This window comes from Tachypleus tridentatus, chromosome 4 (assembly GCF_004210375.1).
Source record: "Tachypleus tridentatus isolate NWPU-2018 chromosome 4, ASM421037v1, whole genome shotgun sequence".
In the NCBI taxonomy this organism is placed as follows: domain Eukaryota; kingdom Metazoa; phylum Arthropoda; class Merostomata; order Xiphosura; family Limulidae; genus Tachypleus; species Tachypleus tridentatus.
The window spans coordinates 38,247,949-38,320,037 of NC_134828.1; the positions used below are offsets into that span (position 1 = coordinate 38,247,949).

General features: G+C 33.6%; 1 protein-coding gene across 9 annotated transcripts; it reads left to right on the forward strand.

The window, feature by feature from the left end:
- Positions 1-34,397: 34,397 nt before the first annotated feature.
- On the forward strand, positions 34,398-58,986 carry LOC143248875 (clotting factor B-like). Of its 9 annotated transcripts, XR_013027244.1 has the most exons (7): positions 34,398-34,481; positions 34,631-34,725; positions 39,479-39,610; positions 42,833-43,123; positions 43,964-44,157; positions 50,552-50,667; positions 58,308-58,444. XR_013027244.1 is itself a non-coding variant. In XM_076497746.1 (5 exons), exons 2-4 carry the CDS (start codon positions 39,502-39,504, stop codon positions 44,107-44,109), a joined length of 546 nt encoding a protein of 181 aa, XP_076353861.1. In that variant the 5' UTR covers positions 34,408-34,725; positions 39,479-39,501; the 3' UTR covers positions 44,110-44,157; positions 58,308-58,429. The 9 variants fall into 9 exon arrangements, 4 of the variants coding, with proteins under 4 accessions (XP_076353861.1, XP_076353860.1, XP_076353859.1 ...); XR_013027245.1 differs by having other exon boundaries at positions 34,408-34,725; positions 43,964-44,162; XR_013027241.1 differs by having other exon boundaries at positions 34,408-34,725.
- Positions 58,987-72,089: the final 13,103 nt, after the last annotated feature.

Sequence of the window (72,089 nt, forward strand, 5' to 3'; positions counted from 1 at the left end):
CTCATTTCCCCTCGATGGACACAGAAAATCGGTCAATGTGGCTGTGTTATAAGAAAATACACACACACTATTCTCACTGGTCTCACTCCGTTTACAATCTGATTTTTCACCGACGAAGTTATGTAATATTTTCACAAAAATATTGATGTTCGGTGTGAATTCATTGAAGTTTAATGTTTTGTAAAATTTGAAATCTATAAATGTTCATAGTCAAATATCCATAGTTTCCAGACTAATAAGTGTTTATCACAGTTATAGTTTCCGAACTTTATGGTATATTAACTGTAGCAAACCAATAATACAAACTCTATCTCAGAGCATCGATTTATAAACGTTAAGGCGAGGTTTTAAAATTTTCAGTTAGTCCAACAATACGCTAGTGCTTTCGTAAAACATATATTTTTTATTCTTACACTCGAGAATCTTTTACAAATTAAAGGAATAAACGAGAGCTTCGCAATATACACAGTAAATCCATTACTATTATCACTTGTCAAGGATATTTTTAAGACTAATATTTATGATCAAAATATTAACATCTTCAAGTAGCTGAAAATTTCATGATGAGAAAACTCCATTTTGCCTGAACATAATGCATCTCTTCCCATAAGGGCATTTACAACGAATTATCGCTGTATAAAATATTTCACAAAGCCAAAGACAACATTTATTCTGTATAATAATAAATATTATCAAACTTTTATAGCATAGAAAAGGAAGGCTGGTCTTTCTTGAAATGAAGAAGTTTCTTCTTTGCCTATCAGTTGTTGTTGTTTGTTTGTTTTGTTTTTTCAATTTCGCGCAAAGCTAGTCAAGGGCTATCTGCGCTAGCCTTCCCTAATTATGCAGTGTAAGATTAAAGGGAAGGCATCTGGTCATCATCACCCACCGCCAACTCTTGGGCTACTCTTTTAGCAATGAATAGTGGAATACATTATAACGGCTGAAATGACGAGCATGTTTGGTGCGACCGGGATTTGAACCCGCGACTTCAGATTACGAGTCGAACACCTTAACCCACCTGGCCATGCCGGGACACCAGTTGTTGCTATATCTATCATATATACGAAAATTGGTTTACTGTCATTAAGAAATTCAAATTTTGATTTTGCGTTTATTTTGTGTGAAGTGCCTTACAAACAAATAACTGAGATATCAAGATTCATTAAATGTATACTTAAGCACCCAAAACATACAATTATGTAAAATAAATATGTTTTTATACAACATGAAATGTCTTTAACAGTAAGTACACACACGTATTCTTTTGTCTCTCTTTAAATTTCCAGCGTTTGTATATTCTTCGTTTCAGAAAAACCGGCAATGTTCGTTATTCAGTGATGACGAGAAACCCACTTGTTGATAAATGTATATGCAAAACGGCTCGTTTGGGCTGAGAAAACACTTTACATAGAAGAGCGAACAACGTTTCGACCTTCTTCGGTCATCGTCAGGTTCACAAGAAAGATAACTGACCGAAGCTGACCACATGTTTGAAAGGGGTTGTGTAACTGTGTGGAAATGTAGAGGGCGGTATTAGATGTTTGAATATATAATTTTATTTATTTTATTAATATAGGTATAAAGGCGTTCCTTTATATTGGTTTATTTTGGGTTTAAGTTGTTGTATAAGTAAGGCTTCTTTAATTTTACGTTTGTCTATGTTTGTTTCTTTATTTAGTATTTGAGTGTTTTCTATGGTTATGTTGTGTTTATTTGACTTGCAGTGTTCGAAAACACCTTCATACGTTTTCGAACACTGCAAGTCAATTAAACACAACATAACCATAGAAAACACTCAAATACTAAATAAAGAAACAAACATAAACAAAGGCAAAATTAAGGAAGCCTTACTTATACAACAACTTAAACCCAAAATATACCTATACAAAGGAACACCTTTATACCTATATTAAATACAATAAAATAAATAATATAAACTTATATATTCAAACATCTAACACCGCCCTCTACATTCCGACACTCGGTTACACAATCCCTTCCAAACATGTGGTCAGCTTCCGGTCAGTTACCTCTTTCTTTGTGAACCTGATGATGACCGAAGAAGGTCGAAATGTTGTTCGCTCTTCTATGTAAAGTGTTTTCTCAGCCCAAACGAGCCGTTTTTGCATATAAATGTTCGTTATTAGTTTGAAACACAAATACAACGTTGCTGACCTAGAATAACAGCGCACCATTTACGCAGTTCGTGTTTTTTCAATCTTTAATTAGATGTTCTTTCGCGATTGAAAAATACGTTAGATTTTCTGTTTGAAATCCAGATATTGTGATTTTTAATGTTGAACAGCAAATATATTTTAGTTCCAATTTAAAAATGTCGTGTTCTTTTTTAACTAAGAAAATACTTGTTTTCTTTCACAATAATTGAGTTAAGTAAGCTTAAATGAGAATATGTTGTTCCTACGGTAATGAGTAAGTTTAAATATTACAGTGCTGCAGCTAGGAGTTCATGATGCTGTCGAGATATTTGGAAATAAATCTTCTTATTAAATTTAATTAATAATAAATCATTCCACAGTTAAATTAGAAAAATACAACGTAGTATTTTTTTGTTTTGACTTAATCAACTGAGACGCAGCTTCTACGTTGTAGATAAAACATAAGATACGTCTTCAAGTTAATTCTTTTCAAACGTAATTCCAAGTTTTTAAAGCAAAGACTCTCTTGTAAACAGTTAACTTAAATGCTGCCAGAATTATCTTAAAATTTGATTAATTATTAAAATTTCAAAATACAACCTTAAAGCTTATATATGTTTAAACGGCCTGGCATGGCCAAGTGCGTAAGGCGTGCGACTCGTAATCTGAGGGTCGCGGGTTCGCGCCCACGTCGCGCTAAACATGCTCGCCCTCCCAACCGTGGGGGTGTATAATGTTACGGTCAATCCCACTATTTGTTGGTAAAAAAGTAGCCCAAGAGTTGGCGGTGGGTGGTGATGACTAGCTGATTTCCCTCTAGTGTTACACTGCTAAATTAGGGACGGATGGCACAGATAGCCCTCGAGTAGCTTTGTGCGAAATTCCAAAACAAACAAATATATGTTTAAAGTCACGTTATGTATATGCATATGATAATAAATCTTAAAACCTTTGACTGATAGAGTTTTGTGCAAAACATAAGCGTTATTTTAAAAGAACAGACAAATAATTTCGTATGAGCGTATGCCCAACGCTTTCGGCATGACTTGATCAGAAAATAGGATTAAATATTTCGTCTTGGTGATGAGAAAACTTGCGTTTTAATAAAGAAAGGTATTGTGTTTATTTGTTTATTTTTTCTTATAACTGTTATGCGAGGCTTTTGTTGTTTATTTGTTTTCAAGCGTAAATCTACGCATTGAGGTATCTGTTGTAAATAATTTACTGCTATACATTTATTTTAACATCTATGTTTGTTTCAGTTGAATGCATATAATGCATATTATTAAATATGCTTTGCGCCTGTATAAATATTCTGTATGACATAAGAGAAGTTTGTAAAAAATTTAAAGGTATATATAAGTACTTATAAAGACATTTCTCTATCATTTCAGATAATTCTTTATCGACACATCATCGCAACTGAATACTGTAACAAGATGTAAGAATAAAACGCTTTCGATTTTTGTTTCAGAAGAAATTCAACTAAAGGACAGAAAATTACCTTCAAGTAGGAAAGTACTGGGTGTATCTTTCTCCTATCTCAAAACGTTAAAGAAGACTTTTCATGAAAGTCCAAATGCTGTGATCGAGGAAGATGCAGTTTTGAACAGAGGTTCGAATTTCAATTTGTTCAGAACATCATATCATCATCAAAATGGAGAAACTTTTTTTTATATAAAAATGAAAAAAATCAAAGAAAAAATTGAAACACTGCTGATGAAGTTGAGTTTGTTATTAATTTGAATAACTTACAAGATTGTCTTTACCCTAAACCAAAATCCCAGAAGACAAGGACTTCCCTTTTGCTCAGAGGGAAAGAGGGCGTCATGGGTTATTGGATCAGGTAGATAAGGTTCTTTCTTTAAATAAACCAAGAACTGAGAACAGAATTAACTCAAGTATGGACAAGAAATAGCTTGCAGAGCAGAAACAACAAACTTTGAATGAAACTGTCGGTTGTTGAGAATTATCGCGCAATGGTGATGATGAGGTGGGTGGATACAGTAAAACAACAGTGATGATGAGGTTGGTGGATACAGTACCAACAATAGCGATGATGAGATTGGTGGATACAGTACCAACAACAGTGATGATGAGGTTGGTGGATACAGTACCAACAACAGTTATGATGAGGTTGGTGGATACAGTACCAACAATAGCGATGATGAGGTTGGTGGATACAGTACCAACAATAGCGATGATGAGATTGGTGGATACAGTACCAACAACAGTGATGATGAGGTTGGTGGATACAGTACCAACAATAGCGATGATGAGATTGGTGGATACAGTACCAACAACAGTGATGATGAGGTTGGTGGATACAGTACCAACAACAGTTATGATGAGGTTGCTGGATACAGTACCAACAATAGCGATGATGAGGTTGGTGGATACAGTACCAACAATAGCGATGATGAGATTGGTGGATACAGTACCAACAACAGTGATGATGAGGTTGGTGGATACAGTACCAACAATAGCGATGATGAGGTTGGTGGATACAGTACCAACAATAGCGATGATGAGGTTGGTGGATACAGTACCAACAATAGCGATGATGAGATTGGTGGATACAGTACCAACAACAGTGATGATGAGGTTGGTGGATACAGTACCAACAATAGTGATGATGAGGTTGGTGGATACAGTACCAACAATAGCGATGATGAGATTGGTGGATACAGTACCAACAATAGTGATGATGAGGTGGGTGGATACAGTACCAACAACAGTGATGATGAGGTTGGTGGATACAGTACCAACAATAGTGATGATGAGGTTGGTGGATACAGTACCAACAACAGTGATGATGAGGTTGGTGGATACAGTACCAACAATAGCGATGATGAGGTTGGTGGATACAGTACCAACAACAGTGATGATGAGGTGGGTGGATACAGTAAAAACAACAGTGATGATGAGGTTGGTGGATACAGTACCAACAATAGTGATGATGAGGTTGGTGGATACAGTACCAACAATAGTGATGATGAGATTGGTGGATACAGTACCAACAACAGTGATGATGAGGTTGGTGGATACAGTACCAACAATAGTGATGATGAGGTTGGTGGATACAGTACCAACAATAGTGATGATGAGATTGGTGGATACAGTACCAACAATAGCGATGATGAGATTGGTGGATACAGTACCAACAATAGCGATGATGAGATTGGTGGATACAGTACCAACAATAGCGATGATGAGATTGGTGGATACAGTACCAACTACTGCGATTATGATAGAACAGCAACTGGAGAGTTCATCTTTTAAACGTAAAAAGAAAGCAAGAATAAATATTATCATTTACCATTTAGCAACAGGTGGGAACAAACCAATCTAATTGACAGACAGGTTACAAGTGTGTTTACTTTTACAGCTCAGATGTAAAAGTTCCTTATTATACATGAAATAAGGAACCAACCATGAACCATTGTTAAACCCAAAGATCTTGAGATCGCTCTTTGTGTTAATTTGACAAAAACGTAAAAGAACAGTTCAAGCGAATATTCTCGTTTGTAGCTTATTGTAATGGAAACTAATATTTACAATGCACAGAATTTAAACAACAAGTTTGAATGTAAATATTTATGTGATGTGAAAACAAACCAATCTATGTCTTGCCAGATCAGACAGATGTATAAAAGCATATTAGGAATCATTTATGTATATATTCGACAATGCATTTCTCATTATCATTTCAAACACTTAAGCTCTCAGAGACACAGTTGTATGTCTGCTGACATATACTACTAGAAACGAGGTTTCGAAATCCGTGGTCACCAGTAAGCTTTGTGCTTACTAACAAACAACATTATTTACACTTAATGTTTCTTTAAATGTTATTCTGACTTTGTTTCATTAGTACTAAATTGTATTCGCACTTCTTGTTTACAGGTCACGTGTTGATAAAATAAACGAATTTTTGAAATAATTAATATTACCAAATAAAAAACATTTTAGTCATAATCACAATTTTTCGCTTCGTTACTATAGTTTGATCTTTGTTTCATAATGCTTTCACGATTGTGTTTGAAGTGATAATGTATTCTGTATACATACGCTGCTGGCCAAAATCTTAAAACCAATGAGCATAAAGAAAAAATATGCATTTTACGTTGTTAGACTCAACCACTTATTTGAGTAGAGCTTCAAAAGATGAAAATAAGAAAAAAAAATAAAAATAAAAACTTCTTTAGCATTCAATAGAAAAAATGTAAACACTACGAAACTAGCCTAAATACTAGCTGGTCAAAAGTTTAAGACCATACTGAAACGAAGCGCTAATCGGTAAACAATTAACGAAATTTAGTCATTTGTGTTCAAGCATTAGCATTGTCAACATCTCCCACTGACATCTCCTGTGTTACATTAGGTAAAAACTATGGCAAAGGCTAAAAAGTTGACAGAGTTTGAACGTGGCAGAATTGTCGAGCTGCAAAAGTAAGGTCTCTCTCAACGTGCCATCGCTGGTGAGATTGAGTGTAGTAAAACTGCTGTTGCAAATTTCTTAAAAGACCCTGAGGGATACGTCACGAGAATTTCAAGTGGTCGACCTAGGAAAATTTCGCCAGCGTTGAGCAGAAGGATTCGACGGGTTGTTCGTAAAGATACCAGTCGATCGTCGAACCAGATTAAGGCCCTTTCGGACGCAGAATGCAGCTCAAGAATAATAAGACGGCATCTTCGAGAGAAAGGCTTTAAAAACCGTAAACGTCTTCAAACGCCACGCCTCCTTTCACACCACGAAATAGTTCGGTTAAACTTTACTGAGAAGCACCAGACATGGGACGTAGAAAAGTGGACGAAGGTTTTGTTCTCTGATGTGAGAAAATTTAACCTGGATGGTCCACATGGCTTCTAATGTTACTGGCACGATAAGGATATCCCATCGGAGACATTTTCTACACAACACAGTGGAGGAGATTCCATCATGATCTGGGATGCTTTCTCTTTCCATGGAACAATGGAGCTTTAGGTTATACAGGGGCGTCAAACAGCAGTTGGCTACATTGGCATGTTGAAGAGAGCATCCTTATTGACTGAAGGCCCTTGCTTGTGTGGAAATGACGGGATCATTCAGCAGGGCAACGCTGCAATCCACAATGCCCGCAGAACAAATGACCTTTTCGTGACGAATAACGTGATTGTTTTGGGCCAAACAGTGTGTTTGTCCAAACTGAACCCCATTGAAAATGTTTTGGGGTGGATAGCAAAAGAAGCCTATAGAAATGGACGTCAATTCCAAACGGTGGATGATCTTCGTGAAGCCATCTTCACCACTTGGAATAACATTCCAGCCAGCCTTCTTCAAACGGTGATATCGATCATGCCAAAGCGAATGTTTGCAGTTATTCGCAATGACGGCCGTGCAACTCACTACTGAGACCTCTTGTTGGGCATTTACTTCCCTGTTTAGGACTTATTTTTGGTATGGTTTTAAACTTTTAACCAGCTAGTATTTAGTCTAATTTCATAGTGTTCACATTTTCCTAATAAATGCTAAAAATGTTTTTTTATTTTTATATTTCCTTTTCTTATTTTTATCATTCAAAGCTCTACTCAAATAAGTGTTTAAGTATAACAACGCAAAATGCATATTTTGTTTATGTTCATTGGTCTTAAGATGATCGCCAGCAGTGTATATATTAATTTTTGCTATCAGATTAACATCGGTTACTTTATACTTAATTCTTAACTACGTTCCAAGTAATCCAGATTTCTTTTCAATTTTTGTGATAAACGTTAACCTTTTCTAAGAATTTAAGCCAGTCGTGTTCATGTCCACTACTGGTCTACATTTTTTTCATAACGAATGCTAGAGAAACTGGTGATAATACGTCACAGTCAGGCCTTTTAGAAATGTTTTTATATAATCACAAATCGATGTAGAACACATCAAGAAAACGATCAGACGGAATTCCGTCCAAGTCCTTAAGAGTCCAACGTATATTTATTGTATTTCTTGCAGAACATCTAGTGAGTGTATTCTCCTCCCTCCCCCCCCAAAAAAAAAAGAAACCAAACAAAAATGACTTGATAGGTGCATATTCATTAGAATAGAAATTCATTTGCTTGACGAAAACATGTTGATTATGTTTTGGAAGTTACTTTAAAGTTCAGGAAGAAGTTGGTTTTGATGGAGTCGGAACAGTCAAGAAACAGTTTTTTTGTTATTAAATTATAACGGTAATTCCGTATTTTTTTCTAACTGATTAGTTGCTCACAAAAGTGTATATTTCAGTAAATATATTTTGTGAGTTCTTGACGTTTCTCTTATTAGGAAAAAAATGCATTTAACAAGAAATAAATTATATAAATATCTCAAAGCATGCAGACAAGTACACTATAATGAGTAGATTAAGAAAATGCAGGACCCGGCGGTTAAGGCACTCTACTCGTAATCTGATGGTCACGGGTTCGAATTCCCGTCATACCAAACATTCTCGCCTTTTCAGTCGTGGGAGCGTTACACCGTGACTATTAATCCCACTGTTCGTTGGTAAAAGAGTAGCCCAAGAGTTGGCGGTAGGTGATAGTGACTAGCTGCATTTCCTCTAGTCTTACACTGCTAAATTAGAAACGGCTAGCGCAGATAGCTCTCATGTAGCTTTGCGCGAAATTCAAAACAAACAAAGAAACAAGAAAATGTATCAACCATTGTTATGCGCAAAATGTGCAATTTTTACAAACATGAAAAATTTTGAAACAACTTCTTTAAAATATTACACAAACTAAATATATTGTATAATCAACGGTAAACCTGTGGGCTTATAAAGCAAAACAAAAAGGGGGTTTCATTATCCACAATGGACAAATCACAGATAACGTTCTGTGTGGTTTTCAACAGTAAACACTTACACTCGTATATTGTGATTTGTCAGGAGTCAATGAAGAGAAATATAGAATAATTTTACACTCAACCAAAACCTTTTACCTTATCATTATAAATATTAATAAACCTTAGGATAAATTAGAATCAGTTTTATTATGCTATCAGAAAATATGGCCTTCAGAAAATATCTTTAGAAATAGTTTTTAATAAATTCAGATTTTTTATTCACACTTTATAACACGAGAGAATCTTCAACAGTTGTGGTACTTGTGATTCTTTAATGCAGAATTAAAGTTAATTAATCTATGAGACCATTGTTTCCCGTTTCATTAGACGTTTTTGCATCGGCAGTACCAAGAGTGGAGCTAGCATGTATCAGGTTCGTTTTCAAAACTCATCCAAACCTCCACTAGTCCACACTCGTATTGAAATTCTTTTAGGCGGCATTAGAGTAAATTAATCTATGAGATTTTGGTGTGTCGGTCTAAAGAGTTTGATCTCTTTTGTCCAAAACTATTAGATCTCAAATCGGTCAAGAGATCACGAAGCTATGAGCTAAAGGTTTGTACTTGAACAAAAACAATAAAGAAACTTGAATTATTATATAAGCCGCTCAGCTGTGACTAAAAATGGTGTTCTAATTTCCATAATACTGTTTACTGCTATTTCTCAACACTGTCCCTTCACTAAAACTGTCTGCTTGTGTGTTAATGAATTTCATTCAAAACTTTGCGATCGCTGTCTGGCTGGTCGTCCCTGATTTAGAAGTGAAAGACTAGAGGGAAGGCAGCTAATCATCATCTCCCAATGCCAGCTCTTGAGGTGCTATCTTTTCACTGAATTGTGGGATTAACCTTCACATTGTAACACGTAGCTGGAAAGGGCGAGCATGTTCATTCTTTGTTATATTAACTTTGTTAGGTGCAACAAATTCAATCTCAGACTTCACATTTTGCCAAAAGCTAACACGTCCATCTTCCATTACATGTTGGTTTCCAAACCCAATTAGACCAAAGGAAAAAAAAAAGGAAGTGTATTTCAGATACATTAGGGACTTTAGCAGATTACTGATAGACAGGGAATTTTGTTATTCTCGTGTATTATTTTATGTAATTTTTCTTATGAAACAGCCTTTGATTTCAAAGTGTAGCTGGAAGATCATGAGTTTTTGGCTTGTAAGTATTTTTCAACTTCAAATCCATATTTACGATCTCCTTAATATCGTCATGAAATATTCCACTGTCATCGCAAAGACATTTTGGATCGAAAGTAGTCTCGTTTCTACACACAGCTTTCACTTTATTCCAGATAGGCTTAAAGTGTTGTAGTTGTTGTTGTTTTTTTAAATAGTGCTTAAAGTGTTTTTCATCGGGAAAACCTGTGATATATTGCCAGAGATTTAGCTTTAAATTATGTGTATAAATGCTATAAACGTCTTCTCAGGTAAACGCCAGTATACTAACATATACAAATTATTATTTTTTGTTTGTTTTGGAATTTCGCACAAAACTACACGAGAGCTATCTGCACAAGTCGCCCATAATTTAGCAGTATAAGATTAGAGGGAAGGCAGCTAGTCATCACCACCCATCGCCAACTGTTGTGTTACTTTTTACCAACAAATAGTGGGATTGGTCGTAACATTATAACGCCCCACGGCTAAAAGGACGAGCAAGTTTGCAAATTATGTTTGGAAACTGTGATTAATCTTCTGTATACTTATTTTCAAACGTTTTTACATACCATCTAGACATTCGTTAGAGGGAAAATTTTTTGGTGACGTGAATTGGAGTTATAGTTATTATAGTTAGAATACTATAATAAACTTTCAGCTTATTTTCTAAATTTCATGTCAAACTTGCAACATAAACATTGATTTTGTAGTTAAGCTTTTATTTACATACAACTCATTAAGTATTCTAAAGAAAAATACTCTAGTCATTAATTGGATAATAAAAAAGTATTCCACCCATTAGATTAATAATCACTCGCAACCGTCTGAACAAATTAACTAATTAATAAGGATAGTTGTCTGGGGGGTTAAGGTATTCCTCTCACAGTATGTTTATCCCGGGTTCGAATTCATCCTCATTTAATATGAAGAGTTTAAATTTGACGTTATCTGTTGGTAATGTTGACTAGCAGTATTTATTCTAAGTTTTATCATTGGTGTGTTAAGAAAGGCTAACGCAGCTGGTCCTCGTGTAGAGTTGTTGGGGAGAATAGCAAACACTTAAAGACAGTTGAAGTCATTTATATTATTTTATATATATGTGTTATTTTTTGTATTTTTATCAGTATTTATTAAAATACTAAAGTTCAATAGTTCATGACTTTGGCATTATGGCAACAGTTTTTACCATATTGTTTTTTATTTCACCTCCCAGCTTTTGCACGCAGCTCTACTGACCGTTATACGGTGTTTCAGTCTATGATCTGTTATATACACACGTGATTTTGTTTTAGGTTTTGTTGACTGCAGCTCGTTAACAGCCATGAATAGAATGGTTACATGTGCACTATAGAACAACAGATTTTATAGCAGCCTAGCAGATCGTCTCAGTAAGATAGCTTGGGAGATAAGCAGTGATAGTGAAATTGAAGGAAAACACGTTAACTGTAAAAAGCCCGAGAACAGCTCAATGGCTCACGTACCAGATTGTGCAAGTTGAAGTTCTGTCCAGCTACCATCAACAAAATTCACACTTCCAAGTTGTGGGTACGTTGCAATCGGTGTGACAAAAACATAGCACAAGATTAACTGTAGGTGGTGTTGAATAGCTGCCATCTTTCTAGTCTCTCTGTTCAAAATTAGGGAAGACTGTACAAAAGTTCTCAAATTACAATAATAAGTCTTTTCACGTCGCCTCCTCAAGTAGAATCATTTTTCAATTTGAAGATTTTCTTTGTAAAGTGATCAGAAAAATATGTTTTAAATGATAACAGATTAACGACAATTAAAACATCAAGTTTGAAAGTTAATTTTTATAAATTCGCTAAATTGTCTGTGCTTGTATATAAATATATAACCTATACAAACTCAAATGTATGGAACTTACGAAATTTTCTAAACTATTTCTCTAGCTGTACCCACGTGTTTTAAAAAAAATCGTTTTAAGTTTAGCTTGATGATCGACACAACCAATTAAGACTAGCAATAGTATTGCTGGTACAGCGGTAAGTCTACGGAGTTACAGCGCTAAAGTCAGGGGTTCCATTCCCCTCGGTGGACTCAGCAGATAGCGCCGTGGCTTTGCTATTAGAAAAGACACACACACACTGACAATAGAGAAGGGTTTCCCCTATCAGAATGACCTACTACCATATGTCGTAATTAGTCTATTACAGACCATACCACTTTAGTACAGTTTAAGCAATTTCAGAGTACTTTAAAGTTCGTTTTCACAAAGAAGCCACTATATATGAAGTTCCAATAAAGCATGTTTTATTGAAATTATCTTCAAGAGTTTACCTAATACTACCAACCCTGAAGATCGAAATACGGCAACAATACCACTTGTCTTTTTCAATTCCAAATAATAAATTAGATGTGAAAGTTGAGAGTGATTAGATATTTGTTTGTTATTGAATATTTGAACCGGAAACCTAAAACATCAAATTTTCTATTAAGTACATGACTCAAAACGACAAAGCTGGTAAAAAAAAATAGAGGCACCGTGGCTCACCAGTCGAAGATAATATTGTAAATTAAAGCTATTGTCTTTTAAACCTTATCTTATCTTTATAAATTGTTTAAATGTAATAACAATTTAATACATCGAACAAACTTTATCTCATCGATATTTCACTTTATTTTTTGTCAACAGACAAGCCAGTTGTAGTAACAATGTCAGAGGTGGGTCACTTCTTTTAATTTATTAAAGCAGTTTAATATGCCAACTTTTGTGTAATAAGTATAATCTCAGTTAAAAATGAATTTATATTTAGACATCCTGTTGGGAACAGAGCGTAATTAGCTCCTTGTGTGACTTTACATTTGAAACAAACCAGTAAACCATTTAGGCCTCTCAAACACTGTCGACCTCTAGTGGCAAGAATTAGAATAACCAACATCAACATTTCCAGTCTTGTACAAAAATATTTTTTGTTTCTTTAGAGATGAGCGCAAAACTACATAATGGGTTATCTATGCTCTGCCCACTATGGTATCAAAACCCGGTTTATAGCGTTGTAAGTCAGCAGACATACCGTTGTGCCACTGGGAAGCATATAAGTACATTGGCAGATTCGGTTGCACTTAATTTGGTTCAGTTTGAGTAAAGTTACCATCTTAAATTTAGACATAGCTTACATTAATGTACATCATACCATGGTAGTTTTACACCTTTCAGTGATTTATTTTGTTAAACCCAAATAAAAGAGCATAGGTTAATTCAAAAGTTTTAAAGTATGCCTCAATCTGTATTTATTGAGGAAAACTAAAATCATTCTCTTCACTACGTTTGAGTGCCTTCCTATTGGATCCTAATGAATCTCAAATTAAATACAATATTAAGTATAAATACAATAGAGAAATTCAAAACTAAGGTGACAGTTTATTCCCAAATGAATGAATAGTAAAAAAAAAAAAAAAGAATAAAACGCATACTTCTTATACTGGTGCATGGAATACTCGTTGGGTGGTTGGTCGGTTAATAGTTTATTCTAACTTTGTCGCTAGAGCAACTTGCACATAACTTGTTTGTTCTGGTTTTTTTAATTTTTCGCGCAAAGCTACACGAGGGCTATCTGCGCTAGTCGTCCCTAATTTAGCAGTGTAAGACTAGAGAGAAGGCAGCTAGTTATCACCACCCATCGCCAACGTTGGGATACTCTTTTACCATCGAATAGTGGAATTGACCGTCACATAATAATGTCCCCATGGCTGAAAGGGCGAGCATGTTTGTGGTGACGGATATTCGAACCCGCGACCTTCGGATTACAAGTCGAGTGCCTTAACCAACTGGCCATGTCGGGCCAAATCTATCTTGTTTCTTAAACATATAACAGATTAAACGATTATGCTTATTAATAACTTTTTGTTATAAATCAGTTGATTTGTTTTATGTTGCTCGCGTTCATTAAAAAGACAGTGTGAAAGCTAATCATAGTTTACTTCTTGTTCTTAATTAAGATTATTTATTATTCATTCTAATTATTGCTGTAAAATTCCTAGCAGCTTTTCTAACAGAAGATGTTACATAGCTCGACTGGATAGGCTGGACAGCGTAAACAAAGTACAACTAATAACTATCTTGAATTTCGCACAAAGCTACACGAGGGCTATTTGCGCTAACAGTCCCTAATTTAGCAGAAGGAAAACAGTTAATCATTACCACTCACCGCCAACTGTTGGGCTACTCTTTTTATCAACGAACAGGGGGATCGATTGAATTATTATAACGCCTCTACGGCTGAAAGGATGAGCATGTTTGGTGAGACGGAGATTCGAACCTACGATCCTCAGATTGCAAGTGGAGCGCCCTAACCATTTTGCCATGAATTAATAATTGCATTTAAAGGACATACGGTCGAGTAATAAGTGTAACCAGATTTTAAATCCAACGGTTCGTGCTAGGTGTCTGATTGCTGCAAAAACACTTTCTTCAAAGTCCTGTATTTGCTATAACAGTGACAATAAAATCAGATTATTCATTGAAACAGTTATATTTCAAGCTTGAAATAGGTAATTTCGAAGAAACTGCTATCTCCCTTTAATCTATCAGCTCAAAGTTTGGAATGGCTAACAACAGCCATTTTGTAGCTTTGCATAAAAAAATCCTATTATTTAAATAGAAACTTCCATGAAAAACAACAGAATAAAGTTTTGTAATTTTCAGAATACGTTTCAGTCCACATAGTGGAAGATCGAAAATCCAAAAGAGAAGTTTCGCTAAGTTTAAGCAAAATTGTTTTTTCTCAAATAATATTAATTGAAATGAAACTAATATGACCAATTTGCATTACCAACATACATAATTTTCATAATTCTTATACCATTAGATTGTTGTTTTATTTGTTAGTATCGATTAAATTGTATGAATTAGCTTAATCAGACTCGTGCCAAGATTTTTATATTCACTGGTAACACGGACAATTCACACCTCTGAGTTTGTATATTCTTTTTGATAGAAGGCCTTTGTTACAGATAGCTTGATAAAGATTGCACAGTCTAAGTTTGACTTTAATAAAATTCAAACCAAACCAACCAGCTGACTTCTCAGCTCTCGTTTGAAATACTTGCTTATTTGGTATTGCTAGATGCAGGTTAAACTCAACAGGGCACCCAGTGCGAGCTGCATCTGTCAAACTCCAGTCATCAGTTCTGAACTTACTGAACCATCTTTGACTCTTCCTCACATTCAGAATGTCATTGTTGCACATCTCTTGAATGCTTCGCGTAGCTTCAGTAGCACTTTTCCTTTTTCTGAATTCTTAAAGCATTATACCCCTTATATGCTCTTCTGACACTTCCATGATAATTGGGGCTTTTAAAATAAATAAAACAAAAATTAGTAAAAAATAACGAACTGGCTCACATTTAGTGCTATCAAGTCATCCCATATAGCTTATATGACTTTGAAAATAGCTTCATTTAGTCAAGAAATATGCATTTAAACTTATTCTATTCCAAAAAATGACATTACTTATGGGATGATCTGACAATTGTTCGTTGAATGGGACATATTCGGACATATAGTTTCTATCACAAAATGGTAACACATTGCATAATATTATTAAAGATAATAAAGAATATAGCATTATAGATTTACTAACATAAAACCTTGTCATAAAATAATGTATTTTATGTGTTCCCATAACAGCAAAGGCGCATCGGGCTATGTGTTGTGTCCACCGAGGAGAATCAAACCCCTGAGTTTAGTGTTGCAAATCGGAAGACTTACCGCTTACCTGGAGGACCCGGCATGGCCAAGTGGTTAAGGTGTTAGACTTTCAAACTGAAGGTCGCCGGTTCAAATACCCCTTCTACTAAACATACTCGCCCTTTCATCCGTGAGAGCGTTATAATATTTGGTAAAAGAGTAGCCCAAGAGTTGACAATATGTGGTGATAACTAGCTGTCTTCCCTCTATTCGTAAAATTCTAAACTTGGAACGGTTAGCGCAGATAGCCCTGGAGTAGCTGTACGTGAAATTCAAAACAAACAAACAAACCTACCGTGGAACCGTAAAACAAATTTAAGTCATTTTGTTAGTGCACTATTATAGAGATCGGGTGTCAGGTAATCAGTCATATAGCCTAAGAACCAAATGCAGTGTTATGTATATAAATACAGTGGTGCCTTACAAACTTGTATTACTTTCCACCTTGAAACTAATCAGGGAGTTTATAGTGCTTCAAGTTACTCAGTAATTGTTATATATTGCTTTGATACCTCTTTGTTACAATCATACTACACGTGTGTTTTCTTTCCTACCAACTTAATTTAGGTCTGTTATTGCTAACAAGAACTGACTCACACTAATGTAAACATAGCTAATCCTTGTTTATTATTGTAATAAAGACAACGTAGATTTAAAAGTGGTTTTCTTTGTTTTCTTTTTTATACCTTCCGTGTTTTTTTCTTTTCTTTCGTTAAACTTCTGTGTTTTATATTCATTTATCAGACCCGTGTCAATCAGATCCATTTTCTTTCTTATCTTGCATCTCTGATTTCCCTCTGTATCAGGTTGTATCGATAGTATCCCATAATCTCCACACCAGCTGAACAACAAAGGCTCAATCCCATAATTTCGTAATGACTTAAGATTCTGGAATCCATTAAATCCTTAAGGACTGATTAATATTAGCTGCATTATTACTTTTATCAACTCCAACCGAAGATCCTAACACCTGGTTTCATGATACATCTGAACCATTTTTCCCGAATGCGTTCAACAGCATTGATTGTGTTCAGTCTCGGCTGCGATTTGTTTTAATCTCGATATCATACAAAGGTTCCGAATTTCTGGTATATCTTTAATCTATGCTTCGGATCGTTTCACCGCTTAGTCTTTTGTTGGATGTCGTAATTTTACTGTCTTTACATGTACTGCATTACAGTTTGTAGTTTTTGTATAAATATCTTATAAACTTCTCAGTTTGTATACGTGTATATATATCACTACAACATTAAAAGGTTCTGTATTCTACACACACACATATATATATATACTTACATAATCACAAGTACATAATTACAATCATCAAGTACTTTTTTTGTTCGAGCTTCTGAATAGTAATTTCACACAAATTTCAACTACATTATTCTTAACGAGGAACAAACGTTTTAGAAAATAAAATTTTGTGGATAACTTGAACGGCTAATGAAGAAAATTTTATTATAAATGTGCAACATTCCGACAAAATCATGTCATCGTCAGGTACAACGTACATAAGTTTTAACAGAAGAAGCATTTTTATGAGCATTCAGTGCTTTGTAACATTCTGTAAAACTAAACCCCATAGTGGCAGTTTTTTGTTTTCATTCCGCACCCTGCGAAACAATACTAATGAATTATTGTGATTCGTTTCCACGACAAATCCTTTACGAAAGAGAAAGATCCTTAATATTTCCTGCTTCAGTTATGGAGTTAAAAGTACGAAACACCAGAGAGATGGACGGATATTTTTCATTCCCAAAGGGATCACAACATTCTAAGTTGTAAAGAAGTTATTAGAAAAGCAGACATCTTTCTTATTCAGCACCATATGACGAACTATAGTTGTGGAACGTTAAAATCGAAACAAGTGTACAAGGTTAGATTCGCCATAGTTTTGAGAAACTGATATAAAATACAGCAGTAAAGTAGATGAACAAAGTACTGGGAGATGTGAGAGTGAACGAATAAATAAATAGAGAGGCGAAAGAAGAAACATGCTGCTATAAAGGAATAAAATGTCATTCTAAATGTATGTGTTGTTGACTATAGTAGTTTCTTAGGTTCTTGTGTGTACTAGTATGAGCCGATTTCTGACTACAGATACAACATCAGCAACGTTGAAGGGAAAGCAAAATGTAAGTATATCATAATTGTAACAAAGCGCTATCAAAGCGATTTACAACAAAGTAAAGTCATAAGTAGACTGTAACAACAACCACATTACCGCAAGACACTTTTTGTTGTCAGTAATGATTAAAGCTTTCTCGCATACCTGTACTTTTCAGTTTAAATACACAACTAAACGTTCCATGCCAACCTAATATTTTACAGATTCTCTCAAATGGTACGAGACACTTCTGTTAAGTTCCTTTTTTACATCATTAGAAGTTACTGTCTTGCACGTTTAACTAACCAGGTCTATCCTCGCCTATCATTGAATACATTTTCATAATCCTATGCACATTTTTTGTTGCTTAGATGTTAATCTTTCAAATGAGGATATAAGATAGTTTTCCGTTCACCTTCGTTACTATTAGCCTTTAAACAGGTCATCACACCAGTTTTAGGCTTAAGCTTGTAATGTGATTTTTGTATCTCTACTCTTCCTTTTCCTCCATCTACCTTGTTACTGACCGACTTCATCAGAGACAGAAGATCAACCCACTTGCTGCTAAACCTACTTTTGAGGCAGTGCCACCCACATCTAACTGATTCAACTTCAGTCTTCATTCTCCAGCATTCTTATCATGGTCAAACATTTTTAAATTTATCTTTGCTGATTAGCTTTAGCTGCAACAACCTGTCTCAAGCTGATCATATATGCTAACATGTTTGGTGGTTCTTTTTTACCTCGTGATCAACTTATTTTTAATAAGACAGTAAACTGTTAACATCTCAACCACGTATTAACTCAAAGGATGAAAATCCTGTTGCACTATGGAGATCTTCTTGGCATGCAAATACCACAGAAGGCAATATCATCTCCCAGTCAACAGTAACGTACTGTATCATTACTATACTGATACAGTCAACAGTAACGTACTGTATCATTACTATACTGATACAGTCAACAGTAACGTACTGTATCATTACTATACTGATACAGCCAACAGTAACGTACTGTATCATTACTATACTGATACAGCCAACAGTAACGTACTGTATCATTACTATTAGAATGTTCTTAATCGTTTTATTTGCTGCCATAAAGACAAATGTGCTTCATTTCTACTCCTATCATCTTTCGTAATTCTTGTATTATTTTCTGTTGAAAATTGCTGCCTCGTTCTGAAACCAGTTCGTCAGGAAACCTGCCCCGTGAGAATATCACTATGAGCTCTTGCACTATTTTATCTGTTTCCTAGAACCTAGTAAACACTGGTTTTTACATAACTAATGGCAGAATCAATCATTATCATATTTTTCCTAGAACCTAGTAAACACTGGTTTTTACATAACTAATGGCAGAATCAATCATTAACATCTGTTTCCTAGAACGTAGTAAACACTGGTTTTTACATATCTAATGGCAGAATCACCCATTATCATCTGTTTCCTAGAACCTAGTAAACACTGGTTTTTACATATCTAATGGCAGAATCAATCATTATCATCTGTTTCCTAGAACGTAGTAAACACTGGTTTTTACATCAGAATCAACCATAATCATATTTTTCCTAGAACCTAGTAAACACTGGTTTTTACATATCTAATGGTAGAATCAACCATTATCATCTGTTTCCTAGAACCTAGTAAACACTGGTTTTTACATATCTAATGGCAGAATCAATCATTAACATCTGTTTCCTAGAACGTAGTAAACACTGGTTTTTACATATCTAATGGCAGAATCAACCATTATCATCTGTTTCCTAGAACGTAGTAAACACTGGTTTTTACATATCTAATGGCAGAATCAACCATTATCATCTGTTTCCTAGAACCTAGTAAACACTGGTTTTTACATATCTATTGGCAGAATAAACCATTATCATCTGTTTTCTAGAACCTAGTAAACACTGGTTTTTACATATCTAATGGCAGAATCAATCATTAACATCTGTTTCCTAGAACGTAGTAAACACTGGTTTTTACATATCTAATGGCAGAATCAACCATTATCATCTGTTTCCTAGAACCTAGTAAACACTGGTTTTTACATATCTATTGGCAGAATAAACCATTATCATTTGTTTCCTAGAACCTAGTAAACACTGGTTTTTACATATCTAATGGGAAAATCAATCATTATCATCTGTTTCCTAGAACCTAGTAAACACTGGTTTTTACATATTTAATGGCAGAATCAATCATTATAATCTGTTTCCTAGAACCTAGTAAACACTGGTTTTTACATATCTAATGGCAGAATCAACCATTATCATTTGTTTCCTAGAACCTAGTAAACACTGGTTTTTACATATCTAATGGCAGAATCAACCATTATCATCTGTTTCCTAGGACCTAATAAACACGGATTTTTACATATCTAATGGCAGAATCAATCATTAACATCTGTTTCCTAGAACGTAGTAAACACTGGTTTTTACATATCTAATGGCAGAATCAACCATTATCATCTGTTTCCTAGAACCTAGTAAACACTGGTTTTTATATATCTAATGGCAGAATAAACCATTATCATATTTTTCTTAGAACCTAGTAAACACTGGTTTTTACATAACTGATGGCAGAATCAATCATTATCATATTTTTCTTAGAACCTAGTAAACACTGGTTTTTACATATCTAATGGCAGAATCAATCATTATCATCTGTTTCCTAGAACGTAGTAAACACTGGTTTTTACATCAGAATCAACCATAATCATATTTTTCCTAGAACCTAGTAAACACTGGTTTTTACATCAGAATCAACCATAATCATATTTTTCCTAGAACCTAGTAAACACTGGTTTTTACATATCTAATGGTAGAATCAACCATTATCATCTGTTTCCTAGAACCTAGTAAACACTGGTTTTTACATATCTAATGGCAGAATCAATCATTAACATCTGTTTCCTAGAACGTAGTAAACACTGGTTTTTACATATCTAATGGCAGAATCAACCATTATCATCTGTTTCCTAGAACGTAGTAAACACTGGTTTTTACATATCTAATGGCAGAATCAACCATTATCATCTGTTTCCTAGAACCTAGTAAACACTGGTTTTTACATATCTATTGGCAGAATAAACCATTATCATTTGTTTCCTAGAACCTAGTAAACACTGGTTTTTACATATCTAATGGGAAAATCAATCATTATCATCTGTTTCCTAGAACCTAGTAAACACTGGTTTTTACATATTTAATGGCAGAATCAATCATTATAATCTGTTTCCTAGAACCTAGTAAACACTGGTTTTTACATATCTAATGGCAGAATCAACCATTATCATTTGTTTCCTAGAACCTAGTAAACACTGGTTTTTACATATCTAATGGCAGAATCAACCATTATCATCTGTTTCCTAGGACCTAATAAACACGGATTTTTACATATCTAATGGCAGAATCAATCATTAACATCTGTTTCCTAGAACGTAGTAAACACTGGTTTTTACATATCTAATGGCAGAATCAACCATTATCATCTGTTTCCTAGAACCTAGTAAACACTGGTTTTTATATATCTAATGGCAGAATAAACCATTATCATATTTTTCTTAGAACCTAGTAAACACTGGTTTTTACATAACTGATGGCAGAATCAATCATTATCATATTTTTCTTAGAACCTAGTAAACACTGGTTTTTACATAACTAATGGCAGAATCAATCATTAACATCTGTTTCCTAGAACGTAGTAAACACTGGTTTTTACATATCTAATGGCAGAATCAACCATTATCATCTGTTTCCTAGAACCTAGTAAACACTGGTTTTTACATATCTAATGGCACAATGAATCATTAACATCTGTTTCCTAGAACGTAGTAAACACTGGTTTTTACATATCTAATGGCAGAATCAACCATTATCATCTGTTTCCTAGAACGTAGTAAACACTGGTTTTTACATATCTATTGGCAGAATAAACCATTATCATTTGTTTCCTAGAACGTAGTAAACACTGGTTTTTACATATCTAATGGGAAAATCAATCATTATCATCTGTTTCCTAGAACCTAGTAAACACTGGTTTTTACATATTTAATGGCAGAATCAATCATTATAATCTGTTTCCTAGAACCTAGTAAACACTGGTTTTTACATATCTAATGGCAGAATCAACCATTATCATTTGTTTCCTAGAACCTAGTAAACACTGGTTTTTACATATCTAATGGCAGAATCAACCATTATCATCTGTTTCCTAGGACCTAATAAACACGGATTTTTACATATCTAATGGCAGAATCAATCATTAACATCTGTTTCCTAGAACGTAGTAAACACTGGTTTTTACATATCTAATGGCAGAATCAACCATTATCATCTGTTTCCTAGAACCTAGTAAACACTGGTTTTTATATATCTAATGGCAGAATAAACCATTATCATATTTTTCTTAGAACCTAGTAAACACTGGTTTTTACATAACTGATGGCAGAATCAATCATTATCATATTTTTCTTAGAACCTAGTAAACACTGGTTTTTACATAACTAATGGCAGAATCAATCATTATCATCTGTTTCCTAGAACCTAGTAAACACTGGTTTTTACATATCCAATGGCAGAATCAACCATTATCATCTGTTTCCTAGAACGTAGTAAACACTGGTTTTTACATATCTAATGGCAGAATCGACCATTATCATCTCTCTCCTAGAACCTAGTAAACACTGGTTTTTACATACCTAATGACAGAATCAATCATTTTCAGAAGACATTTATTCTCCTGTTTTGCTGCTGGAAGTGGTCTGATAATATCGTCACTAACGGAACTAAAGGGTTTACTAATAACTGGTAGATTAACCTTCGCGATTGTTACTTCCATGCCACCTTACTTTACATAAGTTTCTACATTTCCAAACGTACGCAACTAATAGTAATTTTCACGAATACATTTTTTCACCATGTCTAAGTTTCTGGTCAATATTACATTATTCATTTACCATAGAGCTGTCTGTTTAAATTGTTTTCGTAGTAATATTTAATTCCTACCAACTACTGCATAATTGTCGTTACATTTATGACTTCGCACATCTTCCCACAAGTAATAATAATTTCGTTCCAGTTCAGTTACTTCCGGTTTCTCTATCGTGGCTTCTCTGAGACATTTATTTAAACTCCTATCTTTCAATTACTATTTAATTAATTGTTCTCTATCTATGTTCCCTATTCTAACAGCATTTAAAAATCTGTCATGATTAGTATTACTTATTTTTTTTTTTTAAACTAATTCCTATCCATTCTACTGAGTTTGCACTAATCATATTGGTTAACTGCCTACTACAACTACATGTTTCCATTGCTATTAATATATTTTTAACTCGATAGCTTATACCTCATTACCAGACGTGGGATACTGTTCACTGCCTGATGAGTGTTTTAATTTGTGGTATAGTATACAGAGTCCTGCCTGCTTTGGTAATAATTACAATTAAATCTAATGTATGACGTGTAAGTAGATTATATTTTAATAATTATTTTCTCATCAGTATTTTCTATCTATCAGTATCCCTTAACATATGTACAGCTTGGCCAACTGTCTTAAGTTATTCTAAATATGTATTTGAAATTTTATCTCTTTCTTTCATTCATCACAATACTTCCTTTCTATGGTTTTCTAATTCTGGTTACAGCGTATCCGATAAATTCTTTGAAACATAGAATCGCATGCACTATATGTTGAGCACATAACTGGAATTACAAATGTTCACATACCCCATGTGCGTTTCATGTTTATTCCCATAGGAGAATAAACGTACAACTAAGGTTACAATAAAAGTCAAGTTAATGTCCACGACCTCATGTGACAGCTAAGCAAGTGATGAATGATCCCTTGGTTGTATTCTTTGATGCGCCCCTCAAATACTAAGAAAGAAAAAGATCACTGACCAAGACGCAGTTTTACTACAAATAAAAATGAAATTTATTTTAGTGTTTCGCTCTCTGCCAACAATGCTGAGGAGTATTGGATAATCTGAAACTTCGAGAGAAATGGTTTAAAAGTGCTGTTAATCACTGTATAAAACACTCCTGGCTGTACACAGTGTATTGTGTGTGTGTACCATATAATAAAGGTATTATAATTGATTGATTTCCCCAAAATATTAAATTATATTGAAAGTGAGAAAGGCAGACCTAAGTTGGAGTTGAACGGATGTTTATTTGTTAAAGATAAACAAGTGAAGGAAAACGTTTATTGAAAAGGTGATCAATTTGAAAAAAAAAAAAAATTAACAAACCGCAAAGGTCGTGTGATAACACTTTGTGATAACGTTAATCGAGAGTGTCATGAATTCAATCATTATGACGCTGGTGTTGAAGCTAGGGATGTAACGCACAGCATACGAAATGATGTAAGAGAATGCACGTGATACAGCATAATATGCTGTCTCACAGGCATCATTTAGTGTCAGCCAAGCTATAGAAGCTAAGTTACTACCCGTATACAGTATAAAAAGAACTATTCAGAATTTATGTAGGAAACAAAATCTAGGGTCAGTTACTCCAGAAGAGTCGACAGATATTCCTACACAGGGCTACCATTTTACCAACAAATAGTGGAATTAGCCATAGCTTTATAACGCTCCCACGGTTGAAAGGGCTAGCATGTTTGATGTGACAGAGATTGGAACCCGTGATCGTCACATTAAGAGTCGAACGCCCTAACCATCTGGCCATACTGAGCCTATATATATATATATATATATCACTTGTATTCCAGTTTGAGATGTGGAAATGCTATGAAGACTCGTAGCAGGATTTTTCAAAAACTAACAATTATATAGAAAGATTGAATAGTGGCTTTCTGCAAAAAATCTCTGTATATCGTTCCAATATATGGAAAGCTCATTTCTGCGGTAAATAGAGAACATAGTCTGAACGAGGTACGCACTGAATGATTTTTTTTTTTTTTTTTACCAGGAACCTTCTGTTTGTCGTATCGTGATCGTGAAGAGAGATTAGACTTGTCATTGTGTTTCAACCATGAAATAATACAAACGATTATTTGCGTGGTATTGTACGCACTTTAAATTATTACATGGTTAAGATAACCATTTGAATATATTTAAAACTTCCTCTGTAATGTCGTGATATAATAATATTCTCCATTCTGGTTAAACATCTCATTTTCTACGTATGTGTGTATTTCCTTGGGTGTGAAATAACACCCGTCCATTTCACTTGTAATGCTCATCAAAAGGTAAGTTATATATCTTCTTATAATATTTTTGTTTCTTAATTTTCTTGTAATGCATTATTTTACAACTAAAAACGATCTAAGAATTAGATTTTCGATTAACTGTTACTTTAAATAACTGGGTTTTAAAGATTAATTTTCAAAGAAGTTTCCTTGAATCTGTCTACAAACTTTAGTTATATACGCAACTTGGTCTCATATAAATCTTTTCCGTGGGTATTTGTAACATTTCTCCTTATTTACAAAATTAATCTCCAGAAAGGTTCACCACACTCACGTTTCTTGGGAAGCGCTGATCCAGTTTGATTTGATTGTAGTTTGTAGTTCTAATAGTTCGGGCCCGGCATGGGGTAATCCGATTGTCGCGGGTTGGAATTCCCGTCGCACCAAACATGCTCGCCCTTTAGCTGTTGAGGCGTTATAATGTTACGGTCAATCCTACTATTAGTTGGTAAAAGAATAGCCCAAGAGTTTACGGTGGGTGGTGATGACCAGTTGCTTTCTCTCTAGTCGTACACTACTAAATTAGGGACGGCTAGTGCAGATAGCCCTCGAGTAGCTTTGCGCAAATTCAGAAAAAAACCAAACAGACCACTAACTACATTTTGAAGTTGTCGCGATTTACATGGACATTTATCCAAACTTACGTCGTAAAATGTTCAGAGCAATATAAGTAGTATTATAATATAAATATAAAAAAATCGTGGAATAATTCAATCATCTCTATAACTTTAAATAATGAGTTAATGCTTTTAAAAATAATTTTCGAAGAATGTACAACAAAAAATGAATCGACAATCTTCCTTGTTCACGGCTAACAAACTCCTAATTTTACTTATTTATTTCCATAGAAACTCTGTATTTTTAATTATTGAAAAATGGAGACCGACAACCGTGATGGGCATTGCATTTAACTGAAAATTCTCTATTTCACTCTCCTCTTAATTACTTCATTACAGATTTCAAGTCGTAGGCGTTTAAAAACAACATTTTAGCCCTATCTATTGTCGGTTAGAATTTACTGCCAGGGGGAATATGTGCTTTTGTTCATTACCAGAACCCATCAGACTCACAACCCCAAACATTTACCTGAAATGGTCTATGTGTGCAGTACCTATAGAGCATTTTCTTGGTGCAACAATAACTTCTACTTTTAGAACCCTAACGGTAATTGGATTTGGTCTCTGCAGATATTTCTATACCATGATATTTACTTAAACTCATAAGTTTCAGACGTACACATTTAACCTTAAGCCTACTTGCTATACGTTATGTTTATCTATTCGAAAGTCTTCATTAATTCACGCGTTATAACTAATCTTTTAATTAATGTTTCTATAGTATCACGTAAACAGTTGACAAGTCTAACACTATTTGATCAGTCATTCACGTTAGTTTTTTATCTCCATCTTCAAACAAAACATTTTTTCGTGTTCTTAGTTATATTATTTGAAATACTTCGTATAATCTAACAGTTTTCATTTCAGGTCTTTAATTTATCAAACTTATTTCTGGATCTCTACCTTTTCCAATTTAATGTTATTTTATTGCTGATTTTTGAAACTCATGTGAGAAAATATTCCACGATTTATGAAAATACTAACGCATATTGTTTGTTTTTCGTTTTGTTTTTGAATTACACGCAAAGCTACTCGAGAGTTATCTTCGCTAGCCGTTCCTAATTTAGCAGTGTAAGACTAGAGGGAAGGCAGCTAGTCATCACCACCCACCGCCAACTCTTGGGCTACTTTTACCAACGAATAGTGGAATTAACCGTCACATTATAACGCCCCCACGACTGAAAGGGCGAGCATGTTTGACTCGACGGGGATGCGAACTCGCGACCCTCAGATTGCGTATCGCACGCCTTAACACGCTTCGCCATGCCGGGCCAACCTGATAGATCATGTGGCCTTTTATTGTAGGCGTTAGCGAAAACTTTCGTCCAAACTGGGCGTTTTTTGTTGAAAACCTTTGTACACGTGGCTTATTTAGACCACATTTGATATCTTGTTGTGGATTGTAAAAATTAGATAGTGTACCAAATTTGAAAAATTCTGTAATAGTCAAATATGTTTTCTTATCAAATAAAGTTTCCATAAGTCCTAAATAAATCTCCATTTGAAAATATACGGGAAAAATGCCCAATATTTGTGCGTTCATAGCATATTTACTTTCGCAAGTTTTACCAGAAATTTGTGGCATTTTGTGTATTAATGCATGTAAATGGTCACGCTGCTAAATTAATAGAAATGTCATCAGCATATTACTCCCTTCATTTCATTATGTACAATGACAACGGCCTAAATGTATTGTGGTATGCATTCTATAAGTTGCTGTTCCATATTAACACTAACTAAGACAGGAGTGAAACAGACAAACAAAACACTATACTAGACTTAACATGCAGATGCGTATGTATATATAACAAAGCAGCAAGGACACATGTAATCAGTGTCCTTACGATATACAGCTACCACTAAAGGTTACATTTGGCAGTTCTGAAAATTGTGAGAAAAAGAATAAAAAAGTATAGTTTTAAATTGGGAATTACGGTACTAGTAGCTCAACCCCTGTGCAACAGATTATCAAAGGTTATAAATTAATGTTTCCTTTATTAATTTGCGGATTAGTAAGTTAATTTGATAACTAACCTAATATTAAGACACTTATAGTCCATCAGCATGTTAGCTGTTGGACTCAACAAAATTGTATGCTGTTAAAGTATTTTATTTTTAACAATAATAAAACATTTCTTAAATAATTAAAAGAACTGATGGTTATAAAACATGAAATAATACTGATGAAATATATTTCACTTAGAGCAAACAAATTAAATGAGTAAAAATACAATATTGACGAGGGATGTAACGTACACATCCCGTATTAAAGATGGAATATTCAGACAGAGGGAAAATATTTGGTGGCACATCATCCCTGTTTTCAAACCCTGGACCACAGAGATGCAAACTTCTGGTAGCAGCCTGTTACTAATATCTTTATATTTATGTCATTTGATATTTTTTTTATCAGTTACTGTGCTTTATTTATTTAAATGTTGTCTATAATGTTTTACGTGAAGCTCCCAACGTAAATAAGGGGGACTATGCTTTTCATATATATGAGTGGAAATCAAAACCATTAATCGCTGCTCTATATTAGAGTAACAAGGCAAACAAAAGTAAAACTAGTCTGTCATCACGATCTGATATACAGTCACAAAAACGATCAATTTAATTTAACTATCGTATGATCAAAATGACTCGAAAGTAATCAGGATAAGCACTGGAAATTATGAAGGATATTAACATTTTTAATTAAAATAATTGAAAATAAGCATTACAAAGATAATTTAGATGTGTTCCTTATATTTATAATAAAGGCAGTAAAGTTAGGAATTTCGTATTAAAAGTAGTCAGGACTAACAATGTTAATCCTAAATATTAGGGATCTCTATTTACGTCATTTATATAACTTTTTGGAAGGTAACTTTGGGCAAATTAATTTTGCTTTTCCTAGGGAATTAACATAGAGACATACAGCTTCTTTGCGCAAAATGAAAAGCATATTCCCCGAATGATCTAAATCCAATCCAATTAGATTTGTCCTATAGATTAGAATGTTCCAACCCACACATGTGTTGGCAAGGGTTTCAGTTATGCAAAAATTACGAATGTGGGTTGGATCGTGTCTGCAAAACAACCTTTCGAAAATTATAAAAAAATAGTGTTCAGTGTTTTGTCATTACACGTACATGTAAATACGAATTTCTCATCGCATTTGCCATATCACTTGTTCACTTTCCTAGTACAAAACGGTGTTACATATCACGAAAGTGCACATAGCACCTGTTTCAAACCCATTGTTGCATTTAGCTCTTTCGAATTTCCTTCGCCTTAACACGACAAAATATCGATTTCACTCTACAAGTTAACACTGTCTGTTACTGAAAAAAATTATATATCTTATTTCCAAGAAGTATTGTCATGTACGTTTTTTAAAACGCCGAAAGTAGTTTTGCCTTCTGCATAGTGAATAATTCCTCACATGAACATTATTTGTTAAACATTTATAAGATGTAGCGTATTAGTGCAAAGGTTACTGTATTCATGTAACAATCAATAGATTGTGCATGTATACATATTACAGTGCTTGTATAAGTATAAACTTTCAAAACGATCGTTATTGAGGATGTGGACGACAAAGATGGAGAACTGAATTTCTAGATTGCAAAAGACTAAAGTTACTTCCTGTACTTCGAGAGCAACGACAATAAGCAGTTACGATCAAAACGAAAATACTAGTTTCAGTGGTTTTCTCTTTTTTCTTTTGAATAAATCTATAGAATGTGCTGAAATTTGTTTATTATTATGTTTCTTGATTTCTTTTAAAACATAGCAAGAAGGGAAATTTGCCTTAAGCAAATATGACAATAATTATCATGTTTGTGAATAAAAATGAATAGTTCACTGTTATAAAAGTGTTATGTCATAACACATAACAGTTGTCTCCGTTGATTAAAATTATAACGCACATCTGTTGTCCACACAACGTTCTCCATGATGACGAGAAACCCACTTGAAGTAAAAAAATGTATTATAAAGACGGCTGGTATAGATATTAAAACTTTGATTTAATTAAATGAAACAGAACAACTTTCGATCTTCTTAGTTCGTCATCAGGTTAACAAAGAGAGTTTGCAAGTGATCGTTGCTGGACATATCTCTTAGTATCGTAAGCGTGAATGGGTAGAAGTTTTAATTAAGGTTTTAATATCCATAGTAGCCGCCTTTAAAATAAATTTGACCTTCTTGCTACATTTGTTAAAAAAACTGTAATTTCCTAATGAAGCCTCAAATAAGAGCTTTGAAACATTAGCCAGAGATAGAGGTATCAGTTTGTGCTTCAACGATTTATAATCGAAACATGTTTGTTATATATAGTTGGTAAGAAGTAAGTGCTGCTTAAGACTTTGTTATCAGTGGTGTAAATGTACGTAGAGGATCCGCTGTTAACACTACCGGTCATTTACTTGCCCTCCTATCTGGAGAAACGGAAGATGGCATAAGAAAATAACCTCAACGTTGTTATCTTTTGCCACACGTTTTGTTGAGGTTTCATTAATTGTAGTTTGTAAGCACGCCGCTTGTACAATTTGAAATAAATTTTATATTGTAAAAGTTACCGAAGAGCTTACACGATGAAACATTGCTTAATAAATTCGAGTTCGTTATCTTTTCCAAATTAGCGACTTGTTTAACACATCTATTTCGAGTTATAAAAAGCTACGAAAATGATCCAGTGACGGATTTATGTCACTTACTACTTCAATGAAATTTCTAGAAGAAGACATATTTAAAGTTATTTTTTCTATGAAGTGTAATTGAATATATATATATATATATAACAGAAATTATATGAGCGTTCACAGTATGAACTATATTTTTAAACACTAAAGATATAATAACTATCAGAAACGTCACCCTAAAATAATGAAATAGTTGTGGGTCTTAACAACTCCCTTCATGACTGAAAGAAGCTACAATGTACCAGTCAAGTTTTCTTCATTGTTTCTAGCTAGCAGAAGCACCATCTTACAGGTGTCAGTTTGTGCTACTAATTAATATTCGTAGTACTGATATTTTATTTTTAAAAAATCTCAGATTATGAAAGTTGTTATCTTTAAATACTACATGGGACAATTGTTCAGATTGTATTCTAGTCATATGAAACTCATTAAATAAAAATGTTTCAATCTACGAGTCTTAAATTTTTCATAAATTTTACTTATAATATTCTTATATTAATTTTAGGAATACCAGTTTTTTAGTACTACATTAATAATGATATAATCAAATTCTCATGTGCAGTTCTAGTGAAAGTCCTGTTCTTGTTGTGAGAAGAATATTTTAATTTTTTTAAAACTTATATAAAGAAATGATTGTACATACCTTAGATATTTTTATATTTGTCGAAACTTGAATACCTGAAGTTGAAATATTTTTTCTGACTTTTTATTTCTGGTGCTACTCAATAGATAGCGCCACATTACATAAGCCACAATCAACAATTCCGGCAATGATATCTTGTTGTATTTCGGCACATCAGATGGCACTATTATATCTATTATTTCTGTGACGTACATAGATATTTAAATAGTCATTCCATTGCTCCATTATAGTAAGAAGTGTTATATAATTAATAAAATGGCTCGACTTTGAAACTTAGTGAGTAAAACAGCATATTTATTTCTCTGATTTTCTTATTACAATTGTTAAGTAAAGTCAGTAAACCTAAAAGATATGGTATAGTTTTGTTGTTTTGTAGGAAAGTTTTCCCACAAAGCTATACAAGAACTGATGCATTACCATTCGCTATTTTAACTAGAGGGAAGGTTAGTAATCTACATCTCACACCATCAACTTTGGAGCTGCTATTAATTAACAGAATGTGATGAGTTTTACTTTTATGGCGTTCCCATAGCAACGGAATGCGAATCATGAATCCTCAGATTCACAGTCCGGGTTCATTGTACACTTAACCACTTCTTGTGAAATGTAATCTTTAGTAAATTAATTATGAAACAACTTCTACTAGTAGAGCTGCTAAATTTCTTCAATAAATCATACCGTTATTAATTTGTATGAATTACACTGTGATAAAAACTGATCATTTCCATTGGAAATATGTACCTTTTTAAAAGTTATGCTAAAGTATTTCTGAGATAATTTTCTACTCAGAATATTCACTAGTTTTACGACGAACGAGAAGTGAGCTAAAGTCAGCGCACGTGCTGCGAAAGAAATGTTGCACATTACATTTTGTGGTTGTGTGTGCGTTATGAGAGTGACGGTCATACCTCACTATTCGATTAGAGTAGCTGAAGAGTTGACGGTGGGTGCTACTGACTTGCTGTCTACCACTTAGACCTATTTCAAACTATGAAGAGAAGAGCTCTTTGTGAATATATGAAACAGCAGTTTCACTGTCAATAGTTGTTTTATTATTATTATTATTATTTAAATAGAGAAAACGTTTCTAATTTTTATAAAACTAAAGTTTTGATAAATAACTGTACATTGTTATAGATCAAATTGTTATAGGCTAACATGCTTAAAATTACGTCATATTTAAACATTTCAAACATATTTAATTTCCTGTTATAACAAACATTTCCTTCTACAAAAGACGTCTTCTGCTTACACACACTATCTGATACATCACAATATTAACGTTCTAAATCATACCCAGTAATGGTTGAAGTAAACGCAGTTTACGTTTATATTCAAATGTTATTTGATTCTAGTTGTTGAACCCGTGTATTATATGTTACTAAAGAGTTGTGTGCTTCCGCTCGTCCCGGCATGGCCAGGTGGTTAAGGCGATCGACTCGTAATCCGAGAGTCAAAGGTTTAACTCCCCTCGTCCTAAAGATGCTTAGACTTTCAGCCGTGTTGGCGTTATAATGTGACGATCAGTCCCTCTATTCGTTGGTAAAAGAGTAGCCCAAGAATTGGCGGTGGGTGGTGATGACTAGCTGCCTTCCCTCTAATCTTAAGCAGCTAAAGTAGAGAACGGCTAGCGCAGATATCCTTCATGTAACTTTGCGCGAAATTAAAAAACAAACATTCGTGAGCGCAATGTAAAATGAGTTTTGACCTGTTCAAAATATACTAAGCCCATGGATAACTGTTGCAAAACTTATTTAAAAAGAGACACAAGTTCATTAAATTAATCCTAGCACACTAAATTTAGAAATATTCTACAACATTTTTTCGTACTATTTAACAAGGACAATAACTAAAAGAACAAACGAAAGATAACGTTTTATTACTTAATTTAAAATTTACATACTTTAATTTACATTAGTGAGTCTTGTCGGTTCTGAGAAGTTCCAGTGTTTTATAAACTCGACCTTTTGTTAAAGCCATAATTTAATTAGGTGAAGATTCAAGAATACCTGATATCTGTTCAGGCGAGAAAACAGTTTTTCAGTCAATATTTTGTTCTACTTTATTATAAATATAAAAATGTGTAATTTGGATTTTTTACTGTACTGGCTGTTTCTTGTAAACGGGTTTTATCTGTGATATGAAAGTGGTTAATAACAGTTAAATATATGTGTTGTTTATTACTTTGTATTTTATGGCAGCCTGATGTAATATTAAACTCTCGAATATTCTTCTATGTGGACAACTCATGAAACATATTAGATCAAAGATATAAAACCTCTAAGTTATAAATTACATTAATTCAATATGGGGCACCATCATTATTTACTAATTTTCCTTAATAACAATAGCCTTTTTTGGTTCAGCAGTAAAGTTAATGGTTTATAACATCAAAAACTGTGGCTTGAGACGTTCGATGGGCATTATGCAGATAACCTATTGTGTAGCTCGGTGCTAAACAAGGATAGAAAAAAGTATCAGCTAAGCGAAAATGATCGGTTTAACAGGTTAAGATCCCGTTAATATTTTAAAGAAAAGTACAATATGATGTTGTTGTAATTACGGAAAAAACATTAAATTTCTTTTGAAAAATATTTTCAATATTTAATCAACAGCAAACAGAAAGGTACTGTCTGCACATCACAAGAGGACACTAATTAACAATTATTGACATTTGTTGAATAGCACATTAATTAACCATTATTGACATTTTTTGAATAGCACATTAATTAACCATTATTGGCATTTGTTGAATAGCACACTAATTAACAATTATTGACATTTGTTGAATAGCACATTAATTAACCATTATTGACATTTGTTGAATAGCACACTAATTAACAATTATTGACATTTGTTGAATAGCACACTAATTAACCATTATTGACATTTGTTGAATAGCACACTAATTAACAATTATTGACATTTGCTGAACAGCACATTATTAATTAACCATTATTGACATTTGTTGAAGAGTACACTAATCAACTATTAGGGGCACATCTGTATATCTGAGGACTCACTTCGCCAAAAATCTGGTTTCGATACTAGTGGTGAGCAGATCACAGATAGCCCATTGCGTAGCTTTGTGTTGAATTTTAAACAAACAAACAAATATTTCATAGTTATCAAATCCAGGACTTTCGTTGGTTTACGCCTTTTTTTTTTCTCCCATGAATTGCAAAGCGTGAAACAGGTTTTGTAAGTAGAGTTTTTGTGTAATAAACTGTTACGTTAGTAATAGTAAGAAGATAGTCTGTGGAGTGGAAAAGCTGTTCTGTAGTTACAATATAAACTGTACTTATCGTCCTGTAGCTCAGTAAGTCTGTATTGATACTAAACATATCTAGTTATATATCTTGTACCTTTTATCTTTAATCTCAACATAATTTTTCATCGACGATAACGTGATAAGTTATTCTCAGTGGTCACGGTATTAAAGTTACTTCATCCTGTACTTTCTTCCAGGGAAAATACCACGTGATCAGGTGTGTTGCCAGACTGGTGAAGTAAAATGTGTTAACTAACTTTCTGTAGCTTCTTCTTGGTGGTCAAAGTAATAGGTAATATTTTCATCATAGTTCATCCTAGGTTAACGGTAAAGTATAATTAACTGTGAAGTATGCTTTATGTTATCATTCGTAAGGAATCTTTAGTTTTGTGCGTCCATCTTACGATATTTATTTTACTTTCATCTTGGAAGTCTTTTTTTTTTTTTAACATATTTGTGTGTGTGCTTTATTACAGCATAGTCACCTGGAGCTATCTGCTTAGTCTACCGAGGGAATCGAACCCCTGGTTTTAGCGTTCTAAGTCCGTAGACTTACAGCTGGACCAGTGGGAGACTTCAACTTATTTGTTTGTTTTTTGAATTTCGCGCAAAGCTACTCAAGGACTATTTGCGCTAGCCGTCCCTAATTTAGCAGTGTAAGACTAGAGGGGAGGTAGCTAGTCATCACCTCTCACCGCCACCACCAACTCATAGGCTATTCTTTTACCAACGAATAGTGGGATTGACCGTAACATTATAACACCCCCACTGCTGAAATGAAAGGGAGTGCCTTTACTACTTGGCCATGCCGGGCCTCAACGTATTTAGCAAGGGACTAAGTGCTTTGAATAAAATAACATTAATATTAGGTTAGTGGTAATAATCTTCGATATTTTTCGTACTGATGTGATGTGCCACAACTGCAACACAGATAAAACTTTCAATGAACATGAAACTGAGGGTTTAAAACAATGAAATGAGAAGAAAATTTGAATATCGTATTTTTGTTTTTACTGTTCAATAAATTTGAGACTTGCTTTACTTAAAATTAACTAGAGATTTTTCTGTATAGCAGGAAAGAAAAATATGTGTAACTGTAGGTTTATTGTCACATGTATTTTGTTAAATTTTAGCGGCATCGCATTACACATTGATCCATATTAAAAATACGGAAAATGTGAAATTATACTTTATTTTTTAAAGTTTAAATATATTAAAGGTATGACATTTTTCATTAAACATTTATATGCATTGAGGAACTATAAGTCGAACTTTATGAGTTACAAAGGAGTGTTTTAATTGAACAGCGCGTTATTGTTAATAGTTCTTATGTTAAAGAATAGGTAAGTTAGAAAAGTATTGAAAATAAGATACTGAAACTACACATGTTTATTTGTTGCGAGGTGAGCAAAGCCTCTGTTTAAGTACATTTTAAATATTTAAATTTATTTATCCTTCATTTAATTATATATTAGTGGCTAACGTAGTCGTAGAACGCCCCGGGAAGACAGGGGAAGAGCTAAACGTCGTCACCTTTGGTTCTACTAGCAACTAAACTCGGGAGGTGTTTGTATAATATGAAAAATAGCACAACCGGAAACCTGATTACGGCCAGATAGCAGATTCAACTTCAGCGACACTCAAAATCTACTTTTATACCTCTATCATTCTCCGGCGACGTTCCAAGGGCGACTTATCCCCCTTTTGTATTCTCTCTGAGGGCGAGAACTGCACCATATAAATAAGGACACTTCCCGGGCCACCTGATATCCAGCATGAAAGCCTCAAGTACAAACTTCTTCAATTGAATATCCAGCTAACCTTAACAAGATGGATCTTAAGTTTCTTAGATAACAGAACAGCTAAAGTAAAGATCAACATCTCACACCGTCCACCTATCGGCAGGCGTTACTTAAGAATCTGTACTAAGCCCCTTTTTATATCATGTATGATGATGACATTCCATTCTCAAAGTTAACGTGTACCAATGCCTCTCAATACGCCGACGATACAGCAGTATGCAGCGTGTCACGTGAACCTCTGCTAGCGACCTCGAAAGTTCAAAAGTGTAGCACTTAATCCACCCAAAACTCAAGCCATAACCTTTAAGCGAAAAATCACCAGGAAAAATAAATGTATTCCAAAAGTCAAACTTAAAATGATGAACACAGAGCTTCAATTTTCCCCTGCCATAATCCCTAGACATTCAACAGAAAACTAACATGGACCGATCATTTTAAAAACATTCTCGCATAAGTCTACAAACGAATATTCTATTTAACATGAATCAGTAGCATTGTCAAGGGCTGCAGATCCAAAATTTTCCTAATCATATAAAAGGTCGAATGCGGGAACATGATTACAACAAATGTATCTCTTAAACACCTGAGGAACTTGCAACAAGCTCAAAATCTCGCTATTCGCCAAGCCTATCGTCTCTCCGTATACATACCGCTCGCATACCTCGTAAAAGCAAGCAATATCCCCGCCCTCAAGAAAAGAATCATCTTCTTAGCATCACGATACTACAACAAGGCATGTAACCGTACCCAACTAACAAAACAATTTCCAGAACTAGCTACCACCCTGCGCACATGGCAGCGACACCTACTTCCCTACAACTTTATTCACGCCCTGAAGTAAAATTCGGTCTCTAACTATACAGGTCATTTAGCTTTCAGCGTTGGACATTGGTAGGGTGTTCTATCAGTGCAAGTGGGTTTTATGGTGGGTACTCCCGTTCCCCCCCCCCATCAAATTCTGTTTCATTGGATCTAATGTATCCCAGCCCCGAAAAGATGCCCGTCTTTTAGTACTAAACTCTCGTGAATCTCAGAACTTGAATGTAAACAGCGTTGATGCACTGCTTCTGCATATTCTCGCGCGTTCCGTCGTGTCTCCAACTGCTTGTTTGTTTGTTTTGAATTTTGCGCAAAGCTACACGAGGGCTATCTGCGCTAGCCGTCCCTAATTAGCAGTGTAAGACTAGAGGGAAGGCAGCTAGTCATCACGACCAACCGCCAATTCTTGGGCTACTCTTTTACCAACGAATAGTGGGATTGACCTCACATTATAACGCCTCCACGGCTGAACGGGCGAATATGTTCGGTGCGACGGGGATTTGAACCCGCGACCCTCAAATTACGAGTCGAACGCCTTAACCCATCTGGCCATGCTGGTCTTGTCTTCAACTACGCCTCCAGCGAAGATCTCAATACGACTCCAACTTCCCCGTTCTTTCCCGCTCGCCGAGCCATTTTCACAGCTTTGATCGACTCGCACCACAAAGACCATAAAAAGATAACACGACAACCAAGAAATTATTACTACTACTCTCCAGTTCAGTTAACCAATCTCAGATTACTTTCTAAACTAACATCAGCTGCGTGGGGGGTGAAGAGAAACAAGAGTTTGTGACCGCCCTGGAGAAACGATTATAATTTAACCTAAATACCTATCAAGGAATTGACCGCCTGAAGTCAGGTAAAGTTCTTCAGTCAAGTCATGTCATGGACGGGGCAAGAAGAACGTCACTGCCACCGGCCCTGAGTGCTTTCTAACGTCTACCTTGATCCAATTGGACACTTCTATCCGCACTTCTCTGAAACAACTACAACCTTAAATGTTAATCGAGTAGCACAAAAACAAGCCAGACTTAATATCAAAATCCAAATTCCCGATAACCACAACAAAATTCTACAACGAGCGGGGCGAAAGGGGATATTAATATCCCTAAACGCCCAAGTTGGGAAAGTTTACCTTCCGTTAAAATTAAATTACTGCCACGGAATTTTCTTTTCCTTTTTTTTTTTTCTAGAGTCATGTCAGCTTTGGCCTTGCTTACTCCTTCACTGTGGCGCAGATAGCCCTCGTGAAGTTTTGCGCGAACTTCAAAACAAACCAAACCTACCTTAACTGTAGGAGTTATTTGGGCATATGTCCAGCATACATACCAAACTTCAATTGGATGCTATACGAAACTTATTAAGGAAATACTGCAATTCTTTCCTTTGTTTTACAACATTATGTTGAAGTTGTGACGTATAAGTTGAGAGAAATTGTACACTTACGTCTTGTATAATTTCGTTTGAAAATACCAATAGACTACAATTAAATGGCTTTATATTAATTCTGACGTCGCGTATGTTCGGAATATGTCCACCACTTTAAGCATTGATAATTTCGAATGCTTGGAAAACTTTTAGATTGCACAACACGTTAAAACTTGTTTCAAACATTTGTCATATATACTAGAAAAATATCTACATGGACCGAACGTAACCCTGAGGTTAGCCCACTCCACTCTTTAGTCGAGTTTCTTTGAAAATAAAGATCGTTTTTTTTACTTGGGGTGTTGTGCATGTACAACCATAAATAGCTAAATGATCCATTGTCATGTCCCCCGCAAGGACAGCGGTAAGTATGTGGATTTACAACATTAAAATAAGGTGTTCGATCCCTCTCGGTGGACACAGCACCTAACCCGATGTGGTTTTGCTATAAAAAAACACACACACCCATTGTTCATATATTATTTTATGTAATGTTTTGATTAAACAAAAAGTAAATCATAGAATGAGTAGTGTTATCCTAAGTTTGAAACTCATTTTGTAACAGATTAGAGTTATTCACTAATTTTTATTTTGTTATTGTTATGAATTGTACAGGTGGAACATATCGTGTTTCGTCCTTGTTGAAGAACTATAAACTGAAACGTCTATATTTAGAGAACATTTCCTATCGTTTAAAATTCTCAATTAATATATTAATGTGATAACTAACCAACAGTAACTGCCGCAGTGCTGTTAACACAAGACTTGCTTTGTACATATATGAGGCCCATCCTTGTAAAGCTTAAACTGATGGCGTGTTGGTTAGGCCGATAATACCCATCACACTTCCTTGAAGTCTAATTGGGTGTTCATACTTAACTATATTATGAATAAGTTCTTATTAATAATGTTAAAATCGTTTTTCTTTTTTTGAAATTTGAGAAAATGTTTTATTCTTGTTAAATTATTTAACCTTTTAATTTTCGTTTTTAGAATACTATTATTTAAATAACACTATGAAGAACCATTTTTGTCTGTGTTTATTTACACCCCAAATATGGACAGTATTGAGTTTAGAGAATCCAAATAGACCCGTGAGGTTAAGTCCAGGAGAAAGTAATATAGGTAAAGTATAATACTTGTTTATTGTTACAAATTTGTCATTACTAGTTCAAGCAACAATTATTTACAATCGTAGTAAGGTCAAAGATGAAAGTGCTTGTATTTTAAAATGTGTCTTTATTTGGCACTATTAGTGATATTTAATAAAACTGTTACGCTGATGTGTCACATCTTGATACGTTAAGAAGGTCGAGTCTACCATTCTTCATAACCTTGGTACAGTTTATTGGATTGGAAGATAGAGAAGAACTATAGTGTAGCTGATCCAGTGTAGCTTTGTACACATCGGAAGTAACGACGGAAGTTAGTAATCGCTGAAAAATAAGTCTTATTTCAATTTGTGAATAATTCTTTCAAAAGGTATATTAGTTTATTAACGATGTTAAACTAAAATATGTTATAACAGTAGTATCTTGAGACACTAACGTGTTTATTGTAAGAGGAAAACTTCGAGGGGTACAGATAACTTGCATGTTGTTCATCACAATGTTGATAAGTGTTTCTGGACGAATTGTAACACAACATGTAAACAAATAAACAAACTGATATTTGTGTAGGTGTTGTGAATTAAACTATGAAAATAATTTCTCCTGAAATATAGTTATAAAGATGGTATAATGAAAGTATGAACTAGTAACCCTGACTAGACTGCAGTTACTCTAATTGTTGATAGTTGGAATATTCTATTAAAGTTTGTATTGTTGATAGTTGGACTATTCTATTAAAGTTTGTATTGTTGATAGTTGGACTATTCTATTAAAGTTTTTATTGTTGATAGTTGGACTATTCTATTAAAGTTTGTATTGTTGATAGTTCTACTATTCTATTAGTTTGTATTGTTGATAGTTCTACTATTCTATTAGTTTGTATTGTTGATAGTTCTACAATTCTATTAAAGTTTGTATTGTTGATAGTTCTAGTATTCTATTAAAGGTTGTACTGTTGATTGTTCTACTATTCTAGTAAAGGTTGTATTGTTGATAGTTGGACTATTCTAGTAAAGTTTGTATTGTTGATAGTTGGACTATTCTAGTAAAGTTTGTATTGTTGATAGTTGGACTATTCTAGTAAAGGTTGTATTGTTGATAGTTGGACTGTTCTATTAAAGTTTGTATTGTTGATAGTTGGACTATTCTATTAAAGTTTTTATTGTTGATAGTTGGACTATTCTATTAAAGTTTGTATTGTTGATAGTTCTACTATTCTATTAGTTTGTATTGTTGATAGTTCTACTATTCTATTAAAGTTTGTATTGTTGATAGTTCTACAATTCTATTAAAGTTTGTATTGTTGATAGTTCTACTATTCTATTAAAGGTTGTACTGTTGATAGTTCTACTATTCTAGTAAAGGTTGTATTGTTGATAGTTGGACTATTCTAGTAAAGTTTGTATTGTTGATAGTTGGACTATTCTAGTAAAGTTTGTATTGTTGATAGTTGGACTATTCTAGTAAAGGTTGTATTGTTGATAGTTGGACTGTTCTATTAAAGTTTGTATTGTTGATAGTTGGACTATTCTATTAAAGTTTGTATTGTTGATAGTTGGACTATACTAGTAATGTTTGTATTGTTGATAGTTGGACTATTCTAGTAAAGTTTGTATTGTTGATAGTTGGACTATACTATGAAAGCTTGTATTGTTGATAGTTGGACTATACTATGTAAGCTTGTATTGTTGATAGTTGGAGTATGTTATAAAATATTATATTGTTGCTAGCTTGTACTGATTATAGTTGGACTATTTTATTTAATTTGGTATTGTTGATACTTTGAACTATTCTACGAAAGCTTGTATTGTTGATAGTTCTATTATTCTATTAAAGTTTGTATTCAGTGATGTCAAGAAAACCCACTTGTAGAGAATTATATATGAAAAATCGGCTCGTTTGGGTTGAGAAAACATTTTACGTAGAAGAGCAAACAACGTTTCGACCTTCTTCGGTTATCGTCAGGTTCACAAAGAAAGAAAGAGGTAACTGACCGGAAGCTGACCACATGTTTGGAAGGGATTGTGTAACCGAGTGTCGGAATGTAGAGGGCGGTGTTAGATGTTTGAATATATAATTTTATATTATTTATTTTATTGTATTTAATATAGGTATAAAGGTGTTCCTTTGTATAGGTATATTTTGGGTTTAAGTTGTTGTATAAGTAAGGCTTCTTTAATTTTGCCTTTGTTTATGTTTGTTTCTTTATTTAGTATTTGAGTGTTTTCTATGGTTATGATGTGTTTATTTGACTTACAGTGTTTGAAAACGTGTGAAGGTGACTTTTTTTATTTTCTTTGAATCTGGTTTCCATATTTCTACTTGTTTCTCCAATATAGAAGTCGTGGCAGTTATCACATTGTATTTTATAAATAATGTTGGTGTGGTGTTTGTCAGTGCAGTTTTTACATAGTGTAGACCTCAGTTTTGTGCCTGGTTTTTGAATAAATTTGGTATTAATTGGAATGTTATATTTTGTTACTAGTTTTTGCCAAATGTCGGTTATTTGTTTGCTGATGTCGGGAATATATGGTATACAGCAGTATATGGTTTCGAGATTTTTTGATTCGTGAGATATATTTACTTTTGTTGTTTGATTTTTATATGAACAAGTAAGTGAGTTTTGAGCAACAATGTCTATATGGGTTATATTTTCATGCTATGTTCAGAATACACAGAGTATCAATCTAATAACCCGGGCTATTAGAATGATACTTTTGCATCAGTTATATTAACTAAGGAAAATACCCGACTTCACTTGGGTATTTTCCTTAGTTAATAAAATTGGTGCAAAAATGATTACTTAGGTGGCATTCACAATAATCATCATTAAGTTTTCGTTTTGTTTTAATAACAGAAAATATATGTTCCATTTTATTTTTATGCATAGTTTAGCTTCTTTCCAGATTTTATAATAAATAGGTATCGTTTCTGCAGTAAAGTACATCTGATTTCAAGAAGTCATTAAGCAAAATTAGAATGTTTTAAAGTAATATATTTCGAAAAACCTATACGTTTTAATAAAATAAAATATTGGGGAAATCAAAATAAATAAATTAACAAAAAAACATTGCCTTTGAAGTAAAATGTCAAGAATTTTAGCAATATCAAAGATAAAATAAACGAAATGTAAAATGTAAATAATCATACACAATTTGTGCAGGTAGGAATTAATTGGATAAAATCTACGTTATCTGTATAATAAATTATAGATTTTCTTTTTACTTCTGAATTTCAGGAAAGTCTACTTTGGACAGATCTGTCTTGACGTACCTTAGAAGTGGTATCTCCTTTCCAGAAAATGAGGATAACTCTGCTGATGATTTGTGTACAACACCCAAGAATAAGAAAGGACACTGTAAAAGCCTTCCTGACTGTCCTGCAGTATTATCTAACATATATAAAGAATATCCTACGATATGTAAATGGAATGGTTTAAACCCAGATGTTTGCTGCCTTGATGTTTCACCGTTTGAAGGCGTTACAGAACCTATCATGCCAAATAAAGGTCCAGACCTTACTCTTCCAGGTGAGGGGATTATTTTAATTATTAAAGTGGTTTATTTTATAACATAGATAAACCGTGGATTAATAACATAAAATGCGTTTTAGAATAGTTTGTAAGATTTGTAAATTTGTGAAAATAATGATACCTGAAGACGATAGGTTCCAAATTTTTGCAATACAAATGAAACAGAGAACAGTTGTGTATGTTCAGTAACCATATTTTACACTGTCCCACAGGTTTTGTACAATATACCCAAATAATGAAATAATTAAAATATCCATCCAGCTTTAGTTTGATCTATAGCACTCTATACTAACTCTTCATGCTTTAATTTATTTCGACAACTTACATTTTTTAGATTGATGGAAGTGATTAATTCTGATGATTTATTCTAGGCTTCGTATTAACAATCATCAAACTCTTTATATTCATCATCACAATGTATTACATTCCAAATATATCGTGTAATACTTGAAAGGTTCCGAAGTTTACATTATGTATATTATGTTTCAACAACAAATATGTCTTGATTACAAAAAAGCATAACGACTTATCTTGTTGTGCGTTAACAATTAGAGCGTTAACGGGTTTCAAACAGCATAAATTACTACGAACGTAAATATCTACAAATATTTACACATGCATAAGAAAATATTTAAACAGTTGTAATGACAAACAAACATGTATAACGCTGTAAAGCTCGCGGTGGAATATACATAAAGAACAGAGAATAACAAGATGTGAAACAATATTTTACTTGTCCAAACCACCTTGGTCTTTGCATAACAACTGTTATTATTATAAATTTTCTAATATATTTAGTGTAAGATGTTGTTCAAAAGACCTGTATTGTTACATTAGGCTGTGGTATACGTGGAAAGAATCCGAAACAACCATCTTTGTTCTTGAGACAGCTTCAACCATCTAGGGCTGAACATACGACCAGAAAGAAGCAAGCCAGCTTGGAACCAAATACGTTTAAAAAGGAAAAATTTGTAAACGTGTGATTAGTTGTTGGTGGAGAGGAAGCGTTTCGTAATTCTTGGCCATGGATGGTAATGTAATCACGAAAATAATTTTCCATATAGTTTTTACCAGCCTTAGAACTGTTTGGTAATTTTGTTACTTGAACACTATCTATAAATTATATTTAGCAGTTGCTAAAATGGCATACGCCACTGTTAAGTTCATGGTTTTAGTAAATTATATTTTGAAGTGTTATGTTTCCCATACGTACTTTTAATAGATCTCTTCTAGACATGATGACTATATAAACAAGCAAAACTACATATAACCATCATCGTACGAAGTGTCTAAATGTTCAATGTTATAGTTTGCACCTTGTATTGGTACTTTTGCCTTAGATGTAAACCCCCTCTCCAGCACCTAAGGGAAAAGACTCACAGCTTTGGGTTTTGATACTTCCTTGGGTAGAACACAGCTAGCCAGATATATGGTAATAAACGAACGAATACTGCATTTGAAATAACTTTGAGCGTTCCTTCATAGACAGTAGCTGTACATGGAATTAAAATGCATGCTTGGGCCAGAAAATAATCTCAGAATTTCTTAATGCTAAATTAGAATCTCACCACGTAATTCACGAAACTTAATTTATCAGGTTAACTACCCTTATTGTGAAAAATGACTATGGGTTCTTCAATGATATGATTGCAAACACATGTGAAAGATTATATGTAAATTTCAGGAAACCGCAGTAATCAAGGGTACTGAAATATGCCTTAAGTAAGTGGACATATTAATTTATTTAAATTGTCTTCAGATTCTATTTAGGTTCTCTATCTCGCCATACTTACTCAGAAAACCTACCCACAGATTTAACAGGATAGTAATTTCCCAGAAAATATATAACACTCGTCATATTTTTCCACCATCACTGAGCCACCTTGTCTCTATTGTGCATTATTTTCCCTTCCTTGTAGAGCTAACACATTTTCATTTACTAACTCGTCTCTTTATGTGTTAGAAGTCAACTTTAACCTGTAACTCTATAACTACTTGATTCAGTGTTTTACAACTGGATGGTTCTTCTTATTTTTTAGTAATTCTCTTCGCCAGCAAATTGACATTATTACCAAGCTGAAGGTAACTAATAAATAGATAACTAATATTTGACTGTGCTATATTGTCTAAATTAACTATGCACACCATCCATTTTGCCTTAACCCCTTTAAGTAATATTTTTCATTTAACTTTGTTCATCAAATTTGCCTTTGCGCCATTTCAAATTTTTGATGTATATGTGGTGCACCAATTGTAATTATGAATTTGTACAGTTATTTCGAACGTCCGGTCTCAAATGAGTATTAATTCCTTTTCGTCTTGGAACTTGATGTTCACTTTCCAACATAACATATCCTAGTATAATGAAAAATTCATTATTTCAATTAGAAATCCCAGAAGAGGGACTGCCACATCCTCATCAGTCTTTATTGTGTTACTTTCTCTTTCATGCTACTGTATTAAGGGCACGTAATGAATAATACTATTCACATCTCAACCAGATTTCAGCATTCCGCACCAGTTACCATTGTTTCAGTGATTATTCCTTACTCCTAGACAATAGGGGGTTCAGGCAATATTACAAGAGTCGAGGACCCTCCACTATTTTTAGAAAAAAATTCAAAAGCTGATTCATAAGCGTTTCTTGCTTCGAACAAAACCAATGCTGCTTGTACATTGACCTACACATTTTAGCAATAAGTAAAACTACACGCACTTCAGAAAGAATGCTATCTTGTTAGATAACAAATTACAAAATTATCAATAAACAATCTATGTCTATGGGATTTAACAACACTCCTTGTGAAAAACGTTCATGGGGATTAGTTATTTTGGATACGTTTGAAGTGAATGATATAAGATAGCTCACATATGCTTAATGAGGTTCATATATAAGGATTGTCTCGGCCACATAAGAGTGGTAGTGCTCTGACCCTCAAGCCATAATTTTGTGACTCGGGCTAAACGACCAAGAATTTCATCTTACACGAAAATATTGATTTGATTTGTAAGATCTCTTTGAGAGCTAGAAGGTTTTGCTCAAATATTGAAATGTTTTGAGCAGAAGTGGCCATTCCTTTAAGTAACTCCACTTGTGATTGTCTAGCTACTCGACTGGCACTTCACACCATTGCAGAACTACCATCATATTTTGTTGTAGCTTGCAGACAATAAAATATTGCCTAGAGTGAAGAATGGTTTCCATCTAGTTACTCTTCCATTGTAGTCTATTCTGTAAATATGATTATAATTTCTCGTGGAAGTAGGGTATATTTGTACATGTCCTGCTACAGTAGCAGTCATCTGATATGGACAATTTGCCACATCTTCCCTCTTTTTTTTAAATTTATGGTGTATAAGGCGAGTATAATAGAGCTCTCCACACATATATGATAAAAACTGAAAAGGTACAAATAAGAGATTTTAGTGCATTTTTCATTTCTTTAAAGGAACAGACCTCAGACTGAATTCTGAACTAAATACATCAATATCCAAAGATGGAGCAAATTCAAAGAAATTAAGTACAAGATGACTTCTCCAGTTAACTTCAAAATCCCTCTTTGTTTATTCCAAAGATGATTACAATAGCTTCTGAAGCTTTCACCCGGGTCTCTTGTAGGTAGTTTCCCTTTGAAACGAAGTTCAAAGCTCCTTGGGCATATCATCATATACGTTGGGTGGCGAAAGCCATGTACGCTATTAAAATATTTCTCCTTCGAAACAGTTCAAACTGACCAACTGAGAAACCAATGGGTTTACAAAGCATGCCTTTTCCTAGCCATAATCTTTGTTCTCTCCTGGAGATAGAGCATCTTTCAATGATTTCAGTATGATGTTATAGTTATCTGCATATCCTGCTGGCTCAGTTGCCAATGGTGCAATAACAGGCTTCAAGCAACATTTATTTTGCTGGAGATTTGGTCAATTTGGTCCTGTTTGACGACAGAGCTCAGATAACTGCTAATCCTGAAATGGTAAAGAATCTCAGTATTCCAGAGCAGAAAGAAAACCTTCATGAACTAGAGGGAAGAACTTTAACGTTGTACTACCCTTTGTAGTCCTATGTAACAAAAAAAGACTCTTAATATATTCGACATCTTAAGTTTGAGCAGGAAAGACAAATCAAAGCACTCCTGGAGAAAGACCACGCAGACTGGAAAGGGTTTTCAGAATAAAAAGAAATGCAGAAGGCAGCTGCCAGTTGAAAGTTATGAATGAGTGCATATAAAGAGGTACTGCTCTGATTCAAGCATTTAACTCTAAGGAAAAAGATTTAAAACAATACCTTCTCTAAACTGTTAAACTACTCAAGAAACAGTTCCGATTCCTAGATAAGAAAATGTGATGCCATAAGTGATATGAAATATTGCTGTATGTTTGTTATTAGAGTTATATGCTATTTAGATATGTAGTGCAATATTAAAAATTTCATTCAGTTTGGTCATGATTTTTTCAGCTTTGTTATGTTACTGAATAAAAACCATAACAACATCTATTTCGTTTGTCATTCCCTATACCGTATAATGATACTGAAATATTCAAGTTTCGTCACCTATAGAAATGCATGAATCCATCCATTATTACCCAACATCATTAGTTTAGCGAAATATGAGCAAACCTTACGCGAGATACATTTTTTTTATATTTGGATCACCCTAGAGTATAAGCTCCCATTTTCTCACGTGACTGTACCTCTATTGTCACTATTCACTGTGAACAGTAGTACTGATCAAGTAATTTTGCAATTTCTCTTTGACTGTGAAGCCTCTCTCGTTCTACAATTAAGTGAACTCGTGAAAACACAGTTAATTCATTGGATCGTTTCAGATATGGCAAGCATGTTTGTGTTATGTGGTCTCTACCTACATCCTTGTGCAAATTAATTGAAACAAATGGTCATTTACAATATCTTCAGCATGGCGACCGGTGTAGGCTCGCTGGACCCGCTGATGTCCTTTAATGGTCATTTTTTCACACAGACGGCGTCATTAGCTGTGTTTTGCAGTACGGTCGATCTATTTTTGGGATATATGAGGAAATTTTGAGGAATATTACGTCATTCAAAATTGCGTTAGAAGGGGACCAGTCAAAAAACAACTTCTTACCAACTCAATGAAGAAAAAACGGTATCAATTGGACCTGAAATACAAGAACTGGACGCAAAAACAGTAGAGCAAGGTGTTATTCAGTGACGAGACTCATTTCTTCGTATAGGGCCAAAGAAGTCAGCATGTTCGCAGATCTCCAGGTGAGATTCTCGAAGTTTCTTCTTCTTCAAGGGATGTTTTAGGGCTTTTTCAGCTACTATGGCGTCAGAGGCTTACATATCGTAGAAGATATGATGCGAGGACCACAGTACATCAAAGTTTTGCAGAGAAGAGTCGTTCCAGAATTGAAAGAGATTTCCAGATGGATCTGGCATTTTTCAGCAAGATCTGGCTCCCTGCCACACATCGAAAATTGTAAAAATTTTATGACTACAACGCAATAAAGGTGCTGGACTGGCCTGGAAAATCTCCGGACTTAAACCCTATTGAAAATCTTTGGGCGATTTGTAAAGAAAGACTTCGGGGAAAAGACTGTAATACGAAAGATAAGCTAATTGAGGCCATGATTGAGGTGTGGTACAGCGATCCAAAATTAGTAAAATTGCAGTCAACTCATGGACTCGATGCCAAAGCGGATTAATGATCTACTGAAAAATAAAGGTGATCATATAATGTATTATTTTGTGAGTAAATTTTGAATTGAAAAAAACGTAATTTTCCGTCTTGTTTCAATTAATTTGCACAAGGGTGTAGTTATACATTCCTTGTAGCTAGTAAATTGTATTTTCAGAGGTGTGTATTCACTTACTAGTAGGCTACGTACATTAGAAATGACTAACCTTGTGTATATTCAGGGCCAAACAAAGACATTTCCACAACGTTATTGCATCAATGTGTGCTCGTGCTGCGCTTAGGTAGTGGAAATGTTCGACAATTTTTACTTTTCTACTGTCATAAGTATCATAATATTTCACGGACACTAAATATAAGCGGTTTGTTTGTTTTGAAATTTCGCACAAAGCTACTCGAGGGCTATCTGTGCTAGCCGTCCCTAATTTAGCAGTGTAATACTAGAGGGAAGGCAGCTAGTCATCACCACCCACCGCCAACTCTTGGGCTACTCTTTTACCAACGAAAACTGAGATTGACCGTCACATTATAACGCCCCCACGGCTGGGAGGGCGAGCATGTTTGGCGCGACTCGGGCACGAACCCGCGACCGTCAGATTACGAAGCGCACGCCTTAACGCGCTAGACCATAAATATAAGCGGATAGCCGGAGCTTTAGTAAATATGTTTACTACTCTCCTCAGTAATTGAGATAAAATAATCGACAGCTTTATTTAAAGCTTTATTTAAAATCAGTTATCTGGATCAACTTTTCAGTCAGGTAATAAAAAGATAAATTCAAGTGTCTGGCGTCTGTAAAAGTAAATATAATTTCAGTAAGTTCTGATATTCGACTGTTGAATCAGTCTCCTTGTGCCAATACTCTCACTGTTCTAGCCATGATTTGAACTCAGCTTTATCCCATCTTATTGGTCATCTGAAGAACATAGATTCAAGGATTTCGAAATATTATGAAATAAATAAAAAAATTTGATGTATATGCACATTTTTTCTTTGTTAAAGAAAGGAAGACTAAAACATGATATTTTTCATTTCCTCTTAACATTTCTATTTGATCCGTTGTTATAACGAACAGACATTAGATTTTGACACTGTGAAATTTTGTTGTTGTTTCACATGAAAAAATAACTTACATTTAAACTATTCTTCGACCCAATTAAAATGCACATGGAAATATTTTTAAAATGCATATATAATATATTTAAGTAAATTATAAAACGTAAAAACCTCTGTTTCCTAAAGGTGGTGTTTTGAACAGTCATTATTGTCAGACCGAAATACACGGTAATAAAGTGTAACGTGTGCAGCTTTTGCGCATATGCTGTCTATTTCAGCCCATAACAGTTCTGAACGATATTAACGCTCTGTATTATTGTTGAAACGGCAAAGTCGTTCCCTGGTCACCCTCATGAGGGTTAATAATGCTAAAATGGTGCGCTCTTTCCCTGTGGTTATAACAGCACAGAAAACGAATTTTGTAACTTTGTGCTTAACAAGAATATACAGAAATGTGTTTTTCATGTAATTTGTAAGTTCCAATATATGTAATATACAACTTTATTTTGTTTTATTATAGCAAATTTTTTATTAACATTTATTCTTTTGGAGTAACAGTTTTTGCAATTTACAGTCGTTTTAGTGATAGTTTTGTTAAAAAAAACGTGGATTTTTGTGTTGAAGAGATTTAATAGATACTGTACAATGTGAATTTTCAAAAGTGATATTTTTAAATATCGTTGCATTACAGGTTGGAATCTCGCAAAAGTTTGGGTTTTCTGAACAATTTCTTTGTGGTGGTGCTCTTATTTCATCCAAATACATCATCAGCGCTGCTCATTGTTTTAAGATATCAAATAAACCTGTGTAAGTAATGACGTGACAATAGTGATTACAACAGGAACTTCGTTTTCTTATAACGTTAGTTGCATTATCAATTTTTATGGTGTAAAGAAGATTAAGAAACAAAATAATTATTATTTATATTAAAGTAAATTACAAATCAGAATTAGGGTAAGAATTAATAGCACATTATTATTTATTTATTTTAAACATCAGTAATCTAATAAATTCATTATTTATAGTTAAATAAATTACATATCAGAATTAAAGTAAGAATTAATATCAAATTAGTACTTATTTATTTTAAACGTCATTATTATTTACATTTAAGTAAATTGCAAATCATAATTAAGGTAATAATTAATAACACATTACTATTTACTTAATTTAAACACCAGTTATCTACTAAATTCAAAGTATGGAGAAAATAATGACTAGAACACAAAAACGATTTAGTTGACTAAATAAAACTTAATTAGGACATGTCTTAATAAACATAATATCGTATAGTATAAGTAAAATTAATTTTACTTATCTCTGGTGGCTCGAGTGTTATATACATTTGCTTCCTTGAAGTTTCACGAAAATGTTAACAAAGGATATTCGTTAAGGAAACAATAGATGTATAAAGGATAATTGTAAGTAATATATATCTTTTTTCTTTCTTTTGTTATTACGTCTCTTATAACCTCATTAGATACCAATTGCACATTCTTCTCTTGGAAAGGTAATAACTGAATTTTGGAAAGGTAATAATTGAATTATTTAACTGATTAAATAGTTGTCTTTGGATTCAATGCTCAATGTATATATAAAAGTGAAAATGTGCCATAATTCAGGGGTTTTTATCCCTTTTTCGAGAAAAATCCTAAAACAAGTTAGTTGTTGTACACTATAAAACAGTTTCTAGTTACCACATAAAACTTTAAGGTAATCGACCCAGCCAACTCTGGGTGATGGTTGCTAACACACACATAACGGATCATTTTTATAGTAAGACGACCATTCTTGAAGTTTCACCAAAGGTAAGACTAAGAATACTTATTTTTATTTCTGAATAATATAGGTATTGTTATTTGTATTGTTATTTTTCTTCAAAATATTGTTTCTCATATTATTAGTGGTACAAATAAACTTTCGTTGCACTGGCAGAAAATATGCTCAGAGTTAATTTAAGGGCTGATAAGTTTTATATAACGTTATATCTTAGGTTTATAATTTCTTTCAACAATTCAAAGTAAGACTCATTAATGTATGGTAACATTGGTAATAAGTAGATAGCAGTCTGAGGTTCGTATTGTTTATTTTTTACCAGTTTGCCTGAAAGGTACGTTTTGGTATGATTAAATAAATATTAATAAAATTTGTTGCAGCTGTAACTTTATGTTGAAATTATACAGAAATTATTTTTTGTGTATTTAAAATTTCCAAACGTAAATCAACAGTGTCTATGCTTATTTCTATAGTTATTTTGAACATTGTTTGACAGACACATTTATTAGATATAGTTGATAAGAATTATTAGTATCGAAAATTTGCTCTGTGATATTATTAGACTACCTTTTATTGCTGTTCTGTATATTTTATACATGTCTAGTTTTATAAGAATTGATTAAAAATAGTGGTTTCTTAATCAAGGATTTCTCATTGATTTTGGTTGGTGTGATGGTGTTCTGGTACCATTGATTACGGATCTCTATTCACCATTTTAAAATTTCTTATGTGGATGGATTCTTTAACATTCGTGTTTGTAAGCTATTTTCAATATCAGTAATTCTACAGTCATTTCTATTCTGTTGGCTTCATTAAGTGTTTGACAATAGCAAGGTAGTCGATTTCATCAGCCTGATGGCATCTTTACATTGCTTAAGGTGTTTGTCTAGGAATTTTCTATTTCTTGAATGTTTGAAGCTCTCACGTCAAGTATAGTTATCTAAGTTGGTTAGATGGCTCGTCACCTCACTTTTAGCAAGACATAAAAATGAACTTGGTTATCTGGTGGCAAGGGTTTCCTGAGACACTAATTCTGATTATGGACTGGCCATTTGCATTGGAAAACTACTAGAAAAATGCCCACTCACAGATTACTTCTAGAAATCAACAAGCTATTTACCAATATTCAAATACACCTAAAGGAAGCAAAGATCAAATAAATCTCAGAAAAACGTTCAACTTCCTCTACAAAAAAATATGCACTGTCAGGAAAAGACATGTATGAACTGTAATAAACCACATCTGTGCAAAATTAATTATTTTCAAGTAATTAAAAACTGTATAGCGGTTGTGGTAAAACAACTAATCATGATGCTGTCCAAGACCTCAGTATAGATCAATCATATTTGACAGAAGGAATGCATTTTTTCAGTTTACTTATATTTGGGCCATAATGTACAAGGGGAACTTCAGAAATCAAAACACCGTTTAACACTATTCATCTATTGACGATGAATTTAGTTTCACAAGAAGAACTGAAAAGAACCCGAATCAGAAATAACTAATTTTAAATCAGATTCAAGTCTTATTGAATAGGAATGATAAGTAGTATCATTGAATCTACAAATCATAAGAACTTGCATTCATGCCGTAGACTCAAAATGCCAGTGATAAAAGAGTTACATAAATCACATCTTATGCGAGGAAAAGCCAGTATTGATTATTTTAGAGCTTATTAATCACACATATACCTGAGCTGTTAACTATAAAAACTATAGAGCCTCCTATGAAATAGAAGAAAACAGCTTTAATAAACAAATGATTTTGTATGGAGTAAGAAACTCAAAGACTTCCATGTCAACCATCACATACATAAAAGAATTATACTAGCGATTTAACCCTAAAGATCAATCCCATTCAACATAAGAAAACAGAAGCAAAAAAAAAAAAAAAACTTGGATCAGTAGAAAGCCAAACACTAGAACAAATATATAGCCGAACTCCATGAATCTGGCAGTTGGTGAAAATTCGTTATTTGGCAAATGATTGTCATTCACAAGGCTAAACACTCAGACAAAGCCAAAGTATTTTTCTTCATATCAGATACCAAATCAATCCGTTTAAACAGAACAACATATTACTTTAATGATTGACGAATTAATCCAAGAGTTTAGTGGGTGCTAAGTTTTTTCTAAATAATATCTGACAACAGGATTTCACCAGCAATATCAAGCCCAATAAAACACTATCTCTTCTTACACTCTTGTGCAAATTAATTGAAATAAATGGCCATTTTACAATATTTTCAGCATGGCGGCCGGTGTAGGCTTACTGGACCCGCTGATTTCCTTTAATAGTCATTTTTTCACACAGACGGCGTCATTAGCTGTGTTTTGCAGTACGGTCGATCTATTTTTGGGATGTATGACGAAATTTTGAGGAATATTACGCCATTCGAAATTGCGTTAGAAGGGCAAAGAGACCAGTCAAAAAACAACTTCTTACCAACTCAATGAAGGAAATAACGGTATCAATTGGGTCTGAAATACAAGAACTGGACGCAAGAATAATGGAAGGTGTTATTCAGTGACGAGACTCATTTCTTCGTACAGGGTCAAAGAAGTCTGCATGTTCGCAGATCTCCAGGTGAGAATCTTCGAGAATCTCACATCAATCAGTTCATAAAACATCCCTTGAAGATGTTTTGGGGCTTTTTCAGCTACTATGGCGTTTGATTCCTCTCGGTGGATACAGCAGATAGCCTGATGTGGCTTTTCAATAAGAAAATATACTTTTTTGACAGACTATAGGAGAATAACTTTACTCTTTTGTAAGGAAAATACAAAATTAATAAATATCAACAATCTGAATATATAATTTTGAAATTAGGAAATTCTCTCACGTCAAAAGAGGTCAAAGTCATCCAAGAAGTGGAATCTGCACGTGAAGCATCTGAAGTGTGAAGTCTTTTAGGCCTAGCAAATTACTATGTACATTTCATACTAGATGTGTGTTAGCAGAATACACTCCATGCATGATTTAACAAACATGTTGAGCCCACAGTGAAGTATATATTGATGCCAGTAAAGGCATATGAGAATTTTCACTTCTACCTCTGTCATACTACGTGTGATAGACCATGAATACTTCTTACTTGTTTTCAATTATTGCTTAAACCCAGAAAACCTGCTACGATTGAACATTGTAATTTTGGATACAACCTAATAACAATCCAGCTAACTTCATATCACTACGTTCTATTACAAATATGGCGCACGTTATTATAGCACCGAAGTTACCAAACTTCACCTCCAAAGTCACGACACAGGAAGTAATCAAACAAGAAAGAACTAATGTTGAGACATTACAATCAGTTATTACAACTATCACTTTGACAGGATAATCCAAACATGTTGAGACACCACAATTTATTAACCTTAAGAGGAGAACATGATTAAACCTAAAAGGATCGCACATTGATTCACTTAATGCTATCACAGTGAGTACAGAAAGTTCAGTGCAGTGTATTAAATAATTTTGAATATATAAATTAGTAAGTCACGTGACGATTACAGGTGATATATAATTTCGGTGAAATGGAATATATCAGAACTACGTTTTGACATTGTTAATGTAGTTTGATGCAACAAAAGTTGATTGCTGTAGAGAAGAACATGTAATGGTTTTCTGAAGCTAAACATTCTTGAGCTGATGTTAAGGACATATAAGGCACAAAAACTATCCAATAAAACATATGTGCATCATGTTATATTGCAACAGTATGCAATATAAGCAAATAAAATCTCCATCTTGAAATGTGGTAAAGAAGATATGGGTTGACCATGGTCAGCCTTCTATTTATCTAGTTTTCAATTGTTGCATACCTCAAGCAACTAGAGAATGAAATGGGTGCTCATGCTATTCCATAAGAAGACATATCAGTCAAATCAATAAACGCAGTGTCCGTAGATTTTATTTTGACTTGACTGTTAAAACAGGTGCTGTTAAAGTGTGGTGTTCCTGCACTAGATATACTACAGACAGCAAGCATGGAGGAGTGGTGCACAAAAAAAATAACTCACGATAAAGCGTTTTAAAATATAAATTACACTGCAGAGCTGTTGGCAAGATTCCCAGTTGTCAGACAGACAATAACAATACGTGATCACATGTATTGTATTGACAGTGTTGGCTAGCTGCCTTCTCTCCAGTCTTACACTTGATTAGAAACGGCTAGCGCAGATAGCCGTCGTGTAGTTTTGGACAAATTTCCAAACAAGCAAACTCTCTAGTTTTTCACTGGTAAATCAGGAACGAATAATGCAGGTGACACACGTATAGATTTGCGCGAAGTTCACAACAGATAAACACTTCGTGTGTTGATAATGGTTGTGACATTACCAACACTTCGTGTGTTAATAATGGTTGTGACATTACCAACACTTCGTGTGTTAATAATGGTTGTGACATTACCAACACTTCGTGTGTTGATAATGGTTGTGACATTACCAACACTTCGTGTGTTAATAATGGTTGTGACATTACCTACTCTTCAACCAGTGTGTGTTTATGTATCTACGTAGCTCTTATGCTCTTCTCTCTCTCTTTTCAGTAATATCAAACTAAATCAGACCAATCTGAACAGCAGGAAGAAGAAGAACTAAGTACAGTCCAGCTTATCTTAATGTATCAACCTGTCAAGACTTCTTTCGTTATAAAAGCTACAGATGGTGCCAAAAGCGTAACGGTGCGTATTCTAAAAATATATCGAACATCTGTACGTTGATATAGAAACAGCATAATCCGTTTATTATGTGAAAGTAGTAATTATGAGCGCATGCTCAGAGAATGAGTTTTTGAAACTCAGAAATTTCTGGACTTAATGTAAAAAGTCCTTAATTCCTTTAAAATGGAGTAACAAAGTACAAAATAATAATAATTGTAGAACCTGCCGTTGTTATAAACACTCAACATCCATGAAGTAATTTTAATTCTATAGTTTCTCTTTGTATTATTCAGATATATTTGAAGCACGTCACTGTAGTTTGTTATAAAAATTGCACATCTATTTTTACAGTATAGTTTAAATTATTTTTCGTACATAATTCTTCACAAAAGTTTCACAAAGGTAGCGTTTCGTTATGGAATAAAAAACTATGAGGCTGTAAAACTAAATTATTTAACATGTGGAAAGATTCAAGACTGTTCATCTAGAAACTTAAAACTATACGCTTTAAATTAATTTCAAATATACGAGATATTTTATACGAGATATATTATACGAGAAATATACAGAGTATATGCAGAGAATATACGCGTTCAGCAAAAATGACATTTTTGTTTGTTTGTTTTGAATTTCATGCAAAGCTACACGAGAACTATCTGCGCTAGCCGTCCCTAATTTAGCAGTATAAGACTAGAGGGAAGGCAGCTGGTCATCACCACCCACCGCCAACTCTTGAGCTACTCTTTACCTACAAATAGTGGTATTGACCGTCACATATTACGCCCCCACGACTGAAAGGTCGAGCATGTTTGGTGTGAAAGGTATTCGAACCCGCGACCCTCGGATTACGAGTCGAGTGCCTTAACCATCTGGCCATGCCGGGTTCGTTTACTTTAGTACGGCAACTTCTAATGTTCCAGCACCATTGAATTCTTTCCCGAAAGTACATCTTAATTTTATGACCTGTTTTACATATACATTCAACACAGAGAATTCGCTTGCCTTGCAAGAAAAGAGACCACATCTTCTTCACTTTTGGGTAGATCCCAAATTTTCATCATATTTAGGAGGCGGATAAAAGTAGTTTAACTAAGAATACAAAAAAATGTTACACATGTTAAGTTTAATAATATTACATCTGTATTAATTTGATAAAAATAAATTAAGAAATAAAAGGCCCCCATTACTACGTAAGTACTCTTATTTTAAATGATTATTTTACTTAATTTCCAGAATTGTTGATTTACTTTAATTCATTATTAGATTACTAAAGTACTCTTCCAAATATCGGGTGAAAACCAATCAATACGTTTAAATTAGGAAAATAACAGATTTCTAATTCAGTCAGGTACTTTAATCACGTTTTAAAAACATGTCTACTTTCAAACAGTATGGGTCGGGCATGGCCATGTGGTTAAGGCGCTGAACTCGTAATCTGCGGTTTTGAATCCCTGTCATACTAAACATGCTCGACCTTTCAGTCGTGGGGGCGTAATATGTGACGGTCAATACCACTATTTGTAGGTAAAGAGTAGCTCAAGAGTTGGCGGTGGGTGGTGATGACCAGCTGCCTTCCCTCTAGTCTTATACTGCTAAATTAGGGACGGCTAGCGCAGATAGTTCTCGTGTAGCTTTGCATGAAATTCAAAACAAACAAACCAATCAAACACTGTAACGTACTTTAAATAGTTAGTACTTTTATTGTTGTTTTTACAATGCAGTAAATGGACGCTTCTTACATTCTTCATCAACACTTCTTTTTGTCTTTGTTGTATTTTAATAGATTTATTACTACAAAAATATCCACATGACATTTATAGCAAAGTGCCTGTAAGTACCCTAGTGAAACATTCTTACCAAAGTTTACGAAGTGTATTTCAAATCATTAGGTTTAATTTGAGTGAAGATTTATAAAACGTGAAGTAAAAATAAAGTATCTTTATATCAAGGTATTAAATATGATTGACTACGTGTAAATCTTTAATGTGTTTGTTTATTTTCACAGGAGGACCGAGAAGTGAAGTACTTCAAGAAGTTTCCATTCCTGTTGTGTCCAACAAGGACTGCAACAGTTCTTACTCAAAAGTACCATTGTCGAAGTATCCACAAGGTATCACTAGAGGGCAGATCTGTGCTGGATTGTCTGAAGGAGACAAAGATGCATGTCAGGTACTAATTACTTTCTTCTGAGATAAAATTATTATTTAATAACTTGTAATTTTAGTCTTCTAAGTTTACAAGTACTTTAAGATACGCTAGAATAGATACGCTGTGGTGCTGTACAATACATATCATTTTTAGTAATTCTATTTATTGTACTTTTTCAGGTGTAGATGGTCGTTGAAAAAACTTTAATAATATTTTTAGGTGCGTGATGAAATACAAAACTTACCTGAACATCAGCTATACATTTTTGTTAAGTGTAGGTGACAGCACAGAAACTAGTCGAGTGATAAAATTAAAGTTCCGGTATGCATTAAAATATTTTATATATTTTAGAATGATTCTGGAGGACCTCTAGTGCTAGAAGAAAGTGGGCGATGGGCTTTAGTGGGAATTGTGTCATTTGGAGTGAACTGTGCTGAACCAGGCTACCCTGGAGTTTACACTAGAGTTTCACACTACATAAAATGGATTGCTGCAAACACTGACTTAGGAAAACAGTGACCGTCCATCATTTGAGTGTTAGTTTCACTGTTATATTGTAGTGTTTGTCTCTTTACTTTGGAAAATAAAGCCTTCTTTCCTGATCGATTTTAATTATTTTAGTTTCTCTGTTTTATTAGAGTTATTGTGTGCAATCACGTTTTTAATTACTTTAATGTAAGCATTATTCAGTCATTCCTGAGTAACTCACTTTGACTCGTCTGATATCTTGATATCGTCTGTTATCCACAGGAAGACGTTCACTCACTTTAATCTGACTGCTTATTAAAAATTTATTTATTTATTATGATTTTTGGTGATTTTTAAACAGAAAATTAAAAAGTAATTTCTTTAATTAGAAAACAAAGAAAACCTCGAAGTCAAATGTTTTTCTTCCCTTGGGCATGGATTAACTGTGAGAACAAATTTTTATAAATTGAATATTAAAAAAAAAGTGAACTGAAACATTTGTTTGTGGGTTTTAATGTTTGATTACATTACTTGAACAATATATATAACTACATTTATTGTTAAAAATAGTTTGATCTTTTACTCTATCTTTTTAGTTTGGACACTTTACTATCGTTCTCTATATATGTATAATTAAATATGTGGCTTCTGTTAATAGTTTTTTTTTCTCCAATTTCACACTTCTGAGCAATTGTAACAAGTAAGATACTTTTAGAGTAAAATTTTTAGGTTTGAAATGAAATAATAATTTTCCTATTAAATCATAAAGAGAAACAAAGTTATTCAGTTTTTATCCTTCAAGCTTTTGATTTGGTGTAAACCTTGCTAACGGTAAATCATTTAATTACGTTTTATTTGACTGTGTAACACCAGCAATGTAACCATCAAACTCACCTTAAACCTATGTTCCTTATCACCGTATTCAGTGAAGGATATTTAAAACTAACAATGAAAGTAAAAGGATTCACTCATGAATGAATTTCATGGAATGTTATTTTTCAAATTGTAATGACGAATATTGCTTTTCTGAAAAACAAATACAATTCTCTTCGTGTATGGGAATATTACTTTATTGAAAATCCTTCTGTTTCACTTCGCTGTAATTCCTGAAGTAAATATGGTTGTGAATTTTTATTTTATTAGAAATTCATGTTGTATTTTGATCGGTACATTAAATTTATATTGATTTTCTAAATAAACACTCAATTACCATAATCCGGCGTCACCATATAAAGTTCACATTATGAATAAAAAAACGTATAGTTTGGAAAATGAAACTTTCTCGCAATGGTTTGTTTGTTTTGAATTTCGCACAAAGCTACTCGAGGGCTATCTGTGCTAGCCGTCCCTAATTTAGCAGTGTAAGACTAGAGGGAAGGCAGCTAGTCATCACCACCCACCGCCAACTCTTGGGCTACTCTTTTACCAACGAATAGTGGGATTGACCGTCACATTATAACGCCCCCACGGCTGAAAGGGCGAGCATGTTTGGCGCGACGGGGATGCGAACCCGCGACCCTCAGATTACGAAGCGCACGCCTTAACGCGCTAGGCCATGCCAGGCCCTTTTCGCAATGGAAAAACACTGAATCTTTTTGAAACGAAGAAAAAATAAGAGAAGTACCACATGCATTGAGGATTAGAACTTTTAGTCACACGTTTCAGTTATGTACAAAGGTGCAAAAAAATGCAAGATTTAACAATTCTACAAAAGATTAGTTATGAATTAGTTTACTTTTTCAGGTTTAAAATTATAGACAAAGTTCATATTTTATTGTAACGTGAATCATACAGTGAATCAGCTGTTATTTAATTAAAAGCTTTTTTCAGGACAAAATGCGAAATTTTAACTTTCAAATTACTGAAAAATGATTTCTTAAATGTGTACGTCAAAAATGATTTACACGTGGATTTATATATTTTATGTTGATTTTAAACCTGGTGACAATCTTTATGGGTCCCCGCATGGCCAGATGGTTAAGGCACTCGACTCGTTATCTGAGGGTCGCGGGTTCGCATCCCCATCGCACCAAACATGCTCGCCCTTTCAGCCGTGGAGCGTTAGAATGTCACGGCCAATCTCACTATTCGTTGGTAAAAGAGTAGCCCAAGAGTTGGCGATAGGTGGTGATGACTAGCTGCCTTCCCTCTAGTCTTACACTGCTAAATTAGGAACGATTAGCCCTCGGTTAGGGACAGATAGCCCTCGTGTAGCTTTGCGCGAAATTCAAAACAAACAAACAAACAGTCTTTACGGATGCGCTCCTGTTATTGCTATTATCTAGAACATTATCATTGTATATTCAAACTAGGAAAAAAGAACTGATATGTTAGGAGCTATAAAGCTGCAATTCACCGTTTGATGAAACATAATTGAAAAGTAGAGAGAACATGAGTTATTAAAATAAAGGAGTTATTTGAATTGGTAAAGTTACAGTGTGCAATAGTGTAATGTGTGAATAGAATACATTTGGAAGAGATTTAAGTTTGTCTAAACAGAATCTGTTCTAATTCGTTCCTTTCTCAAAATTAAAACAAAATACAAACAACTGAGCCAAATTATTACATAACAGAAACAGGAGAAAAGCTAACGTCATAATTAAAATTGATACAATAAGTCATAAGTAATATATATATATATATAAGTAAGGTACAATAATGATATAATAAAACAGCATTTCAGAATAACCTAACTTCATTAGGTTAAGCCTATCCATTATAGTATTTTACGCAAATGTTAACACTGATGTGTATTCTGCAATCAATATTATGCGCAGATAGCAATTGTGTAGTTTTGTTCTGACATTTTTTACAAATAAGCACTTAAATGGATATGAGTTGCCGAATATATTAGCTTATTAAAGTTTGATTTTAGGTGAGGATAATAAGGAGAGATATTTAGAAATATACTTGTATAAATACAGTAAATATAAAACTTACAAGTGGGTATTTCTCCATCATTGTCTCCAACTTGTCTCGAACAACATTAAAGTTTAAGCAGATTCACAATTATATTTTAACGCGTAGACATATTGGCTAATATACATCTACTGTTATAACTCTCAAATTACTAGCAGAATAAGATACATGTGGAAAAATCTTCTTTTTTTTTTAGAAAACAATTTAGAAAATAAAATGGTTTTAACACCACATTAAACGGATTATTTATTATAGCATCAAGTAACCTTTTCAAAAGTAAAAAATATACAAAACATAGTTAAGTCCATAAAAAACGTTAGTTGAGAAATAATAATTATAAACTATTTTACTACATTAATGTCATTTATATAAACTTAAGAAAGAACACATAAAACTATCAAAAACAAACCAAATAGTAACAATAATTTCACCAAAGAAAGGTAGGCATACATTAGGCAAAATACCTGTGAAGAGAAATAATACAAGAAAATTATATTTGAGTGGAGTAAAAAAAGGAATATATGAATGAAAACACATTTAAACTAAAATAAAATGAATATAGAAAATGAATGATTTAAATATGGAAATTAGAAATTTCTTTGAGACAAATATCAAGGCAATAAGTGGTAAAAAGATTATGTCTAATGTAAGAATATAATCATATCGATTGTCACGTGATAGTGCATTTATAATTGTTTAGTTGAGATACTTCCTTATTATGCAAGAACTGAATAAACATTACGTCATAAAAAAGAAACCCCAACAAATTCTAAGATAAAAGTGCGAATTTAATTATGAGTATTGCACGTTCAATTACCACGTGCACGTTTTTAGTCATATATCTGACCCCTTTAGCAAGCAAAACAACGTGTAAATATGCCATAGTTTGCGTTGTTTGTTCATAGCTTCAGACCTTACAACGTTTCAAAGTATATATTTAATTATTGTCTAGTTGTAAATACCCGTTAAGAAAGTAACTACTTTATAAAAAACAATGTTCGATTTGTTCCCTTTTCTATTATTATTAAATTCTTAATGACGAAGTTAAATTAATACATTTGACTGACAGATCTTGTGCATGGATTTAATAAAGTAAGTTGATAACTCCATCTTTTTAACACACAGTGATTTGTTATATACAAAACTATACAGAAACAGTCTACATTTTATTTTATAACATACTCCACCAGTTTCACGGTACAAAAAAAAAACACAGAAAATATTCAGAAATTTACTTCCCTGAAAAACAATCTGAATCTCTTTTCACAATCATTTTATTATTAACAACTGCTATCGATTCTCTTATATTACGTTCATCTCTAAGTTTATTTTAAGTGTTTATACATTTTCTTAATCAATTGGTTTTATTGGTCTTTGAATTTCGTGCAAAACTACACGAAGGCTACTATCGGTGCAAACCGTCCCTAATTTAACAGTGTAACACTCGGCCAACTCTTGGGCCTACTCTTTTGCCAACGAATTGTGGAATTGACTGTAATTAATAACACCCACACGGCTGAAAGGGCAAGCGTGTTTGGTGTGACAGAGATTCGAACCTGCAACTCTCAGGTTACGAGTTGATCGTCCTAACCACCTGACCGTGGGAGGTCACCTAATCAGTATTATGCGCTCACAGTATTTGTGTGGTTTTGTGCTAACATTTTAAAACAAATAAGTACTTAAACGGATATGAGTTGCTGAATATATTAGCCTGTTAAAGTTTGATCATTGTGGGTTTGTTGCAAAGTCACATATTGAAGTATCTGCGTTGGACCTTCCAGAAGGATCAAATGCTTATTTGTATTTTACTGTTAAGTCATCAGGGATCCTTATTGTTTTTAGATAACAGAATAACACCGATAAAAGATATCCAACTACTTGAATTTTAGCGATGAAAAAGACAGTTTTATTGTTACCTGTATATACTATATATGGTTTAGTTTGTTTTGAATTTCGTGCAAAGCTACACGAGAGCTATCTGCGCTAATCGTCCTTAATTTAGCAGTGTAAGACTAAGGGAAAGGAAGCTAGTCATCACCACCCACCGCCAACTCTTGGGCTACTCTTTTACCAAAGAATAGTGAGATTGATTGTACCCTTATAACACCCCCACGGCTGAAAGGGCGAGCATGTTTGGTATGTACTATATGTGATCAAAATTTTATAATATTTTCGATTAGCATAACAATTTCTACAAACACATAGAAACAAAATAAGTGCATTTAGCCTTTAAAGTGTAAACTGTAACAAAATCCAAACTTTCTTCATTCTACTTTCAACATCCCTTTCTCTTGGACATTTCTCTGATTTGAATTAAATATAGATCCAACATCAAGAACACATAAACCATCCACCAGATAAACAGCAACAGAAGAAGCGAGTTCAGAATCAGATTCTGATGTTTGAAGAAAATGAGTTTGAATAATAAATTGATATTGAAAAATCTGAAGATGACCTAAGAAGGTCAAAATGTTGTTCTCTGCTTTATTAGTAAAAGCGTTAATACCCATACCAGCCGCCCGGAGATACATTTTTACTTTAAATGGGTTCCTAATCATCAGGGAAAATCCCAGCTGCTTTTTTCCCACGAACTGTACACGTGAATAACAAGTTTATTACGTAGAGAAATACGACCTTCAGGTTATGGATTTCTCTTGCAATATGTATCGAAATACCATGTAACAATGTTAGACCTTCCTTTGCTGGCATTGAGAGAAATATGACGTGCATGTAGGGTGGATATTTATACACATACAGGGCAGTCCAAAAGCAGGTATACAGTTGATAATTAATAATTAATTCAATGGTACTTCTCACATTACATGGAATTATGGAAACGTTAGTCCTACAGGTGTTCAAATGGAAACTCCTTACTGTTCACACAATCTTGAATTCTACCTGCCACACGTCTGCAAACTTTCTTACACAAGCTTGTCTGTCCGTCAAGTTCTGTAAACATGTCTGTGATGTATCCTTTCATTTCAAAAAATCAATAACTAATTTTCAATAGATAAAAACAACTGAAATAATAACACTAGCATAAACAGATAATAAAAATATTGGTAGTCCAAAAAAAATAACCACGTTAACTGTAATAAATATATATATAAATATATATTACGAGTTGCGTCTAACATATCTTATCTGTCTATTTCCCATACACGTCGTCAATTGGCTGATCAGCCCAAACGTAATAAATACATTAAACCATAAGAACTCGTCGCAATTTATAAGTTGTAATAATAATATGCAAGAAAAATCACAGTAATAACAGGACTTGAACAAAGAAACATAAACAATGATAAATGCAACAGTTAGAGTAGTAAACAGAAAGTAATGTAACTGCATTAACGATGAAATGCCATTCTCTACAAGAAACTGTTATAACGTTTACACTAATTATAGTGAGAAAAATAACGGGAGACACGTGACACCGGTTGCCTTTATTAGAATGGTATGGCCAAGCGCGTTAAGGCGTGCGACTCGGAATCCGATGGTCGCGGGTTCGCATCCCCGTCGCGCCAAACATGCTTGCCCTTTCAGCCGTGGGGGCGTTACAATGTTACGGCCAATCCCACTATTCATTGGTAAAAGAGTAGCCCAAGAGTTGGCGGTGGGTGGTGATGACTAGCTGCCTTCCCTCTAGTCTTACACTGCAAAATTAGGGACGGCTAGCACAAATAGCCCTCGAGTAGCTTTGTGCAAAATTCAAAAACAAACAAACAAACAAACAATTATTAGAATGGTTCATTATAACCTTAAAAACCTACTTAAGAAATCATCGTGTATACGTGTTGGTTTCGAGAAAAGGTTGTAATGTTCTATAAATTTAATAATGTATTTAATCAGTACTAAGGATATCGTTGAATTCACTACAAAATTTAACACGTCTGGTGTTCAGAATGTGATTGAGGAAAACTTGTGTTTCACAGCTGAGGGTTTATAAGTTATGTCCGTGAATTAGCTTTGAGTAGAAACGATTGTAACACAACTTATTTTGAAGTACTTATTTTCCTATGTGGAAAACATAACTTGAAAATTAAAACTGTCTGTTTCAATAAATATATATTTATCATAACCGAGTCAATTTACTTTGCTTGTGGTCTGGCATAGCCAGGTGGTTAAGGCACTCCACTCGTAATCTGAGGGTCAAGAGTTCGAATCTCCGTCACACCGAACATGCTTGCCCTTTCAGCCGTGGGAGCATTATAATGTAACGGTCAATCCCATTATTCGTTGGTAAAAGAGTAGCCCAAGAGTTGGCGGTTGGTGGTGATGACTAGCTGCCTTCCTTCTAGTCTTACACTGCTAAATTAGGGATGGCTAGCATAGATATCCCTCTTGCACCTTTGCGCAAAATTCAGAACAAACACACACATAAATAAAGATCATACCATTCGTTCAGACATCAGTAACCAAAAAGTTGTTGGTTTTGGTGCTGTTTAATTAGATGCCTTCCACCTAATCTATCAGCTTAAAATTGGGGTTAGCTAATCCAGATATTTCTTGAATATCTTTTTGCAAATATCTGAAAACAAATAATCAGATGCATTAATTAAGAGTTATCTAGTGGAATCTTTATTTAAATGTCCTCTGCTGGGACAGCAGTATTTCTACAGACTTACAATGCTAAAATCAGGGGTTGGTTTCCTCTCGGTGGACTGCAGATAGCCCGATGTGGCTTTGCTATAAGAAAACACACACACTTGAAATACACAATTTTTAAAATTTTGGTTTCTATAATATTCTTTAGAATACAGTTTGCGTATCAGATTGAGTTTACTTTTCTCGTAATGTACTCACCGAGTTGAAATGATATTTATTTAGTGTGACTAACATGTTAGATCACCGTTTTGAAAATATTTTATGTTTCTCTCATTGTAATTTTATTTTATTTTTGTAAAATGTTTCTAAAAGAATATATAAAAAGAGAGACTAATAATTTGTGGATAAAACTAAAAGTAACAGAATTTAATGACGAGTGATAACAGACCTTTAGAAGGCTGTGTATATAACATTAAAACTCAATACTGTTTTATTACACTACCTACAAATGTTCACTTTGGCGGGAGGGATTGTAACTTAGTAAAAGTGATATGCTTGCATAGCATAAATAGAGCTTTGTTTACGTAAATGCTAATTTAAAAATGAAGATATTTATTTCAGGACTAAATATATTACGTTGATATTAATTAATATAATGACAATCATGTGAATAAGTAATAAAAGGCAGTTGCAGGAAATTCGATAAGATATGATTTTTTTACTTATTAAATTAGATTGTCTATAATAAAACAGTAGTTAGTGAAATAGAATTAGAAAGCAAATGCACCGTAAGTGCTTGGTTTGTAACAAATGTTTGTTTAGTTTCTGCATTACTGGTTGTAAGATAACACAGATTATTTTGTAAACTCAGAAGTGCATTATGAGATCAGACTGACATAATAAAGGATGGCAGGTGTTGAATATCTAGTCTATATAGATTATGTGGTTAAAAAACTAGTTCTATTAATGCCATGTTTGTTATATTTGATTTACGGAAAATCTTACGGTGTCAAATGTTTATTATGACGATCTACGTATTGAATAAACTATTTTGTAAAGTTTTTACATTGAACAAGTGTTGAAGATTTTGTGTTAGCAATTTCGAAATTCTTGACTTTAGTTTAGAGAAAATGTTTCGAGTATGCTATATAGACTTTCAATATTTCATAATTATATCAATTTAGGTGTGAAAACAGCTCTTTGGAAGACCACACGTATTGAACTTGAATACGTATTTATTATCACGTACAACGATATAAAAGTATATCATAATTACTGAAAAAATAATATTTTTCGATAAAACTAAATCTGACTTAGATTTGATAACTAGTACTATAACTGTGTTTAATAAGTAAAAAAATAGTGTTGCTTTAAAATATCAAAAGTTCTAAAACATAAATGTTAGTTTTGTTGTACAAAGGATTTGCAGCAAACAGTTTATATTAGGTACACGTAATATATCACTATTACTACTAACCTAGGCTTCATGTACATTACATCTCAAGGATTAAGTTAGAAAATTCGAAACTATAATTAATATTGAAAACATTGAAGAAAATAAACTCAATTTTATGTTGTGAAGTGACAAAACTTCGTAGATATATTCCTTATTTGTTCTTAGGCTTTCATGTCCAATGTCAAGGTATACTAGATGACAAATGCTGGACTCTAAACTTGAGTGTTAAAGGCAGTGTGTGATTTTACATCTAAGCACGCCCTCTACATTCCGACACTCAGTTACACAACGCCTTTCAAACATGTGGTCAGCTTCCGGTTAGTTACCTCTTCCTTTCTTTGTCAACCTGACAATGACCTAAGAAAGTCGAAACGTTGTTCGCTCCTCTACGTAAAATATTTTCTCTACCAAAAAGAGCCGTTTTTACATATAGAAATACGTTTTATTGCTGTTACGACATTATAGTTTTATTTTAAAATTCTCGAAGTTCGTAAGCAAAAGCAAAGAATAATATATTGAACATAATAACTCCATTCCGTTTACAATATCCGGTGTCAACAAAACTTTGAGCCTAATAACAGGGTTAATCAATCTGGTTCGGATTCAACAGGTGAAATATTGGTCTAGACGTTCTATGTGTATCATCAAGTATTATGAACAACTATCATGATGTGAAACAGATTAAGCAAGCTAATTTTATATAAGTTAATATCATTTTCCTATTATAAGGATTAATAACGCATTATTTTTAATTTTATTATGTATTTATTATTAAAACACTATCTTAAGTACTTAAGTGTAACTTAACACAGAGATAACAGAACACGAGCACACACTGTTTATTTTAAGAAATCCGTGTTAATCAAGGTCTGAACACGAGGCAGGTTTTGTAAGTTGTAATAAATAAAGATGGGTCGGGCTTTCCTGGAATATCATATTTGAATTGCAACTTAGCTGCGCAAAGAACAAATGTTCTGAAGTTATAACCTCTAGTTATGTGACGTATTGAAATGCAAAACCTCCGTAGGCCTAATATAGTTTATTAATTTCATGTTAAAATGTTTAATATGCTAAACTTTCGTTTGCTCTGTAGGCCTAGTATAGTTCATTAATTTTATGCTAAAATATTTAATTGCCCTCAATGTATTTAAATAAATCAGAAACGTTAATTTTATATTTTTGATGTGTTGATTTCCGTTTCAAACACTTGCTTGATCTTTGAAAATCATCTAAATCTCCTGTCATGTCAGTCAATTTAAATTTCTTAAGTTGGTGTGTCACGCAGTCAGTACAACAGTTTAACTAAATAGTTAGCAAATTGTTTAGCTTTTCTGAATGAATCTAAAAAATACGTTGTTAAGAATTGGGCTGATTTTGTTTCTTTGATATCAAAATAAAAATTTGCCTAAATTTGACATTAAATTTTTATTTAATATTAAAGTACATGTTTTGAATTTCGACTACGAGTCGAACGCCTTAACCCACTTGGCCATGCCGGGCCCAATTGATTTGGAAGATATCGAATATTTTGAAAAATGAATAATAGACCAAAATATTTACTTAAATGTCATCACTGAAATATGTTCATCAGTAAAATTTTGTATAATTAATACTAATTTTCTACAAAGATTAATTTTACAAATTGATGTTTGAGAATGCATCATCTGTCTCTGGATTTACAACGCTAAAATCAGGGGTTCGATTTTCCTCGGTGGGCTGAGCAGATAGCCCTTTGTGGCTTTGCTATAAGAAAAACACGAAACACACACACGATAATGCATCTATTCTTTTCACTGTACATTAACGTTATGCTATGGCCTGTTTGCTCACATTCCTAATGGCAGTAATGGAACTTAAGTATCCCTGGAACATGAGTCCAGTATTAACAGTGCAATCGAATTTTAAAATCAAAAAGAACAAAATTATTCACTTTCCTCTTATATGTGCTGTTAACACAAGCACAAAGTTAAATATAGTAAAAACGGAGATATTCAGATAATCATGAAGTGTGAATTACTTCCTGGAGATATTCAGATAATCATGAAGTGTGAATTACTTCCTGGAGATATTCAGATAATCATGAAGTGTGAATTACTTCCTGGAGATATTTAGATAATCATGAAGTGTGAATTACTTCCTGGAGATATTCAGATAATCATGAAGTGTGAATTACTTCCTGGAGATATTCAGATAACCATGAAGTGTGAATTACTTCCTTCATTTTTGTTAAAATCGTCGTTATTGACAAACGTTGGTGCTTTAAATATTTGTTGTTACCAAAAATGAGAAGATAAATAATCAAATAGTTAAAAATACGGCTTTATATTGAGAATTCGAATGAAAATTAGTAAATACTTTGTATTGGAGTATTTTAAAAGATCTTAAACAAACGTGGAAATCCAAAAGGAACGACAAAAAACATCTGTTGCTGTATTATTCACAAGTGGTAACTATTTAAATCCCCTCTACCAACAGTGGTGCAGTGGACTAACAACCTACTCACTTAAATACTTGTTGAAGAATCCGCAAGCGATTGCGGCCCTATGTTCCTAGATGGAATCTAATGGTGATAACTAACTAACTAACTACCAACAGCGGCTGAGCGTTATGTCTGTAGGTTTGCAACACAAAAAATCAGGACACAGCATAAATAATTCATCGTGTAGTTTTGTTTTTAATAACAAACGAGCAAACAAAAACATATCTGACTTAAAAACAAAAATGTTTGAACAGTTACATAACAGTTAAAAATATGTTATTTTCTGTTTAATAATAAATAATATATATATGTGTGTGTGTGTGTGTAGACAGGCTGGGCTAAAATTATATTTCATATTTTAAAGTTTAATAATTAATTATTTAAGGAACTATAACCATTCAATTTTCAACATCTTGTAGGCCAAGTCAAACAGTTTTTGGTGAAATGTCAGAAAATTTCTCCACATGCACCATTAGTGGTTCTCAGCATGTCTAACTGATATTCTATTTAAGTCCATTTTTGTCGCAACGCGTTCTTAGTTATTGTGGCGATGGCATCCGTTATCCTGGTATTTAGCTCTGTGATGATTGCTATAGGTGTGTGGTATACGATAACCTTAATATAACCCAGTACGTCTTTCCTCTACTACTTTAAGCAGTTACGTTGGACCATAGGCATTAACTCAGTCTTTGCTAGCAAAACGACACATTGAGCCTTTTTTTACACTATTGTTGTTTTACAGTGGTAACACTATTCAGTGGTGCGAAAAAAAAACAACATTACAAAAAAGTTCTTCGAGTTGGGCTACAAGATGTTAAAAACTGCATAGTAGTATTTCTTTAGTCACTCAATTATTAAATTTTAAAATAGGAAATATGATTTTGGGTCACGCTCTATATATTGAGCTATTCAAATGATCTTTATCCGTGAGGATTAAAAAACATGATAAATACCTTAAACAAGAGAGAAGAGATATTTTTAAACTAATATGAATCGATGACTTCTTTATTTACTTATAATAAATGAAATTGAATTAATTTCCAAAATTATCGGGGAACCAATACTGGAAGTCTGTTGAATTTTAATTGCATTCATCATAAAGTGTTTTCATCCATTTTGAATTGTAAATGTTTTATTGTTTGTTGTTACAGCACACGAACATGATGTTTGAAGAGTTTCCAATAGCAGTGTTTTTTTTTGGTTCCTGTATACTAATGTTACTAAGAATTATGTCACATCTTAATGGATGTTTACTTTTAATACATTACATACTGCCATATCCTCGAGTTGGATATCTTAACATGATGATATAGTTTCACATGCTAAATTCTGTTATTACAATTAGTTTATCCCAGAGATACCAGATTTGATCAAAAAGTTGGGACAAGTTTTATCAAAGACATAACAATATTCTTGTACCTCTAGTTCCGTGTGTCAAATAAATTGTGCAAAATGCGTTGATTGTACATTGGAAAAACCCATAAACAAGCTCCTAACTCGCATTAAAGAATATAATTTTTTTTTAAAATCCATTCTTTAAAAAACTATGTTCAAGCACAGTTATTGATGATTTGAACATTCTCAGTAGTTAAAATTATAAATAGTTGTAAAATAAAGTAAGATAAATAAAGTAATTAAATAATTGAAGTGTACTAAGTTCGTAAGTATGATGGTACGCAGTAGAGTCTCTTGCAATCTCTGTTAACACTCGTACTATCGAAATGTTGTATACATACAGGGGGTGGACGAAAAGAAGTGACATCCCTAAAAAC

Coding starts and splice junctions, on each gene's coding strand:
- LOC143248875 (XM_076497746.1), top strand. CDS start 39,502: ATGAAGAACCATTTTTGTCTGTGTTTATTTACACCCCAAATATGGACA. Junction 39,611..42,832: donor TCCAGGAGAAAGTAATATAG/GTAAAGTATAAT, acceptor TCTGAATTTCAG/GAAAGTCTACTTTGGACAGA. Junction 43,124..43,963: donor TCCAGACCTTACTCTTCCAG/GTGAGGGGATTA, acceptor TTGTTACATTAG/GCTGTGGTATACGTGGAAAG.